This window comes from Peromyscus californicus, unplaced genomic scaffold, assembly GCF_007827085.1.
Source record: "Peromyscus californicus insignis strain IS unplaced genomic scaffold, ASM782708v3 Scaffold_12__1_contigs__length_115047231, whole genome shotgun sequence".
NCBI classification, from domain to species: domain Eukaryota; kingdom Metazoa; phylum Chordata; class Mammalia; order Rodentia; family Cricetidae; genus Peromyscus; species Peromyscus californicus.
In genome coordinates, this window is record NW_026294413.1 from 33,535,260 (window position 1) to 33,607,348 (window position 72,089).

Sequence of the window (72,089 nt, forward strand, 5' to 3'; positions counted from 1 at the left end):
GACAGTTGCCGAAGTCTCCATGGGGGTTGGAACTTCCAGATCAAAGCTGGAATGGCTACCCACTACAAGGTATGTCCTTATTGGGGTAGGAGTGGCCTTGTTGGAGGAAGTATGTCACTGTGGAGGCAGGCTTTGAGGTCTCAAATATAGTCAAGCTGTGCCCAGTACACAGTCTCTCTTTCTGCTGCCTGTGGGTCAAGATGAACTCTCAGCTCCTTCTCCAGCACAATGTATACCTGATTGCCACCATGCCAATGGACTAAACCTCTGGAAATGTAAGCCAGTCACAATTAAATGTTTTCTTTTATAATAGTTGTTGTGATCATTTCTCTTCACAGCAACTGAGACACAAACTAAGACTAGGGATAAGCATAAATATTTAAAATGTAGTTAAGAACTTTGCTTGTTTTGTAAAGTCATAGCTATGGGTTCTTCTCCAAGATCCATGATGTCTCTAGTCCTAAGTAGTTTCCAGTACCAGGCACAGTTTCCCTTTTGTTGACCAGGTCTTATGCATAATTAGAGAACTGTTGTTTAACACTCAAAATTACTCTAAGAGTTATCATGTCATACTGATGCTTGTTGTAGTTCATAGGTATCATAGATGAATAGGATTTCAGTTTCTTCTCACTTTTGAAAGCCTGTTACCATGAAAATTGGGCTTGTGAGATGAAACATTTGTGTCGGTTCTAGCTCCGGGGTCTCTAGGACCTATGTCTGCAGTTCATGGTATATTAAGCAATAGAGACTTATCCCTGACCCTGGGGGAAACCAAGGGCAATAGTAATAATAGGTATGTTTTGGAAGTGTCTTGGATAACCCAAAAAATCACAAGAGGCCTTCTCATTCCTAGTTTGAGGGGTTTTCTTGAGCTCTCTTTGGCTCTTAGACTGAGCATTGTCAGCCCAGATGTGAAATTTTTATCTAAACTTCCTGTGGATATGTGTACACAGACGTACATGAATTATAATTTTCTTTTGAATTTAGGTAAAAGGTTAATAGTATTATTCCTTTGCATGTTTTCAGATGCACTAATTGTTATTTTAACCTCAGTCACCCTTTTCTTGTAGTTATCTCCATATACATTCCTCATTTGACCCCCTACCTCTTTTATCATGTCACCAATCAAATCACTTGTACCCTGCTATGCCCTGTTCTGTTGTTACACCAGTCCAATACTCCAGCAAAAGTCCCTTTTTACTTTCCTGGATTTTGCAGTTACTCTAGGATATGTTCCCACAACTGTAAATTTGAAACTAGGAGCCTCTAATGAGAAAGAATTTACATTGTCTTTCTGGGTGTGGATATGTCATCTTTCCAGTTCCATCAGTTTACCCTCAAAGTTCACAATTTTCTTTAGCAATGAATAGTATTCTATAGTGTATGTGTAAAATGTTTTCATTATCTATTCATCAATTATGGAACATTTAAACTGTTTCTATTTCCTAGCAATTATAAATAGCATATTGATGAACATGGCTACTAAGTACCTGTGAAAAATGAAGTTGAGTTCTTTAAGCATGTTGCAAGGACTGGCATAGCTGGACCACATGATTGATTTGTTTTCAGTGTTTTAAGATGTCTCCACACTGATTTCCATAAAGGCTGTACCACTTTGTGACCTTACTAACAATGACTGAGGGGTCTCTTTACCTCACACTTGCTCCAGTATTTGCTCTTCTTCTGTTATTGATGATGAGGAGCTTCTCTACTATGCTTGGGGTAATGTGAAATCCCAAAGTTGTTTGATTGGCATTTCTGTAATTTCTGTGGATGGCGAACATTTTTGAGATAGTTTTTAGCCATTATTTCCTTTTCTGAGGACTCTCTCTTATCTCAAGTGTAGGGATATGGAGGAAGGAGAGTAAGGACAAACAGTATGGTAGAAAAGGTGACCAAAATCAAAGCTACATGTATGCATAACAATAATGACAGAAAGAACTATGTTTGTTATTATAATTAACATGATTGAATCAACAATTCTAATAAAAATTCAAATATTAAAACAGAAGCAGACAAAAGAATAGCACATAAACAAAGGCGAGGCAAAGAGTGGAACAGATGCAAGACAAGAAATGCTTGAATCCTTCTGAATCTAGAAAGGCAAAGTGAAGAGTTTGCTTTAGATCCTTCTAAGATGACACTGTTCTCTAGATTTGAGTCTTTCAGCCCTCACTGAGAGAATTAACTTCTTTGTTCTTTTGTGGTACTAGAGATGATGCCCAGGGCACAGGCACTCTACAAGTAAGCTGTACTACCATTTCCTATTTCTGTTGTTTGAAGGAAGAATTTTACAATCCAGTGAAATACTCTCTTTCTCTCTGCATGATATATGGAAGAGTTAATTAAATACTCAAGGAATGAATGAAATAATTCTTTTTAAAATGTGTGATTAATGTTGGCTTGAAATAAATCAGGCAATGTTCTTGAGGAAATGGTAGTATTTTTTTTCTTATCCATAAATAATGAGTAGGGTTGAAGAAACAGAATGAATCAGATGGCTACATATCATATCAGACAACAGAATAGGTTAAAAAATGGCAAAGAGAATAGTTTAAATAGTCAATTTTAAATGTCAATGAATCATATCACTTTTCATTCTGGGGCTTTATTTTCCTATAGAATTGAAAGAAAATGGGCAAAAATTCCCCATATCAAAGACAAAACTGAGTTAGATAACAGTTAAGTTGATCCAAAATCAGATTTTCCTTCAGGCATATTATAGTGGGGGAAAGTGAACTTAGAACTATACTCCCTTTTAAATATAAGATGAATACATAGTGATTGATGGCCAAGATTCAAGGTGAAAATTGGTACTTGGAAAGTTAGTAAGAGCAAATTCCCTGACTGGTGAGATGGCTCAGGGGGTAAGGATGCTAACTGTTGTAGAATATTATTTTAAGATGCATTACATTTGTTTATGCTGTGGAACATTTGTTTTAATGATGCAAAGATGTGTCGCATTCTTTTATGTTGCATTTGTTTAACTCTGTAAAGCTGTGTTATGTTGCTTATCCAAAACACTTGAGTGGCTTAATAAAGAGCTGAATGGCCAATAGTGAGGCAGGAGAAAAGATAGGCAGGCTGGCAGTAAGAGAGAATAAATAGAAGGAGAAATTTGGGAAAAGAGGACCAAGAAAAGGAGAGCAGGACACTAGAGGCCAGCCACCCAGCCACCCATCCACCCAGCCACCCAGTTAGCCATGGAGTAAGATACACAGAAGTAAGAAAAAGAAAATGCACAGAGGCAAAAGATAGATGGAATAATTTAAGTTAAGAAAAGCTGACAAGAAACAAGCCTGGTATTTGTAAGAAAGAATAAGAATCTGGATAATTTATTTTGGAGCGGGATAGTGACCCCCACAAAGAGAAAAGAGTGAAAACAAAACAAAACTGATCTATGAACACTGACTGAGTTGATCCCTGGGAATCACATGGTGGAAGGATTGAAACTACTCTTTAAGTTGTCCTTTGATTGTTATATGCACAAAGTAGCAGGTGCACCCACCCCAATAAATAGTAAGTATAACAATAACTTTTAAAGAAGAAACACAAGAATAGAAGGGAATAGGTTAAACTACCTAAATATTTTTGCAAAAAGTAACTCAAGATTGTGAATACCAACTCATGAATATTGATGAAGAAGGAATATTAGAAGGTATGGAGAGTGATAAGATATAATTGGTAGGGAAAAAAAAATGGATGAGCGTGTTTCTTCCTAAAAGCTGAATTTAAAAAAAAAATAGAAAGAAAGACTAAAAAAATTCAAAAAATCTAACAGATTATTGAAAATGTCCTTTTGGAGGCAAATAAAATTGCTCAGCATTGAACAGCACTTCTGTGTTCTGTAGACATGAAACACACACATGATTTTCAGAAATACATTCAGGGAAAACACACATGAAAATGAAATAAATTTTAACTTTTTAATAAAAAGAAAGAAAGACAGGAAGTAAGGAAGGAAGAGAGAGAAAATGGCATTATAGTTTTAACATATAATTAAAATGTAAATTTCGCATAATAGTTTTGTGTGCTGGCATCAATTAAAACCATCTAAATATAAAATGTCATATATATACATACATATACATATATATGTATATATATAAAATTTAATTGAAGTTAAGACATTTGGGGAGACAATAATCTCCCCCAAACTATAGACTATCTAACAGAAGCTATAGTGACAGACATGGGAACCTTCTTTAAAGATGTTGGTCAGAAGAGTATAAAAGATGCCCACAAATAGTACAGGATATTTCAATTGACCTCTATCTCTTCCAGAAAAAAAAAAAAAAAGGTAAGACTCTATTTGTAAACACACCACACACTTCCAATGCAGTATTTCTCAGATTCAGTACAGATCTGACATGGATTCACTGAGAACTCTCATAATTTCAGAAGGAGCTGTGCAAGCTGGCAAAGGAGAAAAGTTATCATTATTATTCATCTGTTACACCAATGAACCACAACTATGAACAGCATGTCAACATATTCTAAAAGATATAACAATGCCACATTAGCCTGATGGTCACCAACAGTGACCTAATTGAAGACAAGGCCTACTCAGTCAATAGGAAGTAGTTCATGCATGATACCATAAATTTAGATAACTACCTGTGGCCCATGAGGCTATGGACCCTAAAGAAGAACTTATTACTTCAGTTTCCTAAATCTGTAAAATTGATAACTGAATGCTAAAAACTTATCCATAAATCATCTAACCCCTCAACAAAGAAGTTTATTTTTGAAATAGATGGAGATCATTGCAGAAAGCCATAAGTAATCAAAATGTACAGAGTTGAGGTCAACTGATAATAGAGTTCATGTCCATAATTAATACATTTACAGCAACTCCTATGCTTAAGGCTCTGGGAATATCAAGGAAGAGGGACCAGAAAATTCTAATAGCTAGAAGACTAGGACATCTGCTTCAAGAAAATCTATTCTGAGAGAAATAGAGAGGGAGAGAGAGAGAGAGCAAGAGCAGAAAAGAAGGACACAAAGTAGCAGAAGGCATTGGAGAGAGAAGTCAGGTGTGAATGCCATGAAGATACTTACAAAAATTACAACACATTCTCTAAGAATTAATAAAAATTTATTAATATTTTTTAAAATCTCTACTCATAAGTGGGCTGAAATATCAATGCAAAAGATGTCACCTTCTTTTAAGATCTATCACATGAGTCTATTTAATGGGTAATAGGGATTTATTAAGATACAAATTGAGGAAATACACTCATCAATACAGAATCGAGTAAACAGCTGAAGTCATACTCTGAACTGACTGGGAGTGAATTCACTTGGCAGTCCTGGGCTGTACAGCCCAGTGTCATAGGCAAAGCAAATACTACTACAACCTTCAACATTTTGATTACCATTATCCGTCCTAGTTCATGTTTTTTTTTTTAATATTCTAAAAAACTTTATTCATGTTTTGTCTTGCTTTCTGTGATGTTTTCTTTTCTTTCCTTTGGGTTTAGTTTATGTTATAGTACAGAATATATGGCTCATAGTCCTTGAATTAGGTATCAAATTTGAAAAGTTTATAGTGAAACTTAATATTGAAATCACAAAACAAAACATGAAAGTTAATGTTCAAATGGATACTACTTGTTATTATAAATTAAAGCTTTCATTTCTTTGCTATTTTTATAAATTTTAACAGTACTGTTCTTTGGACTTTATTATGGAGAAACCACATACGTTTTAACTACTGTGAATATCCGGACATGATATACTAAAATATGAAGATCTATGTGGCTGAAGACGAGAGAGAAGTACATTTAGAAAAGACTTTTGTCTATCTTCCAATACCAGAACAGGGATTTTCAAAGATAAAATCATATTGCTCTATTCCTCCCAGAAAGAATAGAGGTTTAGTATTGAGTGAAGATTTAGACACCATTACCCTGAGAAAAATGTATCAAGGAAATCTACAGGGATAGGCCTTATTGATAAGACTGACATTTTGAGACTTGAAGGTTTTTGGAGATGGATCCCTCCCTCATAATTAGCAGCTTATAAAAACAGCTGTAGGAGCTTTATTAGTGAATGACAGGATTGGATCTGAGTAAAATCTCTAGCCCTGAGTGAAGTCATGGCATACTACATGGGCTAAAAGATTCTGAGACTGCTATCGCACTGGAGGATTTCTGAAAAAGAACAGGTGTATAGGGCCATTAAAGATTTCCAAGTGATAGCTTAAACTTGCTGCCCTGGCAGATGATCTCGATTCAGTTCCCAGCACTTATATCACAATGTATTACAACTGTCCAAACCTCTAGTCCTGTGCCCTCTTTTGATTTCTGCATACACCAGGCATGCACATGGTATACATATATACATGCAGGCAAAGTGCCAAACACATACATTAAATGAATACGTCTATGAAGAAATTTATAAGAAAGAAAAAAGTATGGATGATCTGGGAGGATTTTGGGGTAGGAAAAGCATAAGCAGAAAATACTGTATGAAAAAATCTATTTTCAATGAAAAAGTATACAATTACCTTTTCTTTAAAGAGTTACTCCAAATGACCTTGTCGTCCATGGAAGAAGAGACAAAACCCTTTTATGTAACACATTTGTCCTAGAGACTTTTCTTTGTTACTTTTTATTTTTGATGATATGTACATACATATGCAAATGTGTGTGCATGTGTTTGTGTAGGTGCATGTGAACATGTATATGTGTCTTAGTGGTTTTTTTGCTGCAGTAAAACAGCATGACTGAAAAGCAAGTTGGGGAGGAAAGGGTTTATATGGCTGACACTTCCACATTGCTGTTCATCACTGGAGGAAGTCAAGACAGGAACTCAAACACAGTAGGATCCTAGAGGCAGGAGCTGATTCAGAGGCCATGGAAGAGTGCTGCTTACTGATTTGCTTCACCTGCCTTTCTTAGTCTGCCTTCTTATAGAAACCAAGACTACCAGCCTAGGGATGGCACCACTCACAATGGGCTAGGACCTCCCCCATTGAGAAAATGCCTTACAGCTGGATCTCATGGAAGAATTCCTCTCCTGATGATTCTGGTTTGTGTCAAGTTGACACACAAAATCAGCCAGTACATATGACCCTTGTCAACTTCACACACAAACATATCTATTAAGCTTCCTTTCTGATTTGCTCACAAACCTCACATTAAAAACAGAATAACTTTAAAAGTTGCACAGTCTTTACAAATTCATACACATTAAATTTTCAGTTCCTTTAAAATAGCCAATCTCTTAAGATCCAAAGTCTTTTAAAATTCAAAGTCTCTCAACTGTGGGCTCCAGTAAAATACTTTCTTACTTCAAGAGAGAAAAGTAAGGGCACAGTCACAATCAAATAAAATCAAAACCAAATTCCAATCATCCAATGTCTGGGATCCAGTCAAGATCTTCTGGACTTTTCCAAAGGGCTTGGGTCACTTCTCCAGTTCCACCTTCTGCAGCACACATAGCTTGTCTTCTAGACTCCAGCTGGCTCCACTCTACTGCTGTTCCTGTTTTTTTGTGGTCATCTTATGGTACTAGCATTCTGTCTCTTACTGGATGAAGCCTATCAAATGAAAATTGGGCTAGGCACCAATTTATAGCTATAGCAGACTATCATTAGGCATCATTTCAATGACTTTTTTTCCAGTCATGTTTAATTGTATCCTAGTTCTCTGCCATGCAGCCTCTGGTTACTGGTGCTACAGGCAGTGTCAGGGGTAGGCTCAGTTTTGTGCCATGGGTCTGAGGCTGGACCAGTTATTGGCTGGCCATTCCCATAATTTCTTTGCCAACCTTACCCCAGCAATACCGTAGGCAGGACAGCTATAGGTTGGAAAGATGTGAGGCTGGGTTGGTGTCCCAACATCTCCACTGGGAGTATTGCCTGGTCACAGATGGCCAGTTCTGACTATATGCTTAGAGTTCCCTAGTGTTTAGAGTCTTACCTGGGGTGATCCCTCTAGACTCCTGGCAGTTTCCCTTGTTCCAGGTTTCTACCTCACCTCGAAATGCCCCCAATTTCCAGTCATTTCTTTCAGCAATCTCACCCTCCACCCCTCCCCCACCCAATCCCTCATGTTCCCATCCACACCTGCCCCCAATCCTCTCATGAAATCTCTTCTATTTCTTCTTTTGAGGGAGATCTAAACACCTCACTCACTTGAACTCTTTACCTAGCCTCTCTATGTCTGAGGATTGTGGCATGGTTATCGGTAGCTGGAGAGCTTCTCTCCAGGTCCCACCAAGCCACGCAGTCCCACAACCCACGTATAAAATAATCACTCAGACGCTTATATTACTTATAAACTGTACGGCCGTGGCAGGCTTCTTGTTATCTACTTCTTCTATCTTAAATTAACCCATTTCTATTAATCTATAAGTTGCCGTGTTGCTCGTGGCTTACCGGTACCTTACATCTTGCTTGTCATGGCGGTGGCTGGCAGATCTCTCTCTCTCAGCCTTCCATTTCCCAGAATTCTCCTTTCTCCTTGTCCCGCCTATACTTCTTGTCTGGCCACTGGCAAATCAATGTTTTATTTATATAGAGCAATATCCACAGCAGTTATCCTTTACTTTACAGCTAATATCCACTTAAAAGTGAATACTTACCTTGTTTGTTTTTCTGGGATTGTGTTACCTTATTCAGAATGACTTTTTCTAGTCCCATTTTTTGCCTTCAGATTCATGATGTCTTCATTTTTAAAAGCAGAGTAATATTCCATTATGTAAATGTACCACATTTTGTCAGTTCCTCAGGTGAAGGGCATCTAGGTTGCTTCCTCATTCTGGCTAGTATGAATAAAGATGCTATGATCATAGTTGAGTAAATATCCCTGTGGTATTGTTGAGCATCCTTTGGGTATATGCCCAGGTGTGGTATAGCTGCGTCTTGAAGTAGATTGTTTGTCAATTTTTCTGAGAAACTGCCATGTTGATTTCCAAATTGGCTGTGCAAGCTTGCATTCCCACCAACAGTGAAGGAGAGTTCCCCTTGCTCCACATCCTCTCCACCATAAGCTGTCACTTGTGTTTTTGATTTTAGCTATTCTGAGAGGTGTTAGATGGAGTCTAGGAATCATTTAGATTTGCATTTTCCTCATGTGTAAGTATGTTGAACATTTGTTTCTTGGCTATTTGAGAGTCTTCTATTGAGAATTCTCTCTTTAGATCTGTACCCAATGTTTTAATTGGAGTATTTGTTTTTTTTTGATCTCTACATTCTTGAGTTTTTATATATTTTGGAAATCAACCCTCTGTCAGATATGGGATTGGTCAAGATCTTTTAACAATCTGTATCATCCTATTTTTTTCTATCAATAGTGACCTTTGCCTCACATAAGATTTTAAGTTTCATGAGGTACCACTTACTAATTGTAGATCTTAGTGCCTATTCTATTGGTGTTCTATTCAGGAAGTTATTTAAGGTCAGTTCATCTGGAATTATGTTTAGGCTTTGATCAACTTGGACTTGAGTTTTGTGTATGGAAGTAGATATGGATCTATTGCCTTCTTCTGTAGCTAGAGTTTTCCTGCCTGGCCCACAGTCAGGGCAAATCTCTCTCACCTGCCAGTCCCACAGCCGCTCAGACCCGATCAAGTAAACACAGAGACTTATATTGGTTACAAACTGTATGGCCGTGGCAGGCTTCTTGCTAACTGTTCTTACAGCTTAAATTAATCCATTTTCATTAATCTATACCTTGCCACGTGGCTCGTGACTTACCAGCATCTTCACATGCTGTTTGTCATCGTGGTGGCTGGCAGTGTCTCTCTCTCAGCCTTCCATTTTCCAGCTTTATTCTCCTCCTTGTCCCACCTATACTTCCTGCCTAGCCAATGGCCAATCAGTGATTTATTTATTGACCAATCAGCTACACACTTGACATACAGACCATCCCACAGCACTTCCCCACCCCCTTTTTTTTTTCAAAAAGGAAGATTTTAACCTTAACAAAGTAAAATTACATATACTTTGGGAATTTGGGCATAGCTTCTCTTACTACTTCCTGCTGGAGGGGGGCACTGTATCTTATGGGGACACAAAGAAAATTTTAGGTTCATGGAGTAGTCCGTGAGGCTGTATCGTCAGAGCCAGTTGCCTTGAAACCATTCTGGATGTTGGATCATCTGGGCCATGGTGCCATCAGAGACCTTTCAGGGGGTCTTGGCTGGTCAAACCTGATGTATCTTAATCTGGAACAAATCCATAGCCTTTGGCTTTCTGTGGGAACAAAAGCAGAGTCTCCTTTCCAAAGCAACATATCCTTATATCCAAATTTTGAAGTCAAGGTATCTTTAAAATATACATTTTGGCATAACTCAACAGCTTTTACAATCAAATGTTTTTCTGCAGTTAAAAATCCCAAAGACGCCGGGCGGTGGTGGAGCACGCCTTTAATCCCAGCACTCGGGAGGCAGAGCCAGGTGGATCTCTGTGAGTTCGAGGCCAGCCTGGACTACCAAGTGAGTTCCAGGAAAGGCGCAAAGCTACACAGAGAAACCCTGTCTCGAAAAACCAAAAAAAAAAAAAAATCCCCAAGACAACACAATCCAGATTCTCTGTGTAATATTCATCTTCATGTGGCTTATTTTTTATATTAATTTTACTGTCTCTTTAAAGACTTTATTTTTTAAAACTGTATTTATTTATATAACTGTATATATCAACTTTTTTGTCCCTTTCAAGCCTATGTATCTTTTACACACATTGTAAACTATTACATCTGAATCTGTCTTATTGTGAATCTATTGCTTTAAACTGCAGCAGCTGTGACTGCTGGCTCTGCCCACCTCAGCTTCCCAACATGGTGTTGGTATGTATGTGTACTGCCAGCTCTGGGAGCTATAGTGGGTCTATGCTTTTATCCAAGCAGCGTGTAGCCCAGAAACCTCTTTTTTTGTTTTGTACTAGCAAAGTCTAAATCCACCATGCAGCTTAATGTATCACTTAAAGAGGCTTCATTCCTGCCATGCGGCAGGTCTAGCGCCCATGCTAGGAACCCACAAGTAGCTCAAACTGGCAGCTGCCGCTCATTTGAGAGAGACAATTAGGAAGCTGTTTTTAGCTCCATTTTAGAATCTTTTTTCTCAGTTTTTAGGTGGAAACTCTTGCCACCACGTTGGTTGCCATTTGTAGCTAGAGTTTTCCTGCCTGGCCCACAGTCAGGGCAAATCTCTCTCACCTGCCAGTCCCACAGCCGCTCAGACCCAACCAAGTAAACACAGAGACTTATATTGGTTACAAACTGTATGGCCATGGCAGGCTTCTTGCTAACTGTTCTTACAGCTTAAATTAATCCATTTCCATTAATCTATACCTTGCCACGTGGCTCGTGACTTACCAGCATCTTCACATGCTGTTTGTCATCGTGTCAGCTGGCAGTGTCTCTGACTCAGCCTTCCACTTCCCAGCTTTATTCTCCTCCTTGTCCCGCCTATACTTCCTGCCTAGCCAATGGCCAATCAGTGATTTATTTATTGACCAATCAGCTACACACTTGACATACAGACCATCCCACAGCATTCTTCTGCATGTCAACATCCTGATAAACCAGGACCATTAGTTGAAGATGCTTTTTTTTTCCGTTCTGTCATTTTGGCTTCTTTGTAGAAAATCAGGTGTCCATAGGTGTGTGGATTTATGTATGGGATTTAGAATCAATTCCATTGGTCAATTTGTTTGTTTTTATGTCACAGCCATGAAGTTTTTCTTGATACATCTCTGTAGCACAACTTGAAATCAGGGATGGGGATACTTCTGCAGACAGAACTTTCTGTGGTCCCACCTGGCCCCACAATCCAATAGCCACTTATAAAATAATCACTCAGAGGCTTACTATTAATTAAAGACTGTATTGTCTATGACCCCACCACATTATTAACTAGCTCTTATAACTTAATTCAAGATACTCCTATTACTCTATGTCTTCCCATGTGGCTCCATGGCTTACCAGTACTTTCACATTTTGCTTCTCCTGGTGGCGGCTCACAGCGTCTCCCCTGACCTTTTTCTTCCTATCTGTCTTCAGTTTGATTGTACCATCTAAACTTATTCTGCCTCACCACTGGCAATCAGAGAAACACATATTTACAACAAAAAGACATCCCACAGCATACCTCCACAAGTAATTTTATTGTATAGAATTGTTTTAGCTATCCTGATGTTTTTGCTTTTTAATATGAAGTTGAATATTGTTCTTTCAAGGCCTGTAAGGAATTTTTTTTATATTTTAATGGGAATTATATTGAATCTGTAGATTGCTTTTGGTATGATGGTCATTTTTCCTATGTGAATCCTATTGATTCATGAGTGTGGGAGATCTTCATACCTTCTGATATCTTCTACAATTTCTTTCTTCAAAGATTTGAAGGTCTTGTCATACAAAATTTTCACTTGCTTGGTTAGAGTTATACCAAGAATTTTTTTAATATTTGTGGTTATTGTGAAGGGTGTTGTTTTCCTGATTTCTTTCTCAGCCTGTTTATCTTTGTATATAAGAGTACTACTGATATATTTTTGAGTTAATCTTGTATCTAGTCACTTCACTTAAAATGTTTATCAGCCATAGGGATTCCTTGGTGGAAATTTTGGTGTTGCTTATGCTTATGTATACTATCATATCATCTACAAATAATGATAATTTTACTTCTTACTTTCCAGTTTGTATTACCTTGATCTCCTTTAGATGTCTTATTGCTCTAGCTAGAATGCCAAGTACTATATTGTACAGATATGGAAAGAATGGATAGCCTTTTCTTGTTCCCAATTTTCGTGGAATTGCTTTGAGTTTCTCTCCATTTAATTTGATGTTGGTTATAGACTTTCTGTATATTGCCTTTACTTTGTTTAGGTATGTCCCTTGTATCTCTGATGTCTGCTTTACCATGAAGCAGTGTTTGATTTTGTCAAATGCTTTTTCAGCATTTAATGAGATGATCATATGGTATGCTTTTTTTTTCAGGTTTTTTTTTTATGTTGGATTACATTGACATATTTTCATATGTTAAACTGTCCATGTATCTGTGGGGTGAAGCCTACTTCCTGCTGGATGGTCTTTTGATGTGCTCTTGGATTTGGTTTGACTATTTTATTGAATATTTTTACATCGATGTTCATGAGTGAAACTGATCTGAAATTTTCTTTCTTTTTCTGAGTTTTGGTGTGTTTTATGCATTGAGGTGACTGTGGCCTCATAAAATGTAATTGATAATATTTCTTCTATTTTTATTTTGTGTGATAATTTAAGAAATATTGATATTAGCTCTTCTTTAAAAGTCTGGTAGAATTCTGTGTTAAAAAGTACTGGTGTTGGCCTTTATTTGGTTGGGGGACTTTTATTGACAGCTTTCATATCCTTAGGGATTATAGGTCTATTAAAATTGTTTATCTGATGTTGATTATTTAGTAAGTGGTATATATCAAGAAATTTGTTCACTATTTTTAGATCGCCTAAATTTCTGGAACACAAGTTTTTGAAATACTACCAAATGGTAGTATTTCATTCCCTCAGTGTCTATTTCTGGCTTTTTAAATTTGGATATTCTCTTTGTCTTTTATTTAGTTTGGATAAGGGTTTGTCTATTCTGTTGACTTTCTCAAAGAACCAACTCTTTTGTTTCATTGATGTTTTTGTATTGTTCTCTGTGTTTCTATTTATTGACTTCAACCCTCAGTATGATTATTTTGTGGGTTGAATATTCCTGTTGTATAAGTTTACTTCTTTTTGTTCTTCAGCTTTCAAGTGTTCTGTTAAGTCGCGAATATGAGATCTCTCCAAATTTCTTTATTAAGGCACTTATTGCTATGAACTTACCTCTTAGCACCTCTTTCAATGACTCCCATAAGTTTGAAGGTATTGTGTATTCATTTTCATTGAATTCTGGTATTTCTTTCTGTAGTTGGAGTTTTTTCTACAGGCCCCACCAAGCCCCGGCAGTCCAATAGCCCATTTATAAAATAAACATACAGATGCTTATATTATTTACAAACTGTATGGCCATGGCAGGCTTCTTGATAACTTTTCTTATATCTTAAATTAACCCATTTTTATTAATCTATAAGTTGCCATATGGCTCGTGGCTTACTGGTATCTTAACATCTGTTTTTTTATTGTGGAGGCTGGCAGCATCACTCTGCTTCAGCCTTCCACTTCCCAGAATTCTCTCTCCTAGTCCCGCCTATACTTCTTGCCTGGCTACTGGCCAATCAGTGTTTTACTTATTAACCAATCAGAGCAACATATTTAATATACAGAACATCCCACAGCATCTTTCTTTATTTCTGACTTGACCCAGGGTTAATTCAGTAGAGAATTGTTCAGTTTTCATGAATTAGCAGGCTTTCTGTTCTTTCTGTTGTTGAAATCCACCTTTAATTCATGGTGATTTGATAGGATGAAGGGAGTTATTTTCATTTTCTTATATTGGTTGAGTCTTGCTTTGTATGACTTACTCATATGAATGACTAGGTGGTAATTTCAGAGAACGTTCCATGAGGTGGATGAGAAGAAAATGTATTCTTTTGTGTTTGAGCGAAATGTTCTTTAGATATATGTTAGGTCCATTTGGGTCTTAACATGTTAGCTATAGTATTTCTCTGTTTAGTTTTTGCCTGAATGAACTGTTCATTAGTGAGAATGGGGTATTGAAGTCTCCCGATGTCAGTGTGTGGTGGTCAATGTGTAATTTAATCATCAATATTATTTGCTTTACAAATGTGGGTACCCTTGTGTTTGGGGCAGAGATGTTGAGAATAAAGATGTCATCTTGGTGGGTTTTTACTTTGATGAGTATGAACTGCCTCCATCTTTTTTGGTTGACTTTGGTTTCAAAACTATTCTGTTAGTTAGCTATACCAGATTGCTTCTTGCTATACCAGATTGCTTCTTAGAGCCATTTGCTGGAAAATCTTTTTCCAACCCTTTACTCTGAAGTAATGTCTGTCTTTGATGTTGAGGTGTGTTTCTTATATGCAGCAGAAGGATGGATCACGTTTTTATATCGATTCTGTTAGCCTGTCTTTTTATTGTTGAATTGAGACCATTGACATTGAGAGATATTAATGACCAGTGATTGTTAATTCCTGATTTTCTTGTTGTTGTTGTTGTTGTTGGTGGTGGTGGTGGTGGTGTGTGTGTGTGTGTGTGTGTGTGTGTGTGTGTGTGTGTGTGTATGTGTGTGTGTGTGTGTGTGTGTGTGTGTGTGTGTTCTTTGCATTATGATGGTGTGAGAGATTATTTATTGCCTGTAGCAGGCTTTCTTTGGGTCACTGATCAGCTCTCAAAGCATAGAGACTTAATATTAGTTATGAATGCTTGACCTTAGCTTATGCTTTTTCCACTAACTCTTAAAACTTAAATTAACCTGATTTTCTTCATCTATGATATGCCTCAGGGCTTTTTACCTTTCTTTCATTCTGTATGTACTACTCTGTGTTTGGCTGGCTGGTGGCTGGCTGGCTGGCTAGTCCTGGCCATCTCCCTCTCTTTCTCCCTCCTTCTCTCCTCACTTGTTCTCTCCTCCTCTTACTTATTCTCTCTCCATGCCAGCCCCATCTATCCCTGTATTATCTAGCTATTGACTGTTCAGCTTTGTATTAGACAAATCAGGTACCCTAGGCAGGCAAGGTGAAATAGAAACACATCTTTACATAATTAAACAAAAGCAGCATAAACAAAATCAACACACCTTTGCATAATTACACAAGTGCAATATAAACAAGTGTAACACATCATTACATAGCTAAAGTAATATTCCAAAACAATTGCCTGTGTTTTTGTGTGTGTAATTAAGCTACTTGGGTTGGGGTTTTCCTTCTAGTACCTTCAGTAACACTGAATTTGTCGATAATATTGTTTAAGTTTGATTTTGTCATGGGATATCTTGTTTTCTCCATATGTGGTAATTGAAAATTTTGCTTGCATCTGCGGTATCTTAGAGTCTGCAGCACATCTATACAGGTACTCCTGGTTTGTAGAGTCTCTATTGAGAAAATTGAGTATAATTTTAATAGATCTGCCTTTATATGTTATTTGCTCCCTTTCTTTCTTGCATCCTTCAATATTCTTTGTTCTATATGTTTAGTGCTTTGGTTATGTGGTGAGAGGACTTTCTTTTCTGGTATAATCTATTGGTGTTCTGTTAACTTCTTGTACCTTTATAGGCATATCCTTCAGAAAATTTAGAAAATTTTATTCTATGATTTTGTGAAAAAATATTTTCTGGCCTTTGAGCTTGGACTCTTCTTCTATTCTTATTATTCTTAGGTTCATTATTTTCATAGTGTCCCTGTTTTTCTGGGTGTTTTGTGTCAGGAATTTTTTTTAAATGTTGCCTTTTCTTTGATCAATGTATTTAATTCTCCTATTGTGTTTTCAAAATCCAAGAGTCATTCTTCCATCTTTTATATTTTGTTAGTGATGCTTGCATCTGTAGTTCCTGTTTGTTTACCTAGATTTTCTATTTCCTGGATTCCCTCAGTTTTTATTTTCCTTATTTGTTTCTATTTCTATTTTCTGGTCTTGGACAGTTTTATTTATTTCTGACATCTGTTTGGTTTTTTTTTTTTTAGTTTTCTTGAAATTGGTTAGGAAATTTATTAATTTCCTCCAATTTTTGATTGTCTTTTCCTCAATTTCTTTAAGGGATTTATTCAGTTCCTCTTTAAGCACCTCTATCATTTGTTTAAGGTCATTGTCTTGTGCTGCAGCTGTGTTGGAATATTCAGGACTTGCTGTAGCGGAATGGCTGCGCTCCGCTGGTGACAAATTGCCCTGGCTGTTTTGTGCATTCTTACACTTGAGTTTAGGCATCTGGATTTGGAGTGAATATAGCTCTAGATGCTGACTTCTTTATTTGTCTTTGTTGGACTGGAGTTTTCTTCCTTGGTGTCTGTTTCCTCTCTGGTCTTCTGGTTGCTGTGGCCTGTGATTGGGTAAGGGGTCTCGACCAGCACTGGGGGCTTGATATCTGATGGCTTGGATGGCCTTAGGTCCAGGAAGGTGTTGCTGCCCAAGTTTAGTCTTCTGGAGTTCAGGATCTGGGCCTGGATTCTGTTGGGGTAGGAGACATCTGCCTGGTTTACTGGGAGTTGTCCTGGTGTTTGGGGTTCAGGATGCTGTTCTGAACTCTGGGGTTAAGGATGTTGACTTGGCTTCAGATGGTTTAGAAAGCTATCACCAGAGGTATGTATCCTGTCTTCTTATACATACCAGGATCACCAGCATAAGGATGTTTAGCATGCTTTTCTGGACTGCAGGCTTCCAAATTATGACACAGAGATTATGAAAATTATTAAGTTTTCATCATAATTGCATTAATTATAAAAGCTTGGCCTTAGCTTGTTTCTAAGTAGTTCTTATAAGTTAATTAACCCATTTCCATTCATTTTTGTGTTGCCATGTGACTCATAGGTTTTGCTTGTCCTCCTGCATGTCCTGTTTCCTCTTCATCTGGCTAGTGACTCTGCCTTTCTCCTTGCCTGAGACATCTCTGTCCCCAGAAGCTCTACCTAACTTCTTCCTGCCTAGCTATTGGTTTTTCATCTTTTTATTAATCCAATCGCAGTAACCAGGTGTTTGGAAGGGTCTGCACTTGGATGTGTGGTATGCTTTGATCTAGTAAGGGGAGGTCTTTTGCCCTGCCCCTTGGCATTCCTTTAAAAAGCCCTTTAGAAGGGACAGAAGGGGCCAATGGATAAGGACCCAGATCCTCCCTAACTAGCCTGTGTTTCTGTCTGTCTCTCTCCCCTCTAACCTTCTATCTAAATATTTCTCACTTCTCCCTCCTCAAGAGTACCCTGGGGTAAAAGTAGAAGTGGGTCTCTAACATATATTTATCTCTATAATCATGTCCATCTGAGTTATTTTGAGAGTGATCACAAAGAGCAAGGAGTTGAGTGCTAGCCAGAATGAGATCATGGTAATATTATTGTCTTAGTCACTGTTCTATTGCTATTAAGAGACACCATGGCCAAGTTAACTCTTACAAAAGAAAGCATTTAATTGAGGGCTTGTTTATACTTTCAGAGATTTAGTCCACTTCCATCATGGTGGGGATCGTGGCTGCAGGATACAAATTTCACAAGCTTAGTGATTACACTAGAGAAATGAGAATTGGTAAACATCCAGACTATTTTCTTCACTTGCTCACCTAGAAGTCTAGAGTGAATGTCATTTCATGACCTAGTAATCTATGTCATTCTATATAATACCAGTCCTCACCAAAATACCCATATTCTGATCACTGTTTCTCAGTAAATAGAACCCAGTCTCATGAAGGAGGTCCCATGTTCTTGGCAAAAGAATTTGCTCTTAGGGATATTTAAAGTACTTCTTCTCTAGACGATTATTTTGCGATTTTTTTCTCAGTCAGTAGTGCTCACCCTTAGGCTTATTATAAACATTTTCTACTAGACCCCTATCATAGGAATTGTTTCTTGGTCAATATGACACATTATTGTGGAAGAGGTCACAGGCACTTTGCAATGGACATGTGCTTTGCAAGGGAGTAACAATGTAGTCTTGCCTTAAGCTTTGCTGTGATAATTATCATGAGGAAACTTTTTTCCCAAGTTTCATTGTGTCACATGTGTAAAAAATAAACCACTCAGAGTCATATTCCAGAAGTGTGGGCCAGCTTCGCTAACTACGTCATGGTGAACTGGATTTCCTTCTTGCCTCTCATGATTCATCTTCCTGCTAGCAGCAGATCTTGCAGGGATTGCTGCAGCAGGTAGATTGCATCGTCCTGGACAAGTTGCTGAGAGATGCACCTTGATCTGCTGGCAAAGAGAAACACTGAGCCTGGCACGGGCTTTTGAAACCTCAAAGCAATTCCTCCAACAAAGCCACAGCTCCTAAACCTTTTCAAATTGTGCTACTCCATGATGCCTAAGAATTAAAAATCTATGAACCATTATTCTTACTCTAACTACCACAAGGACTGATTTTATATCTGTCGCTTATTTGTTCCACACAACTTTCTTCCTCAAATGATTTAACAATCTTTTCTTTATTTTTTATTGATATTTATTTTTGAGATTGTAATTTAATTAGAACATTTATCTCTTCCCTTTCATACCTCTAAACTTTCCTATATAGATATTCCTTCCCCCTCTCTCCTTCAAATCTATGATTCATTTTTTCTTTAATTGATATTATATGTATTATGTTTTGCTAGAAATATATATATATATATATATATATATATTTATTTCTAAATATAACCTATTGAGTCATATAATGTTACTTGTATGTATGTTTTTAGGACTGACTGTTTGACACAAGAAAATAAATTAGTGTATTCTTCACTAGGGAAGATTACCTTTCCTACTCCCAGCATTCCTCAGTTGCATATGGTTATTTGTGTAATATTGATGCCTTGTGGGCTTTTTTTCAACTCAGTTTGACATGTTTCTTGGTGTTATCTTTGTTCAGATCTTTGGGCAGGTAAGTTTGTGAGACTTTGTGAGTATAGTTTTGATGCTACTGGGAAACAAAAACTAACAGCAATCTCTCTGATCCTTTGACTCCTATAATCTTTCTGCCACCTTTTCTGCAATACTCCTTGAGCCCAACATGAATCCCTAACAACAATCTGTAAACATTTGTCCTTATACCCCCAAGTAAGTGCTTCTTCTATCCTTAAAGAGAGTTCTCTTTGCACCAGATAGAGACTATTAGAGAAAACCACAACAAATCAAAACACAGAGCTGTGAGCCACAGTCCCAAGGGATGCGGCTGTTGTCTTTTAATTGTGCCTCTACTTATCAAGCCTAGTCACACTCCAAATTGTGCAAAACAATAATGATAGAAATGCTTGAATATCTTTTAGTCAAAATGGAAATTTGGAAGGATTTAGAAGTATTCCAAGCCATTTTTATAATACTGACATGAGTTTTAGGTGTAAAGAGATGGAGAATTGTGATGGGGGAAAGGTATTTGAGGTTATTAAACAGTTAGGTAATAGGTTGTCTCTTTAGAACTCATTTTAGTCCTAGTTCTAAATGTTAGTCTTGGAAAAGTCCTATGGAGGGAAAGGAAAATCCGGTTCCCCCGTGATTCCTTGTTTTAAGAGGTGGTCACCTTTATAGGATGGTTTCATAGGATAGGTTGATTCTGTATGTAGAGTGCTATTCCTCGATCCTAAGTTTTAGAGGTTTTTGTTTTTTTTTACAATTATGCGACACTGTCCTGTACTTTTTGAGGAGTCACTCTATTATGGAAAATCTAACATAGTTGATTTAATTTTAACTGTCATTCTGTGCTGAATCTCTGGAAAGAGGAAGCGTATTCTGTAATGCTACGCTAAAGCTGTGGTTGGGGAAGAAATATTCTTAAAAGAATTGTTTGTGGTCATCACATGTGGTTGTAAGCCTATATCATCCATTGTTGACTGTTTAACAGGCACATAGAACTATCGCTAATACTGACTTCTAATATATGCCAAAGCTTCTTCTACTTTATATCTGTCAGAGGACAAGACTTAGGAACAAATCCTGTATTTCATAAAAATAAGTACTTTTTCTCTTTCAAATTAGGAAATCTTTAAGATCCCTCTTTTCTTGGCACAAAATTGAGTAGAATGTACCATATTTAATAAATATGGTAGAATCTTTGAACCCATACCCCTTCATTCTTCCCATGAATGAATCCATTTTACCATCTCCCTGTGGATTCTAGGCTACTTCTCATAGTTTTATGGTAATTGTGAGAAGGCCACAGGTAGAGGAGGAGAAAAGTAGACCATTGATCTCTGGCCAAACTGTAAGGAAATTCATTTTCTCTAAACACAACTATTTCATAGGAATGTACTTTCAGCTTGCAGGGGAATGATAGGGTAGATTTTCCCAGTTTTTATGCTGAAACTCTTTAAATAATTAACTTGTCTGTATGTAGCTTGAAGTGAGCATCCTCTGATTTTCAGGAGAACCACTTTCTGTGTTAAGTAACTACTTCCCTGGGATTATACTATTGATGAACTATGTTTGAGATGGCATATAAGCTTAAATCCAAAATGCTCCCTATTGTATTCCATGCAAATATGAAAAGAACATGATATAAAAATTTGGGAGGGGTAATATAATAGTTAGGGATTCTAGTGCTGCAACAAAACACATGACCAGAAAGTCATTTGGAGAGGAAAGGTTTAATATGCATATATTTCCAAATTGCTGTTCATCAACAAAGGAAGTCAGGAGAGGAAGTCAAACAGGGCAGGAACCAGGACACAGGAGCTGATGAAGTAACCATGGAGGGGTGCTGCTTACCAGCTTACTTTCCCTGGCATGCTCAGCCTGCTTTCTTAGAGAACCAAGGACTCCCCACCCCGACACCACCATCCCAGGGATAGTACCACCCAAAATGGGCTGGGCCCTCCCCCATGGATCACTAATTGAGAAAATGTCTTACATCGGGATCTCATGGAGGCATTTCCTCAAATGAGTCTCCTTCCTCACTGATGACTCTAGCCTGTGTGAAGCTGATATATAACTGGCCTTGTGTGAAGGCCAGTATAGGGGCCTTCCCTTTATTAATAATAAGGGCATGATTGGCACTATAATTGCACATATGGTTAGAAAAAGAAAAGCATAACAAATTAATTAATTCAAAATATCATATGACAAAATAACCTCACAAATGTCTACAAAGATAACTTCCTAGATTTGTTAAAGAATGAATAGGCAATAAAGTAGAGAATCCCAGCAAAACCTGTCTTTTCAGACTCCTTGATCTCCATATAGCATAGTTCAAGGATGTGAGACAGAAACCTACTGGAATTAGAGACTTCAAAAATAATAGCTAGCCATCTTTCTAAAGAGAAGTTCTAATTCCCTTGAGCTTACTTACAGTAACAGAAGAAAATGGGTAGGGGTAGATGAAGTGTCAGAAATGTTTTGCTTCTGAAGCCTTTCTAACTCCCTTTAGTTTGAAGTCTTAACCACAGCAAATACCTATCAGAAGCAGAAGACAACATCCAAGCTGGTGGCTATGATGGCCTGAAGACTCCTTGTCATTTATCTCTATAAAGGAGGGTCCAGGAATCTTGACTTTTAAAAAAGAAGTATTTCAGGATGAGGCAGAATAAAGTAGGCTTGCAGTTTATTAAGAAAAATGAATAATGGGAGGCCTTGCCTTCTTGTGGGGGAGAGTGGGGGTTGGGTTGGGAGGGGAAGGCTGGAGGGCAGGAGGAGGGAAGAGGGGGATCTTTGATTGGTGTGTAAAATGAATGAAAATTTTCTTTATTAAAAAGGTTAAAAAAGAAAAAAGATTAAATGAACTTTTAAGTGTCAGCATTAAGAATGCATAATAAACTTAAGAAAATGAGAGAACATATTCAGGATATCTCTGTGAATTTCTAAAGAGAGTCATGCCTGTATTTCAGAACAATCCCTAACTATACAATTTTGGTGGTTTCTGAAATCATATTGTTTAAAGTGTTTATAAAGACTTATTTTTTAAATTAGAGGTGTATTGGAGACAAGTACAGACTTATAAAATAAAACCATAAGTTCAAAAGGATATGAAGTATCCTTGTGGAACTAAGGTATGATTGATTTAATAAATGGATCCTTATCCAGGTTCTAGTAAAAATAAATCATAATTTCATTTGTAAGATTCTGGGGCATGAAATTCAATTGTTTACATCTTGGATAGGATTTGGTTTAAACTCAAATGGCATAAACACTGTGTCTTTAAACTTAGTTAATTCTTATTTTAACATTCATAGTATAACAACATCTTCACAGAAAGAACATTGTATTTACATAGGCAATCTTCAGGAAAATTGCTTTTAATTGTGCCAAAATTCTTGGCTCTCAAATGGTAAGAGGCTTCAGGAAGACAAGAGTGTGAAGGACTCTTCTCTAGTACTGAGTACCCTTGATATTCAGATTTCTTTCCATCTTGCCTCAGAACTATACTTTAAGATATCATCTCTGGGCTTCAGTGATTTCAATAAACTCTTCATGTTTCTGTTCTTAACCTGTCTTTTGTTACAGAAATCCATTGTAACTAAGACCTATGAGTACTTAAGTCATATTTTTTTTCTTTTCCTTTGAGTAACTTTGTATAAAATAAGTAATTTTTTTCAGTACCTCTTGCATGTCAGGCAAACAATTTATCAATGAATGAAAGCATCAGTTAATGAAAATTAATTTTTGAAAATGTAATGACAAAGATTTAGAATGTATGTATATGTGGTGTGTGTGTGTGTGTGTGTGTGTGTGTGTGTGTGTGTGTGTGTGTGTGTGTATTAAGGAATATTCTAAGTAAAAACTGGCAGGAAACAAGAGTATAACAATGAATGGCCACAGTCTCTTCAATGTGTTCCACTTCACCTTTGGATGATTCCTTATTTAGAAAACACTATGTAGGAAACCATTGGTACTTGTGAATATAATAAATTACTAGGCTTAATTAAATATTTTGACAAAGACCCAAGTGATTTTATAATTTATAACAGAAATGACTAAAGGTTAAGTTGTATATATGCTTTTAGAGATTAAAATTGAGCCATTTTACTTGAGATAGATATTAATTTCAAAGACCTTTGCAATTTTTTTCTGAAATATAAACAATATGTAACTTTCCTTTTCTCATATCTGTTTTAATTTCTTATTTAAGTGACGGAGACCAACAAAGTATCTAAATAATGCTCTGCTGTTAACTTCCTTTAATATGCCAAATCAGTTTAATTACAGTTTCTATAAATAATCTATGCAAAATACTTCCCTGAACAGAATGCACATTTCCTTCTGTGTGTGGCAAATTTTAATACTTAAAAGCATTAGAACAGATGTTAGGTGCCTGCTAAACTTGTTTTCAGTTTTCTTTTATTTATATGTTAATGAGAATTTAATTACTTCATGAATACTTAAACAACCTGAGGGTGCCTGATATCATTAGTTTGAACATGACAAGCACCTCAAGTGACCACATGGGAAGACAAAAATTGCTTTTAGTTTACTTGAAGACAGCAAGATGAATTCATTTCACCCCCTGCTATGTTTTACCTGACACAGAAAACTGGAAAAGCACAGATTCAATCTTGCTTCAACATGAATGAAAAAAAATTCAGCAAAGCACTCAGGAGCATAAATTCTTCCTATTTGGTTTTGCTTCAATGTCTTTTAATAACTACTCAAGCTACACTCTGCTTTAAAATCTTATTTCACTAGAAAGTGTTCTGTTAAAGTAAGTCACTCTATTTTTATGGAGTAGAGCCATGAACATTTTAAACACTATTCATGACTTTAAAATAGTTCTCCATTTGTGCTCAGTTGAAAGGGTTTACATGACCATACTGTAGGAAAGATTTAACAAGAATAACGTTTATAAACCTTTGCTTCCAGTTTTTGATACTGTACTGGAAAGGTAAATTTAACATTGCTAATTAGTTTTGTGATATACTTTTACATATGTAAATAAGTGTTGTTGGTGTTCAAACAGTGTCAGGACAAAGGTGTGTGGCACTTTTGACATGCTGATTGAGTTTATCTTACGTAAATGAAGACGTTATAAAAACAAACTCAATGTCATCAGAATTCTCCAACCTTTCTTGCTTCTTTGTCCCTTGTGCAAGGACAAGGGACTTTAGAGCTTTATTTGCATCAGGAGCAGACTTCACCAACCTTCCTCACTCATAAATAACATTATTTATTTCAGAAAAGTTACTAAGGAATACAATTACACCTGCATCAACTTTCCTTACAGAACAAGGTCCATCTTTTGAGCTTATTCATATTCCTAAAGAGACTGTCTCTGGGACCCTTCACTTCCCCAGAATTATTTCAAGCCCTCAATATTGTGTACATTCATACTCTCCCACCTCAAGAGAAAAAGAGCTATCTAACTTCATAAAGAATGCTAAGGGTGAGTAATCCCGCAACTGACATCCCCCAACTTGTTCCGTGAGTTTCTTTTTTCCTGTTGTCAAGTTTATATGCAGTTTCTCCTGTTTCATCTGTGTCTAATAACTTTATCAAAGCTTTAGAAGCAGGAGCAAAAATCTCTTTATGCTTTACAGAACTTCAAATACTAGATACTTCAGATATTAGAGGGATGGAATCCTTTCCATATAATCAACATCTTATAAAACCAAGGATGATGAAGAAGTCTAACTACTGGTCAGAAGAATAGGAAGGATCATATCTCAGATCCAGTAAGGATAATAGGTGTCCTAAATTGCCCAGATGTTTGTGAGCAGATAACTATATAATACCAATTCCAGGAGACTCAGTCTTGTAAAATTATTATATACCAGGAGACTTGCTGGTAAAGTACAAAGATATGCATTTCATCTTCCTATAAGTTGTGGGCCCTGGCCCCCCACTGTGAGTGGCAGCCGCCTTGCTTGCCGACCTTGACCAGGTGTCCTCCCTATGTTAATTCCCTGCCGATATCCACCCTCCTGAATGCTTTAGGGAAGTTCCTTGTTTGTGTATCCTGCATATTGGGCGTTAACAGCTTAGATGCAAGAATGTAGAACATTCAGTAGCAAACTTCTGCCCTCTGGGGATCCACCATTGTGCTGTAAGCCTGTATTTAAGGTTTCCTCCCTCTTTCAATAAACGGCATTCGGCTGGCACTCTTGTCCCTTATTTTTTATCCACAGCCCCTCGCTCGGACGTGGTGAACGGGTGGTGGTAGCGCGGGCGTTATCCCTACAATAAGTGGTGGTGCACACCTTTAATCCCAGCACTTGGGAGGCAGAGGCAGGAGGATCTCTGTGAGTTCGAGACCAGCCTGGGCTACCAAGTGAGTTCCAAGAAAGGCGCAAAACTACACAGAGAAACCCTGTCTCGAAAAATCAAAATAAATAAATAAATAAATAAATAAATAAATAAATAAAATAAAATAAAAAGACTCAATCACATGGACAGAACTAACTCCCTAAGGTAGAGCTGATTGTTCAAGGGGTTTTAGAAATAGTTACCTGAGAATGAAAATTAATACAATAGACTCTTTCCACCATCATCCAACCTTACCACCACTGAAGAGTTTATCCTAGTCTAGTCTGTTAACTTCCTCATCTTTATTAATCTCTATATGTTGTGTCTATACCTTTTTGGTTTAGAGCAAATGAACTGAGAACCTGTGGGGAATGCTGTCTGAATTTCCAATGACAGTTATTACATAGTAATTAATAATTGTACATGGTGGACATACAGTAATTTTAAAATTTAGATATAGATCAAGATACTATAATAAATCTTAACAGCGTTTCTCTTCATAGGAAAAGTATATTAAGTACAAAAATAAATATTTTACTAGTTGCATTATAAGTAGCACTTATGAGAATTGGAAAGAATATAAAAAGCATACATATGGATAAGATAATTATTCTGACATTGCAGAGGGAAAGAAAATACTATAATTTCACAAGAAAAGGGTTGTCTTGTACTCTGGGTGGTGGGAAGCGGCTGCTTCTTTAAATGAGCCAGGAACTTTACAAGTCACTTTTATTTTGTTGTTCTGTTTACTTTTGTTTTAGACAAAGTCTTTCAGGGAAAATTGCAAGGAAGCAACCCAAATAATGAACTCATCCCGACTTACATTTACTAGATGATCTAGATTAAATTCTGCCTGTTGTAAACAAATTCTAAATTTTCTACTCAAAGCCTTCCACATTGCCATTTTTTAAATGGAATATATCAACTTTAAGTGAGCATGCTCAGAACTATGCCCATTGCTGTAAGTGACGATGACTCCTTGTATGAATATGTATGAGTTTATCCAATACACTTCCATCCCTGGTTCACCACTCTTCACAATCAATAGGTTGAGAGGCAGTGGTTCAAGAACTTCACTGTGATCAAGAAAAGTTTAAATGCTAAAGACTCTGTTTTCATAGGGCATCTTAGCTCTCACGTAAGAAGGAAAGTGATACAGTAAGTTGTAACAAGTGTCGATTTAGATAAAGATGTACAGGACAGACTCTCTCTTGTCTGACAGAAGAATGAAAGAATTTTTGTTTGTCACACAGTATCATGTGATTGGAGATTACAAGGCATACTTTACTTTTTAAATCTAAAGAAATAACAATATTCCAAGCTTTTAAATTTCAGAGAATTGAAAGAAGATGATGATGATGAAGAAGAAGAAGAAGAAGAAGAAGAAGAAGAAGAAGAAGAAGAAGAAGAAGAAGAAGAACAAAAAGTAGTTTGTTATGGACTATGTATTAGTTAACTTGCCTCATTGCAGTGAGATAATTCCAAACAATCAACAAATCTTGAAGAAGAATTTATTTGACTTATGGTTTAAAAGAATGTACAGTTTAAGACAAAGAAAGACATGGTAGCTGTTTACATTGCATCCAAGGTCAGGGGAGAAGCAGAGGTGAATCCTAGAAATTTCTTAATCTGTTTCTCCCTTTCAGTCATGCATATACTCAGCAAATATTTAGAATGAATTCCTGCTATTCAGTTAAACCAATCTGGAAATGACCCCACAGAAAAACCCAGAGGAATTTTCTAAGGTATTTCTAAAACACAGTCCTGAACCAGGGATATAGTTTGATTGGTTAAAATTGATAAAGTACTGACCTGGCATTCAGGAAACTGGGTTGGATCCCTAGCAAAGATTTAAGGGGCAGGAATGGGAGAGTGGTGAGTGAAGAGTATATAATTAAAAAAAGAAGAATACTGGGAAAGCCTAAACAAAATCAAGTTGAAGATGAAGATTAATCATCCCAGACAATTTAAACGTTTCAGTGTTTCCACTCTCTCTTTTAACATTACTTCCTGCAGGTTGTAAGCAGCTTCACTGTTATCTGCTGCTTGTACTTACTACTTTGTTTAAATTCTGTAAACACATTGCTTCTAGTGAAATAATAACTATAATATTAAATTAAAATTTTGTGTAAATTTTAAAGATATTTTTATAAAAGTTTTATCTTTTACTTTTGTAGTTCTAGAACTGAACTATTAAGAACCTTTTGCTTACTAAACACTAGGCAATTTCTCTACTATGGAAATTTTCCTACTCAGCCGTGAAATTGTATTTATGAAGAGCCATAACTTACTAGAGGTGCTAATGGACTGACATACATTATGAATATGTTGTGAAAATATAGGCAAAAGGCTTGCAAAACTGGAAGATAGGAAATGATCTGATAGCGAGTCTTGTGACCTTTTCAGCCCTGAGCTCATTCTGTCTAAATTCTCAGACATCCTGTTTCATATATTCTGCAGGTGAAGTGGCTGCAATCCTCAGATGCCATCATTCTGGACATATGTTTTCATATTGAGCACTAGAGCTCAAGTGACACAGTCGCTATCCTTTCTAAAAATTAAATAAATCAAGCATTAAAACTTTTGTGCCTACAATAGCATTGACAATGCCAGGTGAGAGCCATATATTTTATATTTCTTTAATTTATGCATGGAGACTCAGCTGCATTACCTTCATGCAGTCTTCCTCATAGGTAAAGAAAAATCAAGTAGATCATTATAAGATAAACCTTCCATCATCACGTGCATACAAAGGCTATTGAAGAACATTTTAATCTGAAAAAAAAATGGAAAAAAAGAATAATTTGTAAGGCTCTAGTGTATATGGTGTCATACAAAGTTTCAGAAATGAATTTGTTCTCTGTCATTGCAAGACAATGTAAGATTTTGATTTTATAGATGGTTGGATAAGCATAGCTATAAGGGCGAAGGAAAAGTCTGAGCCCCAGTGAATAATTACCAATCTTTCTGCTATCCTAATCCATAGGAGATAATGCTGCAAAGTATTCTGAGACCTGGGTCAATAGATTCCAATTAATAAAGTGATGTGTGTATTTTTCTATTTAGCCAAAAAAATCACTTATTGGTAAATGGATTTTTGGAAAATAATTTGTTCTTGATGTATTTAAAAATTTTCATGATTTATCATTCTTGTGAATCATCAGATTTAGAAATCAAATAATATATTATTAGTAGCTACTATTGACAAGGTCTACAGACTGTCATAAATGTATTAGAGCTTAGTGAGATAAGAGTAAAGAATTTCTTCAATTAAATAAATTGAATTAAAATCAATATACAAGTAAATTGAAATAAGATAAAACCCAAATTTTCTTTAGCGATGAATTGCCAAATGAGAGGAAAATCAGTCAAAGATACTTTCTGTAAGTACCTTCTGTTTTCCCTAAAATTCACTGAACTTTGCAAAACAAAATTGTCCTTCAGGTTCCTGCTTCGCAGAAGAAACTGCCAGACATTCTACAGGACACAGAGAAAAAATGACTGAGAGACTTTAGGCCTATGGGCTGAAGATGGATACCCCAACAATGAAGACGAACTTTGGATGACTGTCAAGGTAGCCAGCTGTCTGTCATCCTAGATTTTTGAAAGTTACTTACAATGCATTTCCTGTTTACTTACATAATATATTCTTCTGGGGTCTTTGATGTAGTTGAAGACTAGATAGTTATAGTTATGGTTTTACTTGGTTATGATAACAGATAAGATAGATATAAAACTTTAGACTCACAAATATAGGATAGCTAGAGTATTTTAATTTTGCCAAATACAAATAGACTAAATATTATAACTGTAATTCTTGCTTAATTACTGTTTTGTTGTATGTAATTTTACTATGTTAAAGTTAGACAGAAAAGGGGAGGTGATGTGGGATGTTCTATATGCTGTGAATGTGTTGCTCTGATTGGTTAAAACCTGTTCTTAGTGCATGAGCTGGCTTTTTGGAGTCTGGGGTCTTTGCTGGGACACTTTGCTCAGCCTGGGTGAAGGGAAGAGGTGACTGGACCTGCCACGACTGAATCTACCAGGCTGAGCTGAATGCCCAGGGGAATCCTTGCCGTGGAGGAGGTGGGAATATGGGGTGAATTGGTGGGAGGGCAGGGCTTGGGGTGGGAGGAGGGAGGAGGGAGGACAGGGGAATCTGTGGCTGATATGTAAAATTCAATTAAATTATAAAATTAAAAAAAAATAAAAAAATGATTGGCCAGTAGCCAGGCAGGAAGTATAGGTGGAGTAAATAGGACAAGAATTCTGGGAAGAGGAAGGCTGAGTAAGCAGATGCCAGCCCACCATCCAGGGAGCAGCGTGTAATGGCACAGGTAAAGCCACAGAACACGTGACAACATATAGATTAACAGAAATGGACTGAGTTTAAATGTAAGAGCTAATCAGTGATAGGCCTGAGCTAATGGCTGAGGAGTTTTAATTAATATAAACTTCTGAGTGATTGTTTTATAAGTAGCTGGGGGATCTGTGGGGCTGGGCAGGACTGAACTGGAGATAACTTCAGCTACAATTAATAGCTCTCCCATATACAAATAACAAACAGTCCGAGAAGCAAGGAAACAGTACCCTTTACAATAGTCACAAATAATAAAAATATCTTGGGGTTTCTCTAACCACGAATGAGGAAGTCTTGTATGGTTAAAAAAAAAATAATTCTTTGAAGAAAGAAACTGAAAAAAGTATCAGAAGATTGAAAGATCTAGGCTCATGGATCAGTTGAATCAATGTAGTAAAAATGGCTTTCCTACCAAAAGCAGTCTACAGATTCACTGAGTGCATATTTCTACTCTTATTTAAGGTATTATGTTTATGTAATTCATTTAAATTGTAATGAATAATTAAAAATACAGATTAATAATCATCTAGGACAATCAAACTAATTGTCATGTTAGATAATTTTTCTAGTTATACATAGATATATTAGTTAAAAATCCCAGGCTACTATACCCAATAAAACTTTCAATCACCATAAATGGAGAAAACAAAATATTCCATGATAAATTAAAATTTAAACAATTTTAATAGCCCACACCTCCGACCAAAAACTCTGTTCTGACAGAGGACCCCCTGCAGGATCAGAGGCCACTATGGCCATCAGAAGTCCAGATTCCAACTCAGGGAGAAAACTTCTACTCAATTGCGGGTCACCCTGACTAGATGAGCAAAGAGGAAACAGAAATCAAGGAACATAGCACCCATTCAACTAAGACAAACTGAGAAATCTGCCTCTGTAATTATAATCACCACAAACCCAGGTACCAGTGTAAGAACACAGCCAACAAGACCAAAGTCAGTATGTCACCACTACAGACCAGTTACCCTCCTAAGGTAACTCCTGAACATTTGAACACAGCTGAAGTACAAGAAAATAACCTTAAAACCAAATTTATGAAAATGGTAGAGGTCCTTAAATGGGAAATGAATAAATCCCTTAAAGAAGTCAAGGAAAAGACAAACCCAAATGGAGGAAATGAATAAGCTCCTTAAAGAAAGCCAAGAAAAACAGTTGAAAGAAACAAATAACACACTTTTAGGTTTTAACCTAAAAATGGAAATAGAAGCAATATAGAAAACACAAACTCAGGGAATTCAGAGTGCAATCTCTGTCAGAATTACAAAACAATTCTTTGCATACCTTAAAGGATAATATTCACCTTACCATTTTAATGTAGGAAAACAACAAAATCCACGATAGCTAAAACAACCCTGTACAACAACAGAAACTCTGGAAATATCACCATCTCCAATTTCAAGCAGTATTACAGAGCTATAGTAATAAAAAAAACTATATCATATAGGCATAAAAATAAACAGGTTGATCAATGGAATTAAAAGACAAGACTTAAATCCACATATCAGAATTTAGACAAGGAAACCAAAATTATACAATGTAAAAAAAAAAGAAAGCATCTTCAACAAAATGTGCTGGTTTAACTAGATGTTGGCCTATAGAAAATGCAAATAGATCTATATCTATAACCCTATAGAAAACTCAAATCCAAGTGGATCAAAGACCTCAGCATAAATCCAGATACACTGAACTTAATAAAAGAAAAAGTGGAGAATAACCTTGAAAATATTGGCACAAGAGACAAATTAATGAACAGAACACTGATAACACAGACACAAGATAAACAATAGGGTCTCATGAAACTGAAAAGCTTCTGCAAGGCAAAAGACATTGTCGATAAGACAAAATTGTAGCCTACAGAATGGGAAAAGAATTTTCCCAACTCCATATCTGATAGAGGGCTAATATACAAAATTTATAAAGAATTCAAGAAACTAGACATCACGAAACCAAATAATCCAATTAAAAATAGGATACAGATCTAAACAGAGAATTCTCAACAAAGGAATATCAATTGGCCTAGAAACACTTAAAGATTGTTCAACATCCTTAACCATCAGGAAAATGCAAATCTAATGTATTTTAAGTTCTAACTTATACTTGTCAGACTGGCTAAGATCAAAACCATAGGTAACAAGCACATGATGTTTAAGGATGAGGAACAACCAGAATGCTCCTCCATTGCTGGTGGGTATGCAAACACATAGCTAGTATGGAAATCAATATGATGGTTCTCCAGAAAATTGAGAATGAGTCTGCCTCAACACCCAGGTATACCACTCCTAGGCATATACCCAAAGGATGCTCCATTCTAACACAAGGACACTTGCTCAATTAAGTTCATAATGGCTTTATTTGTAATAGCCAGAAACTGGAAACAACTAGATGCCCCTCAACCAAAGAATGGATAAATAAAATGTACATTTACACAAGGATGTATTACTCAGCTATTAAAATAGTGACATCATGAAATTTGCAGGCAAATGGATGGAACTAGATCAAATCATTCTTAGTGAGCTAACCCAGACCAACAAAGACAAACATGGCAGGTTCTCACTTTTGAATGACCATTAGATCTTATGTAAAGGATAACCATGCTTCAATCCACACTCCCAGAGAGGCTAAGTAATAAGGAGGGTTCTTGGGGTGATGCATCATTCTCACTGGGAAGGAGATATAGAATAGATATTGTAGTGAATTGGGTGCAGATGGGGATGGGAATAAAGATGATTCAAAGTTGGGGAGTGTGGAAGGTGGAAGGAGATTACACTAGGAGAGATGATTGGAATTGTGGATATCTGGGGTGTGATGTAGAAATCTAGTGCAGCAGAAACTCCCTGGAGTTCTTTGAGAGTGATCCTAGACAAAACTTCTAGTAATGGGGGACATGGAGCCTGAATTGGCCATCTTCTATAACCAGGCAAAGCATCAGGCAAAGCTTCCAGAACTAGTATTGGAACACTAACACAGCCAGAAAATGTCAACTCACAATCTGTTCCAAGATATGCTGGGGAAATGGCCACACAGAACTCGTGGGAGTGCCTAACAAATGACTGGCCCAACTGGAGGCCCATACCAGAAGAGAGATCACACTCCTGACACTGCCTGGCAAACAGTAACCCTAGACAGAAAAGCACAAAGACCCATGATAGATCCAAACAATACTGGGAAAAACAAATCAATGAAATGATTACTAATGATATTCTGTTATGCCCATAGGTCTGTTTCTAGCCCAATTGGCATTAGAGAGGCATCATCCAGTCACACATGGGAGTAGATACATAGACCCACAGCCAAATGGTAGGTGGAGCCAAGGAAACCCTACAGAAGAGAGTGGGGAAGGACTGCAAGAGCTAGAACAGTAGAGGATACATTAAGAACAAGGCCTACAAAACCAACAAAGCAGGGCTCATAGGGACTCACAGAGACTGAAGAGAAAATCATGGACCCTGTATAGGTCTGAGCTAAGTCCTCTGCATAAAAGTTACAGTTGTGTAGCTAGATGTTCTTTAGGGACTCCTAACAGTGTGGGTAGGATATATCTCTGACTGACTGCTTTGCTTGCTACTGAGACCCTTTACCTCCCACTGGGATGCCTCGTCCAACCTTGATATGAAGGTTTGTACCTAGTCTTATGTCCTGTTGATATCCCTGGATGCCTGCTCTTTTTTTTTTTTTTTTTGAGGGAAAAGGAGGAATTGTGGATCTTGGGGAGTGGAGAGGATGAGAGGAGCTGGAAAGAGTGGAGGGAGGGAAAGTGCAGTGGGGATGTGATGGATGAGAGAAGAATATATAAAATTAAAGAAAAAAATGATTGCTCACATTACTTACAGTATGATCGTAATTGTCAAATTTTGTCACTCTGGCAAAATACCTGACATACAACAGGAAAAATTTTTATTTTTCATCACATTTTCAGATAAATTAGCCTCTGTTCATTGATTCATGGCTTATTGAGAAGCAGAATATCAAGAAAGTAGAGGCATATGGCAGACACCCCTGAGCTCATGGATGAGAAACTGGAGGCTAGAACTTAAGGCCAATCTGAAGAACATAAGTGTGCTGACATAGCTTTTCCAGCCACCTCAGTATTTTATAACTTCAAAATAGCACTACCATCTCTGGGAATGCTGCGGGGACTGTATATTTAACTCATGACAACTTTGACGTGACATTTCATACACGAAGTATAAAATGCCAAAGCATAAGCTTTAAGGCTCATGGGCAACTCATAATGTGAAAACATTTGGACTGTCTCCAGTATTCCTAGTCTTAAGGTTCTAGAATTGCTCAAAGATTCAATACCCACTTGCATGTGGAATCACCAATCTGCAAGATAGTGTTTACCAAATGGCACAATAGTGGCATGACCATCGTGTTCAGAGCTAACCACTTTCTGATGAAGCTTGAGCCCCTTGTGACCTAGAGATTTTCCCCTTCATACAGTACATGTGTTCAAAAGCCCAGTGCTGGATGGTTATAGTTCCCTGTCAAGGAAGATACAGCTGCTACTTTACTAAATGTACATGATGTACCTGTCAAACTGACATCTAGATATTTAAGTTTGTGCCTACTGACTAATGCTGTGGCCAGCTTTGGTCAACAGAGTTTGTTTTGCAGCCAGTTGTGGGTATTCCAGAGATTCATAACTGGCCAAGTTACTAAAAGCAGTTATTGTTGAATGCCCATCCCCTCTGGGAATAATATGGAGAAGAAGTTACATGAATGTAAGCACTGGACAGAAGGGTGGAGTGCTGCCATTATTTCCTTAAGTTGCTTTTCTTGATTTTAGGGCAGGTATTTGTCATAGTAATGAGAAAGCAGTTAAAACAGCTTCCTTATCAATAACTGAAAATGAGTTAATTTTCTAGACAACTGGAGCTAAAAGAAAAAAAGAAAAAACTAAACAACTTTTCATTTTCTCTTTTCCTCTTTTATATAACTTTAAACATGAATAGAAATATCCAGTAGCATTGATGATATTATTCAGTGAGTTAAGGTGCTTGTGATCCAGCCTGATTTCTTGATTTCTGTCCCCATGACTCACATGTCTGAAGGAGAGAACCGATTTCTACAAGTTATCTTCTAATCTCTACCTGTACACTGCGGTGTGCATATGCACTTCACACACACACAGACATGCACATGGGTATATATATATATAATAAAAATTAAAAGATTTTAAATTGCAACCACTAATAACTATTTCACAAACTGAATACTGAATATTTGGCTGCTTTGAAGTGTTTTCCATCGTTTTATCTATGCCATCACCTTAGATTCACCCTGGCAAAATGAAGGTTAGTAGTACTAATGAAGATTAGTAGAGAAGTTCTTTGCTAGAAATTAACGAGATCTCTGCTACAGTTCCCCAAATAATATCTACATCTTTGCACCCCTAGTAGAATTACCCATTAAGCTCTTTTTTACAGCATGCTAAGCTATCTCAGCCTTGTCCTTAATCATCAAATTCCCATTAGATACAAGTTTCAAAGGCTTCCAGACCACCTATTCAGGTCTAATCATAGCAAAAACCTCTCTCCTTGTATCAATATTCTCTTTTAGTCAGACTGTTCATTACTGTGACAGATTGCATCACTTGAAAAACTACAAAGGAGACAACAGATATCTTAAGTCATATTCTCAAAGGTTTCATCCACAGTCACTGATTCTGTTGATTATGGGACTCTGGTCAAGCAGATGATCATGATGTTGGAAACATGTTGTAGACACTTCAGACTTAAGGGAAAATGTGAAACAGAGACAGGGTCCAGAAAAAGGTCAGTTTCTAAGGACATGTTTTCAGTAGTATGGCTTCTTCATCTTTTTTTTTTTTATTTTTTTATTTTTTGCCCACAATAAGTCCTTTATTTTTTTTAAATTCTTATTTTTCTGGGTAGAGTACAGATTCAAGAAAAAAAATCATTAAAATTCCAATATTTAAGAACAGCAAAATATGGCCTCAAAATCAATCAAACATTGATATGCTTCTTTTAGTATAATTTTGTTTCTTTATTTTATGCTTAGTTCCCATTTATTTCTTTTTTTTATTTTTTTTATTTTTTTTTTTATTAATTTATTTTGCAATACAATTCAGTTCTACATATCAGCCACGGATTCCCTTGTTCTCCCCGCTCCCGTCCCCCTCACCTTCCCCCCAACCCCCCCCCATTCCCATCTCCTCCAGGGCAAAGCCTTCCCCACAGACTGAGGTCAACCTGGTAGACTCAGTCCAGGTAGGTCTAGTCCCCTCCTCCCAGGCCGAGCCAAACAATCCTGCATAGGCCCCAGGTTTCAAACAGCCAACTCATGCAATGAGCACAAGATCTGGTCCCACTGCCTGGATGCCTCCCAAACAGATCAAGCCAATCAACTGTCTCATCCATTCAGAGGGCCTGATCCAGTGGGGACCCCTCAGCCATTGGTTCATAGTTCATGTGTTTCCATTCATTTGGCTATTTGTCCCTGTGCTTTATCCAACCTTGGTCTCAACAATTCTCGCTCATATAAACCCTCCTCATTCTCGATAACTGGACTCCCAGAGATCCACCCGGGGCCTAGTCTTGGATCTCTGCATCCAGATCCCTCAGTAGTTGGATGAGGTTTCTAGCACAACAATTAGGGTGTTTGGACATCCCATCACCAGAGTAAGTCAGTTCGGGCTGTCTCTCGACCACTGCCAGCAGTCTGTTGTGTGGGTATCTTTGTGGATTTCTGTGGGCCTCTCTAGCACTTTGCTTCTTCCTATTCTCATGTGGTCTTTATTTACCATGGTCTCCTATTCCTTGTTCTCCCTCTCTGTTGTTGATCCAGCTGGGATCTCCCGCTCCCCCAAGCTCTCTTTCCCTCAACCCTCGCCTTTCATTACCCCCACTCATGTCCAGGCTGTTCATGTAGATCTCATTCCATTTCTCTGTCATTGGGTGATCCCTGTGTCTTTCTTGGGGTCCTGTTTTCCAGGTAGCCTCCCTGGTGATGTGAGTAGCAGATAAGTCATCCTTGTTTCACGTCTAGTATCCTCCTATGAGTGAGTACATACCATGTTTGTCTTTCTGAGTCTGGGTTACCTCACTCAGGATGATTTTTTCTAGATCCATTCATTTGTCTGCAAACCTCATGATGCCATTGTTTTTCTCTGCTGAGTAGTATTCCATTGTGTATATGTACCACATTTTGTTTATCCATTCTTCAGTTGAAGGGCATCTGGGTTGTTTCCATGTTCTGGGTATTACAAACAATGCTGATATGAACATAACTGAACAAGTGCTCTTATGGTGTGGTTGAGCATTTCTTGGGTATATGCCCAAGAGTGGTATAGCTGGATCTTGGGGGAGATTGATTCCCAATTTTCTAAGAAAGCGCCATATTGATTTCCAAAGTGGTTGTACAAGCTTGCATTCCCACCAGCAGTGGAGGAGAGTTCCCCTAGTTCCACATCCTCTCCAGCATAAGGTGTCTTCAGTGTTTTTGATCTTAGCCATTCTGACAGGCGTAAGGTGGTATCTCAGAGTTGTTTTGATTTGCATTTCCCTGATGATTAGGGATGTTGAGCAGTTCCTTAAATGTCTTTCGGCCATTTGAGTTTCCTCTGTTGAGAATTCTCTGTTTAGTTCTATAGCCCATTTCTTAATTGGACTGTTGGGCATTTTGATGTCTAATTTCTTGAATTCCTTATATATTCTGGATATCAGTCCTCTGTCAGATGTGGGGTTGGTGAAGATCTTTTCCCATTCTGTAGGCTGTCGCTTTGCCTTGTTGACCGTATCCTTTGCTCTACAAAAGCTTCTCAGTTTCAAGAGGTCCCATTGATTGATTGTTTGTCTCAGAGTCTGTGCTACTGGTGTTCTATTTAGGAAGTAGTCTCCTATGCCAATGCGTTCAAGACTACTTCCTACTTTCTCTTCTAGCAGGTTCAGAGTAGCTGGATTTATGTTGAGGTCCTTGATCCACTTGGACTTAAGTTTTGTGCACGGTGATAGATATGGATCTATTTGCAGCCTTCTACATGTTGATATCCAGTTTTGCCAGCACCATTTGTTGAAGATACTTTCTTTTTTCCATTGTGCGCTTTTGGCTTCTTTGTCAAAAATTATATGTTCATAGGTGTGCGGATTAATGTCAGGGTCTTCAATTCGATTCCATTGGTCCACATGTCGGTTTTTATGCCAGTACCAAGCTGTTTTTATTACTGTAGCTCTATAGTAGAGCTTGAAGTCAGGGATCGTGATGCCTCCAGAAGTTGTGTTATTGTACAGGATTCCTTTGGCTATCCTGGGTTTTTTGTTTTTCCATATGAAGTTGAGTATTATTTTTTCCAGGTCTGTGAAGAATTGTGTTGGTATTTTGATGGGGATTGCATTGAATCTGTAGATTGCTTTTGGTAAGATTGCCATTTTTACTATGTTAGTCCTGCCTATCCATGAGCATGGGAGATCTTTCCATTTTCTGACATCTTCTTCAATTTCTTTTTTCAGGGACTTAAAGTTCTTGTCATATAGGTCCTTCACTTGCTTGGTTAGTGTTACCCCAAGGTATTTTATGTCATTTGTGGCTATAGTAAAGGGTGATGTATCTCTGATTTCCTTCTCCGCTTCTTTGTCCATTGTATATAGGAGGGCTACTGATTTTTTTGAGTTGATCTTGTATCCTGCTATGTTGCTGAAGGTGTTTATAAGCTGTATCAGTTCCTTGGTGGAATCTTTGGGGTCGCTCAAGTATACTATCATGTCATCTGCAAATAGGGAAAGCTTGACTTCTTCCTTTCCAATTTGTATCCCCTTAATCTCCTTATGTTGTCTTATTGCTCTGGCTAGAACTTCAAGTACTATATTGAATAAGTATGGGGAGAGTGGACAGCCTTGCCTCGTTCCTGATTTTAGTGGAATTGCTTTGAGTTTCTCTCCATTTAATTTGATGTTGGCTGTTGGCTTGCTGTAAATTGCCTTTATTATGTTTAGGTATGTTCCCTGTATTCCTGATTGCTCCAATACCTTTATCATGAAGGGGTGTTGGATTTTGTCAAATGCCTTTTCTGCATCCAGTGAGATGATCATATGGTTTTTTTCTTTGAGTTTGTTTATATGGTGTATTACATTGACGGACTTTCGTATATTGAACCACCCTTGCATCCCTGGAATGAATCCTACTTGATCATGGTGGATAATTGTTTTGATGTGTTCTTGGAGTCTGTTTGCCAGTATTTTATTGAGTATTTTTGCATCAATGTTCATTAGGGAGATCGGTCTGTAGTTCTCTTTCTTTGTTGTATCCTTGTTTGGTTTAGGAATTAGGGTAATTGTAGCCTCGTAGAAGGAGTTTGGTAATGTTCCTTCTGTTTCTATTGTGTGGAACAATTTAGAGAGTATTGGTATTAACTCTTCTTTGAAGATCTGGTAGAATTCTGCGCTGAAACCATCTGGTCCTGGGCTTTTTTTGGTTGGGAGACTTTTAATGACTGTTTCTATTTCATTAGGGGTTATTGGACTATTTAAATAGTTTATCTGGTCTTGATTTAACTTAGGTATGTGGTACCTATCCAGAAAGTTATCCATTTCTTTTAGGTTTTCCAGTTTTGTCGAATAGAGGTTTTTGAAGTATGACCTGATGATTCTCTGGATTTCCTCAATGTCTGTTGTTATGTCCCCCTTTCATTTCTGATTTTGTTGATTTGGATGCTCTCTCTCTGTCTTTTGGTTAGTTTGGATAAGGGCTTGTCTATCTTGTTGATTTTCTCAAAGAACCAACTCTTTGTTTCATTAATTTTTTGTATTGTTCTCTTTGTTTCTATTTTATTGATTTCAGCTCTCACTTTGATAAATTCCTGGCATCTATTTTTCCTGGGAGACTGTGCTTCTTCTTGTTCTAGAGCTTTCAGGTATGCTGTTAAGTCTCTAGTGTGAGATTTCTCCAACTTATTTATGTGGGCATTTAGTGCTATGAATTTCCCTCTTAGTACTGCTTTCATAGTGTCCCATAAATTTGGATATGTGGTGTCTTCATTTTCATTGATCTCTAGGAAGTCTTTAATTTCTTTCTTTATTTCTTCCTTAACCCATTGGTGATTCAGTTGGGTATTATTCAGTTTCCATGAGATTGCAGGTTTTCTGTAGTTTTTGTTGTTGTTGAAATCCAACTTTAGACCATGGTGGTCTGATAGAACACAGGAGGTTATTCCAATTGTTTTGTATCTGTTTAGATTTGTTTTGTGGCCAAGTATGTGGTCAATTTTAGAGAAGGTTCCATGGGGTGCTGAGAAGAAGGTATATTCTTTTTTGTTAGGATGGAATGTTCTGTAGATATCGATTAAGTCCATTTGAGTCATGACATCAGTTAAGTCCTTTATTTCTCTGTTAAGTTTCAATTTGGGAGATCTGTCCAGTGGTGAAAGTGGGGTGTTGAGGTCTCCCACTATTAATGTGTGGGGTTTTATATGTGATTTAAGCTTTAGTAATGTTTCTTTTACATATGTGGGTGCCCTTGTGTTTGGGGCATAAATATTCAGAATTGAGACTTCATCTTGGTGGATCTTTCCTGTGATGAGTATGTAATGCCCTTCTTGATCTCTTTTGATTGATTTTAGTTTGAAGTCTATTTTGCTGGATATCAGGATGGCTACACCTGCTTGTTTCTTAAGACCGTTTGATTGGAAAGTCTTTTCCCAGCCTTTTATTTTTAGGTAGTGTCTATCTTTGAATTTGAGATGTGTTTCTTGTATGCAGCAGAAAGATGGGTCCTGCTTTCGTATCCATTCTGTAAGCCTATGTCTTTTTAGAGGTGAATTAAGTCCATTGATATTGAGGGAAATTAATGACCAGTGATTGTTCATTCCTGTTATTTTTTGGTGGTGATGTGTGGGTACTTCTATACGTTGGGGTTTACTGCTGTGGCTTTATCTGTTGCCTGTGTTTTCGAGGGTGTATCTGACTTCCTTAGATTGGAATTTTCCTTCTAGTGCTTTCTGTAGGGCTGGGTTTGTGGATAAGTATTGTTTAAATCTGTCTTTGTCATGGAATGTCTTGTTCACTCCATCTATGGTGATTGAAAGTTTTGCTGGGTATATTAGTCTAGGTTGACATCCATGGTCTCTTAGTGTCTGCATTACATCTGTCCAGGTTCTTCTGGCTTTCAAAGTCTCCATTGAGAAATTGGGTGTTATTCTGATGGGTTTGCCTTTATATGTCACTTGGCCTTTTTCCTTTGCTGCTCTTAATATTCTTTCTTTATTCTGTACGTTTAGTTTTTTAACTATTATGTGGCGAGGGGACTTTTTTGGGGGGTCTAGTCTGTTTGGTGTTCTATAAGCTTCTTGTATCTTCATAGGCATTTCCTTCTTTAAGTTGGGAAAGTTTTCTTCTATGATCTTGTTGAATATATTTTCTGTGCCCTTGAGTTGGTATTCTTCTCCTTCTTCGACCCCTATTATTCTTAGGTTTGGTCTTTTCATGGTGTCCCAAATTTCTTGGACATTTTGGTTCATGACTTTGTTGGCTTTAGTGTTTTCTTTGACTGATGAATGTATTTCTTCTACTGTATCTTCAACGCTAGAGATCCTCTCTTCCATCTCTTGCATTCTGTTGATTATACTTGCATCTGAAGTTCCCAATCGTTTTCTCAGGTTTTCTATTTCCAGCATTCCCTCTGTTTGTGTCTTATTCATTTTTTCTATTTCCCTTTTCAGGTCTTGGACTGTTTCCTTCATTTGTTTCATTGATTTTTCTTGATTTTCTCTCAGTATTTTATTGTTTTCTTCCAGGACTTTATTGATTTCTTCTAATTTGTTTGCCCTTTCCTCTAGTTGTTTACAGCGTTCTTCACATTTTTTTGTCTTTTCCTCTACGCAAGCCTCTAGCTTCTTCATGATGTCATTCATAAGGCTGTTTTCTTCTGCTTCTTCCAATTTCTGATGTTCAGGTCTAGGTGTTGGAGGAGGGCTAGGGCCTGGTGATGCTGTATTGCTATTCATTTTGTTGTATATGTTTCTGCCTTGACGTCTGCCCATCTCCTTGTGGTTCGTTCTTGGCCTTATCCGCACACAGTATTCCAAAAGGGAAGTCCGGAGCAAGATGGGAGCTGGGGGCCCGCCTCTCGCTTCTTCACCTTTTGTGCTCTCTAAAACCTAGTTGCATCAAAGGCTAGTGATTATTAGAGAATGATCTTTTAGAGAAATAAGTAATATATAAGGCTGTGTATTTGTCATCCAAAAATGAATGAAAAGAGAACAGTAGATATGACAAGAATTTTGATATAAAACAAATAGAAACAAACAGAATTTTTAACAAAAGAAAATATGGGGAGACAGAAAAATCTCAATATCTTTTTGCCTTATTCAGAGAAGGATTACAACTTCCAGAAAGGCAAAAAGAAGAATACACATGTATAGACTAATTTTGAGCTTTCAGATACAGGAAATAATTCTTTCTCTTATAAATCAGAGCTCTGCAAGAGGGTCATTTTCTAATTTCTTCATGTTATTTTCTACAGGGAACTGGAACTGATACACATATAGAGGTACATATAAACACACATACAAACTCGCAAACACATGGAGAGAGAGAGAGAGAGAGAGAGAATGAATTATTTTTTTCTTTGGTTTTATGAGACAGGGTTTCTCTGTGTAGTTTTGGTGCCTGTCCTGAAACTCACTCTGTAGACCAGGTTGGTCTTGAACTCACAGAGATCTGCCTGGCTCTGCCTCTCGAGTGCTGGGATTAAAGGCATGTGCCACCACTGCCCAGTGAGAGAGAATTCTTGATTCCAAGCTCTAGTTCAACTCTCCCTCTTTTTGTCCATTTGTTTTATTTGTTTGCTATCTGTTGTTTAATTTGCGGGCATGTTTCATACATGACACATGAAGAATATAAAGAATAGCCACATGTCCATGTCAGAAATATCAAAAGCAGAATTTAAGAAGAATCTAAGATCTGAAGATGCCTAATTACTCAATGAATGAAAAGCCCTTATTGCATAATTCAGTCAGTTCTGAGTGCTGTTTTTTTTAAGGACATTTTTACCCTGATGGTTTCCACCCTGCACAAGTGAGAGATCACATCAAAAGTCCCAAATTCTTAAAAGTTTTGTTATATTAACTAGGTGGAAGAGATACGTATGCCATGTCATGTGTGTGGAAACCAGAAGATAATTCCTGGGAGTCAGTTGTCATTTTCTATCACACAAGTTCCGGGGAGTGAACTAAGGTACACATTATGTAATCCTATTTGCTGAGCCATATCAGTACTACCTATGTATAATCCTTTTCTACAATTTAGTTTTCTGATATTTTAATAAAATGAAATGAAAAGAATTATATTTTTGTTAACAAACTGTGTTCTACACAAAGAACCACAGGCAAATAAAGAATTCTAAGAGTAGAACAAATCATTTTCATTAGAGAAGAGGCCAATTAGTTGTCCCCTAGCAAATGGTCAGCCCTGAAAACATGCAACGTTATTCAGCCTGATCAGGAAACATGTATGAATATATACTTATGTATACAAGTATTCATATCTAAATAATATATCTTATTATATACACATATGCACATATATACATATATTTATGTATTCATGTATACATATATGCTTGTGACAACAATTAATGAAAAAGAGAAAGCAGGTGGTAGATGGGAAGGAATTAGAGGCAAGAAAGGGAAGAGAGAAGTGTATTTATATTAGAGTTAAAAAGACAAAAAACAAAACACAAAATTGTACTGTGCACTGGCATGTTTAGAATTCCTTAAGTAAATATCATAGAACTAAAAAACCTAATGAAAGATTATGAGCATTATTACTGAGCTACAAATTAAGAATACAAGCATATATTTTTATGTTCAGTTGAATTGCAATATATAATTTTTTTTCTTATAAAAATTACATTTGAGAAAGGCTTTTTTTCATTAAAATATTTAAATTAATTTAAGTACTGATATAGCTAGATGAGTCCCTACTGTCTTACAAAAACAGAACTCATATTTCTAAAATTACTATAACAATGTATGAGGCTTCAAGCGCTGCATTAAACAGGAGTGGACATCTTTGTCTTGTACCTAATTTTAGTGGAAATGCTCTGAATTTTTCTCTATACTTAACATAATCTTGACTTTAAACTTGTTGTATGCTGCCTTTGTTATGTTGAGATATGTGCCTTGTATCTATAGTTTCTCCCAGACTTTTATCATGAAGTAGTTTTGGATTTATCCAAGACCTGTTCTGCATCTAATCAAATAATAATCTGGTTTCTGACCTTGAGCCATTTTATGTGTGGGATATTTTTATTAATTTACCTATGTTGAATCATTGCTTCATTTATGGGATGAAGCATATGTGATCATGTGGGTAATATTTTTGGTGTGTTCTTAAATTCAGTTATTTTTTAAGGGATATAACACTTTATCGATTATGCATACTCAAGACTACAAAGAATCACAATTTCTAAGGAGTGTACAATTCAAATTACACAACAAATATTGTTAACATAAAAATACTTTTATATAATAGGGAACCTGATCTATATTCAAATACAAATCTTATTGATTAGTTTTTCAGGCATAATACTTACTAGTACATGAAGAAGAATTTTGCTTTGTAATTGGTGATTGCCATGTAGTCAGGCTAAATTAAATACCAAAAAATATTAAAACTCTTTATAATAGATGATCTACTCCTGTAGTCAGAAGTTTTTCTGTGTCCTGGCCTGCCGGCGGTCGGGACAAATCTCTTCCACTTGCATCCTCCAAGTAAACACACAGAGGCTTATATTAATTAAAACTGCTCGAGGAAAAGGAATACGCCTCACCATCACCAAAGAGAGAGACAAGAGGCTGGCAACCAAGCAGAGCGGGTGAAGTGGACTCTGAGGGACATCGGGGCAGTGAAAGACATTATATTTGTTTTTACTTCAAGTTTTAAACAGCATGTTGAATTAAAAAGGAAGCAAACTTCAAAAAACAAAACAAAACAAAACAAAAAAACTGCTTGACCATTATCTCAAGCTCACTACTGACTAGCTTTTACATTTAAACTCAGCCCATTTTTGTTGATCTATATGTTGTCATGTGTTCTGTGGCTGTATCTGTGTGCCATTACATGAAGCTCCCTGGACGGCAGGCTGGCATCTCCTGATTTAGCCTTCCTCTTCCCAGAATTCTCCTTGTCTGCTTATCCTGCCTATACTTCCTGCCTGGCTACTGGCCAATCAATCTCATAAATTCAGTTCTTGAGCATTTTGGTGAAATTTTCTGAATGTATGTTCATCAGAGGTATTGGCCTATAATTTTCTTTTTTTGTTGGATTTTTCTTTGGTTGGGTATCAAGGAATACTCTTCATAAAAATAATTTGTAAGTGTTCTTCACTTTTCTATTTTAGAGCATTAATTTCAGGAATATCAGTAACTTACTCTTCAATAGACACTTGATGAAAACTTCGTCGTTATGAACATACATATTGGGTTTTTTGTTTTGTATCTTTGCTTGAAGGTTGTTCTTTGTTACTTTCTTTACAATGAAACATAACCCCAGATTGTTAATAAATTGAGTCTATCTCAAGCATCTAGAATAATAAATGTTATTATTACTATTAAATCATCTTATGTTGCCATACATTTTTCAATCATGGAATAAAGAAATAATTGACACATATAATTAAATTTCTTGAGATTAAAATTTCGGTGTTATGGGACAGCACAAGGCTCAGTGTGTAAATGTGTCAAGCCTAATCACCTGATTTTGATTAAGTGGTCACACATGGAAGAGAAAGTCAATTCCTACAAGTTGTCTTCCAACCTTCACCTGAATAACATGCATGGGCACAGTCACACATTCACACAGACAAACAATAAACAGATATATTTAACATGTTTACAAAGTTTTAAACATTTAATTATATATATCTTACATCAAAGGTTATAGATATATTTATTAGATAGCTTCATTTTTAGATTTTTTAAATGTATGTATATATACTCTAATATTTATATAAAATGCATGACATGTTTAGATGTACACTGGGTTTATTCAGTATAACATTTTGGCATATTTAAAGACAAAGGCGCTTTTTCTCAATCCTTGTAAGACTTTACCAAAACAAAATAATAAATAATGAACTATATTTCTAATATCTAATCTGATAAATGATTAAAGATTTCACCTACTGTAGCGGAGGAAAAATTTCAGCCTCTTTTAGTACTATGGGTAACTGATAACATAGTAAACATATTTCATTAACAGACTAGAGAAACTACAGTTTTTAACAGTACTTGAAATAAATTTTTAGTGATTCTTTATTGCAAAATACAAAAGTATGTTTCAAAAAAATAAGCTAAAATATAAAATATGATAAATGCTTAGAAACATATGTGAAATAGTTACAATGTGTGAGTTATTTGTATAGAAGTTGAAATTCTAAAGCATTAGCCACATACAGGTTTGAGAACACTTGGCTTCTCAATATCTATAGGATTACAATATTTCTAGGTTCATAAATTGTTAATTAATTTAAGGACATTGTTAGACATCATCAAGAATTATCTCAACTTTTAACAAGTATCTGAAAGTAGCGATCTTAGTTAAAGTAAACCATCATATAATGTAGACCAATTATTTGCAAAGAATAGGCTTTGAGCAACGTGATTTTAAGATGATGAATGACTATAATTATTCAAATTAGTTTTAGAATGCTCACAATTTTAATGCACTAAGAAAAGTATGCCCAAAACCTCAACATTTATTTGACAAAAAACACCCTAAATTGCTGACCTTGCATAATAGAAGCTAAAGTACCCTGATTTGCTATTAACATGGGCAAACTGTAGAATAAAGTTTTCTCTTTATTTTTAAAAATTCTTTGATAATTTTGTACAATGCATTTTGTTCATATACAACTTTCCCCCCAGTCCTCCTAGATCTATCGTTGTTTCCCTGCTGACACACTCAAATTTGTGTCATATTTTTTTAAACCCTTCAAGGATAGTTTGTGCTACGCATGTGCTGTTGGATATGTGATTTTCATTGGTATGTGGCTTACTCACCAGAGACTACACCTTTAAGGAAAACTGACACTCCCATTCTCAGATTTCAATTGCCATTTGTTCCTTAGCTAGGGATAGGAGTTCATGCATATTTCCCCTCTCTGTAAGACGAATCTTAAAAGGACTTATTAATAAAAAACTCAGAGCCAGATATTGGGGTGAAAACAGAGGACAAGACACAACCAACCTTACCTTACCAACTCCTCAGCCTCCAGAGAGAGCTACTCTCTGGTGTACCCATACGTATATGCCTTTCTGTCCTTGCCCTCTTAATTCCTATTTCTGCCCAGATATATCACTTCCTCTTTCTGCCCAGCTCTATCACTTCCTGTCTGTCTGTACAGACCTCCAGACCTCTGTGGTTAAGTAGAATTAAAGGAGTGTGCCATGCCTGACTCTGTTCCCAGTGTGGCCTTGAACTCATAGAGATCTGGATAAATCTCTGCCTCCCAGAATACTATGATTAAAGGTGTGTGCTACCACTGCCTGGCCTCTATGTTTAGTATAGTGGCTGACTTTTTCCTCTGATCACCATGCAAGCTTTGTTTATTAGAGGACAAGTAAAATATTACCACATTTCCCTTTTTATGTCTAAAATTAAAAAAGATGTAATTATTATAAGAAAAAACTATATACAATAAGTACAATAACTATCTATATATATATATAATACAGGCAATTAATACATCAACAATGTCTAGGCCATTTGCATTTGGCAAATTAAGCAAAAATATTCCATTATCTATCCTATTTTGGTAAGTCCAAAATGTTCCTAATTCACTTTCTATCCTAACTTTTATTACCAACAGAAAACTATCTTTTGATGTCTTTCGAATTTACACACTTTACACCTCTTAATGAGTTTCTTTTCTGAATTTATTAACAAGGAAAATTATAACTATAACTATCTAATCTTTAACTCCCTCAGAGACCTGAGAAGGAAATAATATTAACTGAGTAAGGAAGAAGAGCAAACAACTGACTTCCAAAAAATGTGAGTTATGACAGAAACAGCTAGCTTCCTGGACAGTCACCCAAGATTCCTCTGCAACATTGGGATATCATCTTTGGCCTACAAGATTAGCATATCTGAAAGACTCATATGTGAAGCAGGATTTTCTAAAGAGCCTCCTTAACTTGTCTTGTCAAGGATCGGCAGTCCTTTCTTTTGTGTCCTGCTTGTCCATTTTGGACAGCATAGTCTATGTGAGGGTACTTTCTTGCCCAGTGGCTAACTCCATATGTTTCTTCAATGCCCACCATCTTCTCTGAAGTAGATTGGTGCTGCCAGGAGCAGACATGTCTCATTGTCATAAAAAAAGAAAAAAAAATGTTATTTAAATATCTTAAACGCTAGATTCTACAGATCTCTGAAGTGCTTGAAGATGACCTGTCTTTCTAAAATATATTTCTGCTTGACCTTGAAAACATACCTAATATGACTACAAGTTATATTGTAATGACTAATTACTAACTTACATTTCTTTATATCCTAATTAGTTGGTAATAATAACTTTTAAGTATTAGCAAATTGCATTACATTGTTAAATGAACTGCATAGGTACAATACCTTGAACAATATTAGAAATATATGTATAGTATTTTCTAACAAAATCAATCTCAAATTTGTATCAATATACATAATTTGTATACAATATACAAAAAAATCCAATTCAGAGTAAAATGTTTAAAACTAGTAGTTGCCTTCTAAAAGTAGATTCAATAGTCTTCTTTTTTATCTTATCACCTCTCCATGCTGGAATTCTGTCTGACCTGATTGGGCAGAGTTCTTGCTCATATTGTATGAACCACTGTATGTTTATAAGTGCAATTGCCCTGCAATGTTCAGAAAACATTATTTTCTTGTACTCACTACCTATGACATTTGTAGTCTTTCTGTCACTTGTGCTGTAATCACTGAGCCTTGAGTGGAGGGGAGCTGTGATATAGATGTCTCACCTAGGACTAATCATTCTGCAGTCACTTATTCTACCTTGATCAGCTGTAGACTCTGCATTAATTGTTACCTAGAGCTAATAGAAGCTTCTCTCATGAGGGTTGACTCAGGTCATAATCTATGGATATAGCAGTAAGTTATTAGGAGCTAATTTAAAACAATGTCCATTTAACATATCGACAGTATATTCTCCCCTAGGATTATGATCTGTCTAGCCACAGAATCTTGGCTGAAGTAATAGTGTGAGATATGGGTTTCAGTTTGTGGAACAGGCTTTAAATCAGAAAATAGCTTGTCCCATAATATTTGTGCTGCTCTGGCATCAGTGGGTATGACATGCCGGGTTTGTCATTGCTGCAGCTCACAGCGTTCACAGTTGGCCAAGACTGTGGTTTCATTTTCTCAGGTGGCAGTATTAATAGTTTTTATAACATCTTCTTTATCTCCTACATACAAATTAAGTGAAACTCAGATGTCAGAAATTTCCTTATTTTAGCTGGCCATGATGGGGGCATGCCTTTAATCCCAGCACTCTGGCAAAAGAGGAAGTCAGATCTCTGTGAGTTTGACGCCAGCATGGACTATAAAGCAAGTTCCAGGGCATCCAAGGCTGTTACACAGAGAAACCCTGTATTTAAAAACAAAACAAAATGAGACATAAATTTCCCTATCTTACTGTCATAAAATAAAACAATGTGATAATGTGAATTTATCAGTTCTTTACAAAAATAATTAACTCCAAATTATTTACATGACTAACTGAAATAAGTGGACCACTTAGTTATATGTCTAAGCCTTAAGATTCTCAAGTATTATTAACTTTATATCAAAATTCTATATAGCAGTTACTTTAGATGTAGTAAATACCATTTACTTTTATTACCAAATAGTCTGTGCTAATATTTTTGATGTCTCCTTTCTATGCATGCCCGGCCAAAAACAATCCTCAAAGAAACTTTGAATCAAGGTGTATGAGTTATGACCAAAAGCAGCATATACACAAAAATACCATTTTTGGCCTATTGCCTTAGAGAGGAAAGGCACAGTGATGAAAAGCCATGGCAGCAAGCAGCCAGACATGATTGTATTGTACCATCATGGTCTGTCAAATACAGCCAGAAGCCAAAATATGACACTCCATCCACATACAGCAAGCAAAGAGTTAACTGAAGTGTGACTAAGCTATGATTTCTCAAAGCTCACATACAGTGATGTGTTTCCTACAGTAAGACTCTCCATCCCAAATTTTCCATAATATCCCCATACACCACCAACCGGGACCAGCGTGTTCAGGTACATGAGCCCATAGAAGGCCTTTCAAATCACCATACATAGGATACCTGAGCAGAATTTAAAACCAAAACCTCTTGTCAACCAACCAACACACACACACACACACACACACACACACACACACACACACACACACACACACAGAAAGAGAGAGAGAGAGAGATGAAAATTCAGCTTACCAGAAAAAAAAACACCACAGAAAGATAAAAATACAGAGTTATTCTAGATTGTTACTCCAAGAAAAATGATTATATCTAATCAGAGTGCAGTTTTTTTAATATATCCCATGCGGTTCAAAAAAATCAAATCATCTTTATTTAATTCATAATAAAATTTTCCACAGGGAGTTCCAAAACAGAATTAGCATTTTCCATTCACATACAAGCCACAAGAGATCTTCACATACACCTGTTTATCTATGCCTCTTAATGTTTCTGCAAATTGGAGCCAGAAACATAAACAAATTACAAACTTTCCTTGTCCAACAAATTGCTCAACAGGAAACATAATTTTGGTTAAGAAAGATCACCAGAAGGTTGGCAAGATACCACAAGTTGGCTAAAAGCCACAAATAAAAAGGAAACAACAACAACAACAAAAACAAGATTCATTGTGCTATACCAATGATAATTCACCAAGGAAAGAACTTTAGGTACACAGATTCCAAAGCATTCATTTTGCTTTACTTTAGTTTCATCAAAGTTAGCACAGGACTATGAATGCTGGATATCAGGTAAGAAAAGGAATATCTGAAAATACAATTAGATGCGTCAGCTGCAAGAAATCCATCCATTCTTCCATTGTACCCACAACCAGTGAGCTTTTGGAAAACTCTGAGAGCCTCATACCCAAATAATAACATGAGGTATTGTACCATCATGGTCTACCAAATTCAATTACAGTATCACCTAGATGTAAGGCCTGACTCTACGATTGTCTGTATTAACAAAGAACCCATCATGCAATCTGGGAATTATATTTATTTATTTTTTTGCATCTTTGATCAGGTTTTTATTCAAATAGGCTGTCTCTATTTACTCTGTGGAATGAAACAGATTTTAATAGTTTAAGCAGCAGGCTTTTTCTCTTCTGTGGTAGGTTTCTTCTCTACCGGCTTCTTCTCAGCTGCTGGTTTCTTGGTTGCTGCAGCCTTTTTTCCTGCAGGCTTCTTCAGCTTCTTGACACCCACAGGCTTCTTTTCGGTCTTCATTTCTGCAGGCTTCTTGTCTGTAGTCCCCTTTCCCGTTTTGATTGGCAGTGCTGCTGCTGCTGCTTCCAGCTTCTTCATCTGGAGTTTGTGCTTTCTGGCCTGGCGAAGAAAGGTATTCCTGAGCATAGTCTGCGTAAGGGTTCAGCTTCAACTTGATTCTCAGGTTCTTCAGTGGATTCTTCTTCAAGATTCTACGATGAAGCTTCTTATGTGGTACTTGGAGGCCTCTTTGGATCTCTGGGCTTTTCAAGATTCTGCTAAGGTCTGTGTTCATCATCTTGTGCATGGGAAGGTTATAGTTACTCTTGAGGGAAGCAGCCATCTGCCAAGTGCCATACAACTCATCCAACTTCCGGAAAGTACTTTCAGTCCAAATGCAGAAACGCCCCACATGCCCACCAGGAGCAAGTTTCAAAATGTTCAGCTTGCTTACATTAAGCAGAGTAATACCAGGGATGTTTCTGAAGGCCTTGATGATACCATTATCTTCATCATAAGTGATGCAGGGTCCCCTGCGCTGGATCTGTCATAGGTTTCTCATTTTGCCCTTGTCAGCTCTCATTCTCTGAGAGGCATATACCTTTTTGATGTCATTCCAAGCTTTAAATTTCTTAAACAGTTGAACAGCCTCCTTGGTCTTCTTGTAACCTTCAACCTTATCTTCAACTACCAAAGGGAGTTCAGGAACTTCCTCAATAAATGATGACCTTTAGACATCACCAATGCTGGTAAGGCTGAGGCAGCCAGGGCAGAACAGATGGCCTATTGCTTTTGGGTTGTGTTCACTCTGCGGTGCCAATGATGCCAGGTTTTGGTTGGTGCAAACATGCGGCCTCCCCAACACATCTGTTTCTTTGTCAAGAATTATACCATTTTTCAGGTCTGGAGAATTATCAAGGTTATGACTTTAATTAGTATATATTTCTAATGTATATTGGGGAGAGAGCTGATTTACTATATTGAGCAAAAATGTGGAGAGAAACATTCTGTTTTTTTCTCCCCCTCTTAATCTTGCCAGTGTTATAACTCATTGGAAGGATAGAGCAAAGACTAAGAAATATGTCATGTACTTTACTGTGGTCCTCTGCCCCAGCAGATAAGACAGTCTCAGAAAAATGTCCTGTTTAGGCTCAAAGATCATGAGTTGGGGGTTAGATCTCTTTCATGTCCAAAGTGATGTTTCCTATAGGAAAAGAAAACTCAAAAACAGAATCTTGTTAAAGATATTCTTTTCTATACTTCTTAATTTTATACTATCATCTTATTCTATACTATCATAATTTTATGGAAGCTAGAATTCTCTAAGAAATATCATTACATCTCCCTTATCTCCAGAAAACTAAAACTGCCAGTTTTGGTAAGTGAAAATTTATATATATATATATATATATATATATATATATATATATATATATATATATATGTGTGTGTGTGTGTGTGTGTGTGTGTGTGTGTGTGTGTGTGTGTAGTTGTTGCTTTTTTACTCCTTACACTTTTGAGGGCCCACCACCCAGTTCCCAAATAAATACACGGAGTCTTACATTTATGAATGCCTGGCCTTAGTTTGGCTGGTTTCTTCACCGCTTTTCTTAAATTATCCCATCTATGTTTTGCCTCTGGAGTTTTTCATTGTCTTCTGCATATCTTATTTTCACTCTTACACTGTGTCTGGCTGTGTGGCTGGGTGGCTGGGTGGCTGGTCTCTAGTGTCCTCCTCCTCTTCCTCTTTGATCTTTTTTGCTTCCTGATCATTTTGTTTCTATTTATTCTCTCTGCCTGCCAGCCCCACCTATCCTTTGTCCTTATTGTTACTGGCCTTTCAACTCTTTATTAGACCATCGTGTGTTTTAAACAGGCAAAATAGCACAGCTTCATAGAGTTAAACAAATGCAACCTGAAGGAGTGCAACCCATCTTTGCATCATTAAACAAACATTCCACAGCATAAACAAATATAACACATATTAATATAATATTCTACAAGACACACACACACACACACACACACACACACACACACACACACACACACAAAGTAAATTTAAAAAGCAGAAAGGTTTATCTTGTCAGAGTTTGGGAGGTTTCAGCCATGGTCAATGGGCCTGAGGTCTTGGATCTGTAGAATTTAGAACTTAATGCCAAGAGTACTTAGTAGGAAAATTTGATCAAGCATAGGTCCAAGGAGCAAAAAAAGAATATGGCACACCACCCACACCTAAATTCCTCTTACTGTCTTTTAATTGAACTTTCTGAGAACAATCCAGATTTAGATCACAGCACTGAACTGTCTGTTCTCATGGCAGATCATGCTATCCTTAAAACAGAGCCGCCCTGCCTTAGACTAGAAAAGAAATCTGAATTTCTTCACTTAATCTTTTATTCTTACACTATTTCCTTTTGGTAAATTTCATTTTGTTTTGTCAGCCCATGTTCCATGGGATCTAAGTGTAGAAACAAGCTTTCCTCTGGGTCTTTTGTTTTTGCTTCTAAAGTCTTCTTTTTAATGTAATATTTTGATTAAACAGAGTTGTTATACTTTTCTCCTTTGGATCTTTTTTTGTTAAGGAAATTTATAACTCACTTGGTTTCTTCCACATTCTCATCTTCCAGTGCTGTTTAGGGAGGTTGTGGGGCCTTCAGGAGGAAGGACACAGCTAGTGGAAGTGGATGGAAAGGGACTCACCTTTAGGTTATACCTGCACTGTTTTGAGGTTTGTTATCTGCTCCTTAGTTGGCTATGCTGTGCTGAAACTCTGCCACTTCTGCTGTACAGAACTTCTTCCTCAGCCAACTAAGATCTTGTGAAACCACAAGCTAAATTAGATCTTTTTTTCTCTTGTATTGTCTAATATTATGGCCATAGTAAAGAAAGATGATCAGTATAAAGAATGTCAGCAACAGTGCCAGTGAAGAGTGAACTATCTTTAAGAAAAGAAAAGCTTTTGGTACTAAGTTGGGTAAAAGTTTTGAAGAGGAAAAAAAAAAGGTGCTTGAATAAATAGTAATGATGGGTGTCCAGAAAGTAAAGGAAACTGTAAACTACTAACAGGAAAGACACAGAGAGTCTGTAACATGACTGACAAAGACAATAACTCTAGTAATATTAGAGTAAAATCTAAGTACATCAAACTCAATGAGACAAAGATAGATTCTGTGTGGAGGGGAAGAATCTGAGTGTTATCAAACTTTGCAGCAGCAGTACTGTTGTGATCACATGTTAATATTTTAGAAATACTGAAGAATAAACTGTTGGAACATACTTATATCCTTCCAAACTTAGTAACACTTGCCTGTGTTCCCATTGTTTGGGAGGCATGGTGGGATGTTTGCATGTTTAAGATCAGTTTAGGCCAAATCGTGAGACACTGCCTAAAAACAGAAAAGAGCTTTCAACTGTAGCTCTGTGGTGTAGTGCTTGCTGACTATGCCTGAGGCCTTGGGATTAATAACCAGACCTCAGAGAAAAGATTTATGCACTCAGTTGTCTGTCATGTGGAAATACTGGGACCATGGAAAAAGGATATGCTCTAACATGTGAGCCTTCAGCATATTTGGATCAAACATAATCATGTTTAAAGTGTCTCGACAAAATAGAATAGAAATTAGCACAAATGTTTTCTTAAGAAGGAACACAAGAACCATAGCAATTTATCACTACATATTTGTTGAATTCTGGAATAAAAACAAATGCAGTGATACTAGTTATTTGCTACATACTAACATATTGACATATTTTAAAACTCAGGGACCTCACCCTTATGAATTGACAAGCTGTAAGGTCTACAAATAGGAATGACCTCCCATTATGGTCTGTTCCATAAATCCTCTGGTCATAATTCTCAGCCACTGTTCTCTGCTGTTGCTGCTCTTTAATTCCCCCCTTGTCATTTTATATCTCTGGATTTTCAAATAGAGTACTTGAAGGTAGCCTTGACTTCTGCTAGCTCATGGCTTTCATCACTCACAAAGAGTTTAGTGCATTTAATCATACCCAAGTCAGATTTAGGTCCAGGTAGCCTTTTGCAGTATTAGTAGTTCTCATTGATTTGCACCTTTATTCTATATTAGAAGGTTTTGTATTCTTTCATATGCCCGTTATTTATTCAGAGTTAGGACATATAAGGAGATATTCTACACCCTCTGATAATAAGCCAGGACTTGTTGCCTGACACAAATAGAGGAAATATTGTAACCTATCTTTTGAAGACAGGGGAGGGGAAGGAAGAAGGAGACTTAGGAGTTATTTTGATAATTGATATCATATTATGCCTCAGGGTCTTGGGGGTGTTTATTTCTTATTTAATCAGAAAAGCATTGACTGGATTCACTGGATTCTTGCTCTTATGCTCATTCTTTCACTGACATTTCTCAAACTGTTTTTGACTGAAACATTTCTTGGAAAACAATTTAAGCACTTTGCTATTTAGAGAATTTATGTTTGCATGTGTCCAGGCTCTATTTGACTTTTCTTGCCTTCTCCACTACCCCTTAGAGAATTACAAACAAATTATCAAAGTTATCCAATGAGACAACTCTCCCCACTTTGGACTGTTAATGTTTTAATGATCATTCCTTGTGTGTTTAGAAGCTTTTAAAAGCTTGAAGTAGGGCTTGTTAAATTAAGCTCATGAGATAGAAACATCTGCTAAGGATGCACCCGTCTTGTTAGAGTACATATGATAATGTAATGTGATGATGTTCATATTCTTCAAGTACAATTTCCATATCCTAGGAAGGGTAATCAGTTTGTGGTCCAAACATGTAAATTATTAAATTTTCATTAATTTGTGTGAAATTCTAAATTACATATGATATAAATTTTAAGTCATGCAGGATATCAAGAATAGAACATACTTAAAAAAAATTGGTGTGGGCGTGAATGCCCATGCCTGGCACAACATATATTTGGTGGTCAGAGCACAACTCTCAGGTGTGAGTGATTTCTGGCCACACCTTAGGATCTGCTTACTCTACTCATTTTATTAGACTTAAACTAAAGCACTCTACCTACTGAGACGTCATATTAGCTCACACATAATTAATGTATTATGAGTATTATTTAAAAAATTGCTCCAGATTACCACAGATTTATCTGGAGAAGGGTGAATTAATAAAACTTGAAATTTAAACAATAGTATATGTTTGAAACATAATAAGTAAAAATAACATTATTTACAGAAGTAGAGGTGTTAGTTATCAATGAGGAAGTCAGTCTTAGTTTTTTTTTTACATAATGTTAACTGAGTATACCTCTATAAGGAATTAAATTGTCAAGGCTGAAAAAAACACTTCAACATTTACTCCAATTATTAATATATCTTGATGAATGAAACACACATACTAGTTTACAAACTTAATCTTAAATTACAAACTTAATCTGCAAAATACTGTATAATAAATAGTTTGTAACTTGTTAAGTCACATAAAGCAATTTTAACTTTCTAAAGTATGGCCTGAACAAATTCACATTAAATCCCTAGCCATATTTAATGATAAAATTTTGTGAGGTAATTAATGGATCATAATTATGAGGCTACAAATCAAGAGGACCAGTGGCCTTACAAGATAAAATACCCAAAATCAGATCCTCCCTGTCTTTTTCTGTCTCTCTTTGTGTATCTGTGTCTCTGTCCTTCTCTCTGTCTCTGTCTCCCTCTGTTTCTCCCTGTCTCTCTCTGTCTCTTTCTCCATCTCACAAATATACTTATGTATCACACAGAGAAAAGGCAACATGACATTATTTAAACATGGTGTCTTAATGCACAACAAGAAGCAGGACCAACAACTTAGTTTTCCAGCATATCTGCCTTGTACTTGTTACCTCAGAAATTGTTAGGAAATAAATTGCAGGTTTATATAAAGAAGACAAGTTTCTAAAAGTCACCTATTTTGATATGGTAGCACTAGCAGACCAACAAGATCTCACTTAAAAAAAGATAACCTTTCAAAAATATATAAAGTCTTCCTCCTCTCTACCATTTTACAAAATGAGAATATATTTCACAAATGGTATGCTTTGTCAAGTTCTAGAATAATGAAAAGTATGTGCTTTGAAAAAAACCTAGCTTATAGAATTGAATCTAGTATGCAGCAAAAGTATGTATTTTATAGTTAGTTTTTAAACGTATTATCTTTGGGAACTAGAGAGATGATCCAGTAGTTAAGATTACTGGTTACTCTTCCAGATGACCTTGACTCAGTTCTCAGAATCCCACAAGGTAGCACATAATTGTCAGTAACACCAGCTTTTGAGGATCTACCACCCTCTTCTGGTCTCAATAAGTCCTGCAAGAATGTGATTCATAGACATGTAGCAAAACTTCTATACATATAAAATAAGAATAAAGCTTAAAACTATAAAAAGCAGATAGTCCAAAAATGACTATCTGCACATTCTTGAAAATGTAGAATGATGTGGGATATGTAGAGAATATTTTGTTGAAACAAGAAATCCAAATTTGCATTGTATGTCCCAGGTGTGTATTTACATGAGATAAACAACCATCTTCTAAATTAGCTGAAATTGAACATCTATAAAAAAAAGACCATGGAAATGCTAATTTTGAGAGAAATGCTTCAGGCATGATATAGATTGGATTCATATAAATCCTTGATGTACCTAAAAAGGCTTCCAAATTTCACTCACCAAATTATAGTTGGTGATGGCTCTCCATTTTTATAATCAATGTATGGGCTGTTTGTATAGGGAGAAGATTTAGTTGTAGGAAATATCTCTTCAGTTCTCCTGAGAGGCTGCTCAGCACATCAGTTTTAGAAGAAAGCTAAAAGTTCTAGAATTATGTAATAGGATGGAAGGAATATTCAGGTAAGCAACAATGATACTCAGAAGGGAATAGAGGACAGAGGGACAGAAGCAGCAAACATTCGGATTGAGTCTTGTTGAAATTTACTGCCAGAGCAGGGGAATGTGGTAAAGACATCTCCCTACTTCTATCTGCATGGTTTACTTTCTTCTCTTTCAGAAAGCATGGTCATTAGACTCCTCCAAGTAGAGTGATATAATCACAGGTCCTCTTCTTTTTCACTTATTTCTCTTGACAACACTTTGACACAACTCTAATTCTTGGTTGTATCACCTGTTAACAGACAAGGAAATACTTCTGAGACTTACCACAATGTATACATTACAGTGGAAATAAGTATGCAATATACATAGCAGGACCTGACAGTCCTGGTGCTTCCTTTTTTCTCTATTCTTTCTTGAGCTGGAAAGAAAAGAATAATATCATTCCTATGGAAATGTTAGAGAACTCCACAACTTGAATAGCAAAAAAAATCTACCTATGAACTAATGTATCATGCAACATTTCCTCCAGACATATGCAGAGATGTCTATGAAGTACAAAAGCAAATTCAGAGCTTAATATGTTACAGAATATGTCAGAGAGTGGAAATGCAAATAAATTCACAGAAGAGGATCATCTTAGCTGCATGAGAAATGGCAAATAGGCATTTATGAAACAGAAGACATGGGAAGGAGTAGTTCTACTGTTCAGCTGTGGTGATCACTTGAGAGATGAGGTGAGAGAAAGGAGGTTCAAAGGAAGCTTAGAGGGGAATGACTTCTGGTAGAAGAACAGGTTTTTGAGAATTAACCACAAGGAGGGAGGAGAAAGAAGAATTGGAGATCTTCTTTCTCTAGTCTGATAAGGAAACTGAGTTCATCCCATGCTGAAGAGATTCCAAGCAAAAAGACCAATAAATATAAGAAGCTTACCAGCGTGTTTTCTTAAAAAGGAACTAAGTTGAAAAATTAATTTGAGATGGAAATTCAGGTGTTGGACTACTGCTTTTGCTGCTCCCAGGCTTGAGCAGTAAAAATGTAGAGGGGAGAATGACCTTGACACGTAAATTTCTGGTTTGAAAATACTCATAATTATTTCTAAATATAGTTTTCTCATGTTACCATTTAAAAAATCATTTTAACGATAAAATAAAGAGGAATAAAAAGTGAAATTTTCAAATTGTCCACAGATCCTATGTCAATGGTTGAAATCTAATCCCAAGAGTAATTGATTAACTGTGCTAGTTATGGTCTGGCAATGTAGCTTTTTCTAAATTTACAAAAATGATTTAATGTTACTAAATAATACACAGTGAAATGTGTAAATATGAAAAATAATTTATACAAAAATACTGAAATGAGCATTTGTGTTTTCCATCTAACACCCAGTAGACAAAAAAAACTATTTACTAATATTTTACAAATAAATTAAATAGTAAAAAATTTGTGATAAACACTACTAATTATAGTTTATGAAAATATGTAAAATTGGGTTTTGAAAGTACATTTGACCCATATGATGCAATTCCTCATATCTATATTGCAACATAAGATATTGCAATTTACCAAAAAGAAGAAAAAAACTGAGAAAGAAATAATTCACAGACAACCTTAATTTTAGTTCTTCAATTTTCTAGATCTTTCTTTTTCTTTTCTGAAAGTTACTGCTAGGTAGCATATCAACATTCTCAGATTTTTGTGAGACTCTTTGATTCTTACCGTAGTTAACCTGCAGTTTAAAGGTAATTTGATGATGTGATTCTCCGTGGTTCTCATTTTATAGTCTTCAAAATATTCTTCCTGTTGGTTTTCAATGACAGTCTGTACCTTACTCTTACTTCCAATTTCTTATCCTAATCCTGATATTTTACTTTTGACATTATTTGTAGAAAAACATTTTTAGATTAAAAAAGTTTAGCCTTTTTTCTAGAGAGAAAGGTATTGCTACCTTTGTAACAAATATCTTATTCTACAAAACATTATTTTGTCATATTCTGGGATATTAGACATTTTCTGAATATGGCAGTGTACTAGCAGTTGAATGAACAGCCAACATTTCTTCAACAATGATGGATGAATCAATTGAAAACATGTTTGCCTTTCCTCTGTTACTGTGTACTCTCTGAAGAAGTCCAGGTGATTTAGAAAAGACTAAAGATAAGCTAAAATTGAGTCATATAATTGAATTTGGGTATATAGATTTTCTAAGTAAAAATCTGATTTATCCCAAAGGAAAAAAAAGTGGTATATTAGATAATTAAATACTAGTTGGAAAATCAAAGAATATTGACTAAAATGAATGATTGTAATTTTGTCCAGTGGGTCTGTGATCTAGTTTTTATGTAGTCAGTTTTCCTGCTACATTTTAACTTTGCCTTATGGACAGTTACTTTCTCCTCATGTGTTACACTGCTCTCAATCCACGTTGCTTTCCATTTTCCCTCCTACCTCAGATATCCTTTCCTATTGGGGAACTGAAAAAGACATCTTGTCTTCCAAGCAGATCAATGTGATCTTCATCGTGACACCTCATATCATTTATGGAGGAAGGCTGGAAATAGACTCCTGTATGTGGTGTCACCAATCATGTGGAATTTAGCTGCTTGTCTCTCTTTCTTTTTGACTTTATCTTTGTGACTGCAAGCTGTCATATAATTTTTTTTCTAAGTATATGATGTGCAAAGCATATTGTTGATTCTGGATAAATGTTTCTTGAATAAACAAATGTTGGAACACCCTAGATAGAGGATCATGGAGACATTTGAATTAAATGGTGTAAAAATATTTTTTAATGAGGACTTCTATAAAAATTATTCTTAGAGAATAAGAATGAAGGAAAAGACAACATTGATCTTGTAAATTAATATTTTCAGCTTGTGGAAAAGCAGGCAAAGAGGATATTGTATTTTGTGATTCCAAGGAAACTGAATAATTCAGAATGTCAATCTGATTTTCTACTGAGGCTTGATTTTTCCAAGCTTAGGTTATGTAAAAGGTATTGCTGACTTATAATAAACCTCTTCATTTTCAAATAAATTTAGTATGCATTATTTAAAATGAAAAGAAAGCTAACTTTACTATGAATGACTTGGTATCTCTTGTATTTAGATCTAAATAGCCTTCTTAGTATTTCTTTTCACCTTAGATCTTATATTACAGTAATTTAAATTTTGATCTGAATTTTTAAAATTTATTTATTGGCATTTTAAACAATTTTTAACTAAAATAGATTTTTAAATATAATATATTTTAATTATGTTTACCCTCTACAACTTTTTCCAGAAATCTTACACTATTCCATTCACTGAAATCCTTTCTCTCTCTCTTGTTAGGATACAAACAGGCATCTAGATACTAATAATAGTACTCCTACTACTACTAGTACTACTAATACTGTTAGGTAAAATGAAAACAAGCAAACTAGACTAGGAAAAAAATGAAATGGAAGGAAATGGGCCAAACAAAAAGCCCAATAAATGATATAGTTACAGAGACACATATATTTGCACAAAAAGAAATCCATAAAATCACCACATTATATATATATATATATATATATATATATATATATATATATATATATATATATAAAACCTGTAGGAAAAAAATAAAAATTAAATAAAGAAAGCCAAAAAGCCCTGGCAAGCCATTATGAGATTTAAAAAAACCTCCAAAAATACCACTGTGTTTGTTTTGTATTGGCCATCTACTCCTGGGAATGAGGCCTGCCCTGAAAACTGGTTTTTATCCCCAGTGAGACTATGTTGGAAAAGAAAACTAACTTTCATTTGTAAGCAGTTATCTATTGGAGATAGCTTCTAGGTTAGCAATATGAGCATGGGTCCACTTTTCTAAGTGCCGGGACCTTATCAGGCCCAGACCCATGCATGCTGCCATAGTTTGTGAATTCTTTCATGCATCAGTCCTGCTGTGTTTAGAAGATCTTTTATTCTTGGTGTCCTCCATTCTGTCTGGCTCTTATAACTTTTATTCTTCCTCTCTTTCCTAATCCCCAAGGGAAAGGATTTGATAGAGAAGTCCCATTTAGGACTGAATGTTCCAATGTCTCCCACTCTCTACACATTGTCCAGTTGTGGGTCTGTATTTGTTCTCATTTACTGAAGAAGAAATCTTCTCTAAGGATGACTGAGTCAAACAGAGATACATGAGAAGAGCAGTATAGGAGTCATTCTATTGCTATGTTCCTTTAGCAGAACAGTAGTATTTGATTTTCCCCTAGGTCCATGGCCCATCTAGTTTCCAACTCTTGGCCACTGAAGCTGTGTTGGGCGTGTCCTCCATCTCATGGAGTGGGCTTTAAATTCAATCAAATATTGGCTGGTAAGTCAATATAAGCTTTGTGCCTTTACACAATGGAATAGTACTCAGCTGTAACATAAAATGAAATCATGAAATCCACAGGTAAATGTAGCTAGAAAAAAAAATCACACTGAATGTGATAATCCAGACTCCTTCCCCTCAAAAAAAAGCAAACCTAGCATGTATTCACTTATATGTGGATGTTACCTGTTAAGTACCCAATAAGCTACAATCCATATAACCACAGTAGTTAGGTATACAGTAAGGTACTGGGAAAGAGAGTTGGGCCATCTTATGATGGGGAAATAGAATATATAATTATGTATGGAAGTAGGGGCCTGGACCAGGAGGGTCAAATGGATAGATGTGGGAAGAGGGGGAGATGTGAGTGAATCTGTGAAAGGACATCTAAAACTCAGGGATATCTGAGGGGTCTTAAGGAAGCCTAATAATGAATAAGCTTCCTAAAGGTGATCTAAATGGAATTATCAAATAACGGGAGAGGTGAAGCTCCAACTGGACTTCTCTCATTACTAAATGAAACCTGTATTTCTGGGAATGACTTACATTTAATGGAGTTGTTAGCCTCATGGGATAACCCAAATAACCCAGGCTATTGCCAAGGCTATTAGTTGCACACTACAAATGGATAGTAAGACCCTATTGATGAAGACAACACCTATACATCTCATCAAAAAAGGGAAAAAATTAATCTGTTTTTTTTCTGAGTCTTCCCTTCTACTAGATTTTGTTCATGTTATTCAGCATACTACAAGAGGAGAAAGGTAAACACCCAAAAAACCTACAAACCCTTTCTTCTATAATGATTACCTGCCTGCAAGTTGATCTCAAGTTTCTGTTAGAAGATGGGCTTTGATGATCTGAGGGGTTGGTGAGATGGCTCATTGAGTAAAGGAAGTTCGTTAGGAAAGCAGATATGCTGAGCTCAATCATTGAAGTACAGGCAAAGGTTGAAGGAGACAACAAGCTTCACAGCATTGTCTTCTCACTTCCACAAGCACATCATAGCATGTTTCTCCCCATATACAAATCATACACATACATACATATGAATAAATATGAGATGTAGATAAAAAAAAATTCGGGTAGAATAAGCAATGTGACCCTGAGTAATTTTGAGTATCTTTTGAAGAATGCATAAATAAGGATTTTATGTAGAAACCATGCTACTGTGATACTAACAAAGAACTATTTTCATATTTGGTTAATTTTCACACTTAGAGTCCTGTTTTCATAAATAATTTTCTTAAGAAATGATACAAAGTAAGTTGGATCAAGACCATTTATAGATAGTTATTAGAAAGCAAAATTCAATTCTCTTGTGTGTTTTATCAGTTATTAAAATAAAGATTTTATATACATATATAATTATCATCTACTATACCTATATCATATTCAGTTCCCTCTCCTACATGAAATATTTTAAACACAGGACCTAAGAAATTGCCATGGATGGTTATAAGTTACTTTTGACATAAAAGAAATCTGTGTAAATGATGATAATGAATATCGAATTAAATATCCACATTTCAAATGTCCATACAATATGCTTTTTCTTTGAAAACATGCTTTTCTTTATGTGTTACAGGACAAAAAGGGAAGTAGAAACCTGTAGCATCTGTATTATAATACCATTGATATACATATGTTTGTGGAAGAAGGGAAATTTGTCTGCATATTATTCAAAACTCCCCTTTCAGGGAGTATACATCTTATACAGAAAAATAACTCTCTTTTACATACAGAGACTTTTTCAAACATGTTCTCAATATCTACTTTCAATTCTTTAGAGCTAGGTTTTAGGTGTGTCTCTCTATTCAGCTGGTTTATCATTTGCATTCAATTCATTTGGCATGCTTTGTAAGACTACATGTTTTATTGAATATCAGGAATAAAAGTCTTTTAGAATGATTGCTCTGAATTTTTCACAATATAGTTTGCATAGTTTATAAATTCATATATTAGAGATGTAGAATATTTAATTTAAACCCCATAGTTCCAACATTTTGAAATATTGTTAATACTGTGTATTAGTATTTTTCTATTCATTAGATATATAATTATATATAGAAATTATATATTCAATATAATTTCCACAAATTATATAGAATATATGTTACATAAAATATATAGAATATATTTTCTATATATAAATATGTAATATAATATAGAAATTATATTTCATTTTCTAATATTTTATTAATTTCTGTCAAGTCCAAGGTGTATTAGTATACCACCTTTTGAGGTAATTAAATCAATTGGTTAACTTGAAGAACCAAAATAAAATTAATGAATTCAGTATGTTACAGAACAGCAGGTAATATCATTAGAAGAGATTCTTAGTCTTAAGTAAGTCCTGCAGAATGGTTTTCCACAACCAGTACTTCCCACCACACTTGACCTTTGATAATCAAATACTTTTTTATACAGTGAACTCTCCCAGAGTCTGAGTTTTATGTTTCCTTAACAAGCAAAAATGTCCATTTTATTCAAAGCAAATAAAATTGAACAAAATTTCAAACCACTGTATGCCAAAGACAATCTTTACTTAAAGGGAACAGGATGGTAACGAATTTTCAGAAGTGCAGGGATGATTTCCACATTGTGCAATAGGTGAATAAGAACTAGTTCCATTAGCAGCCTCCCAGACATGAAACATAGCTCATTATACACACCTGCCAACAGCTACATTAAACATTTAATAACAGTAGGAGACACCTTACCCTCACAGTCATAAATGAGGGCATTTTAGCATTTTCCGTTCTCTGCGCTTCACAAAGACTTTTTTTCCTTCCTCGATAAGTTGATACTTTTTAATCTTCAAACTAGCAGTGCTGGTGAAATAAGAAAGTAATTTTGCCATCTTTTTTCTTTATAAGATAACGTTTCTATGTTTATGAAATTTTCATTTTGACTTTGTCTTTGTTCTTAAAAACAACTCATCATGCTGTTTTTAATGGAAAATTAGATGAAAGATTTTCTCTTAGTTTTACAGAATATGTGTACATTTTTAATTTCTGATGAAATGTCTAGAATGTTAGAGAATTAAGGGGGAAACATAAAAACAAATTCTTAACCATTGATGTGAGCCAAAGTTTAATTATTCCTTTTCCCTTTCAATCAAATAAGCATAATATGTAATTTTAACAATTGAATTTTAATTGAATTTTAATAATAACTCTCCTCTTTGGGGTTCAATTCCTATGCACCACCTATTCTAACACATTATTCACTGCCCTGCAAAGTTTTCAGAAAAAAAATGCCACTTAGAGAGGGGCCAAGGAATCACTTCTCTAGCATAAGAAGCATGAATAAGTGTGTGTAAGAGGCCCGTCGGACTTCTCATATTTATTTTCATTGCGTAATCACTTTTGTATGGAGAAACAGAATGCTAAGACATGAGTTCTGGATTTTAACAAGAGCCGCATGTTCAAACTCACTGCAATCTTTCTGTGTGACAGTAAAGGGCTCCAGTGTTCTCCTGGTAGTATCAGAAATAGCATTACTTAAAAAAAAATAAATTCAAGATAATTTTCTTCTCTAAAGGATAATCACAAATTATTTTATCATCTCATTTACATGTAAAACTAAAATATGATTCAGTAAAATGATTAATCTTATATTATACTTTGTTTAATAAGTTAGTTGGTAATAACGAGCAATTCTCTACATTACCCCAAGGAGTTGTAAGTCAGATTTAATAGTACTCATGGGATCTGGTAGAATATTTTCTAGAATTAGGAAGTACCATGTTCACATATTTTTAGTAGAAAAAATTCAATATTATTCATTTTGAATCATACAGTCATCTATGAAAAAGCAGGATGATTTTTGTAGTATTAAAATGACTTTGCATTATAGTAATCTATAAATAGAGGGTTTTGGTGGAAGTGCTGTTTCTCCTTTCTCAACTTTTTTTCACGTTATTTAATCATTGCCAAATAGTCTCAAATACACGGTGTGTTTTCAATTACTCAAAACAAGTGGATACATAGTAGAGATTTTACTATACTATTGCCCATGTGCCAAACTGAATGGTACCTATTATAAAACACATAAGTATATATTCACAAGATTGAAATCTCAGGACAAGAAATCTGAAGGCCTCTATTTATATTGTTTCTTTGAAGAAAAGTATAAATTACATATTCAAAATTTCACAATGTGTTATGTTATCACATGTGAAATTTCTGAGAGTAACATCTGATAGTAACATGGTCCTAACATCTCTACCATGGACATCTAATACATAAAATTAGGACATCCTTATTAAAATAGAAACATAAACTTGAATCTCAATGCATACAATTTAGCTACTGCATCATTCCACGTAACTCTTTAGTAATACAGAACGTCATATACTGGCCGGGTATATAGCAAGGTGATAGAGTAGTTGCCTAGTAACATAAGGTCTTAGATTGTCTCTGTAACACAAAACACTAAAAGAAACCCAAGTCAGGCATATAGTCTAGTTTGTTTACATTTTATATAGATATCCCAGGAACCTCAAATTCTACAAGCAACCTATTTCCAAAACAAATTCTCATTGTCGTCTACACCATAGTTCTATAATCCCATAATCTATGATAGTGTGCCTTAAACCTAAATATGTTTGCCACTTTGACTTTTTCTTTCTTTATTATTCATATAAAATTTATTATAAATATTCTCTTCTAACTTCATATTATCAATATTATTTTAATGTTGTTATTCTATGTGACATGGCCCTGAACACACCTGTATGATCTCACATTTTAATGTCACTGTAGCATCTCAAACAAACCTCTTGTCTTCAGTGTTGACTCTTAAATTTTGTTTAACTGATGCCAAAGTTACTCTTTGAAAACAGAGTATCACATCATGATTATATAAGACCATTCAGCATCTTTTCTCTGAATCTTCCTCTAGCCTCATTTTATTACCTCCCTTTCTTTCTATATTTGAGATCATTTTATGTATAACATGCTATGAAATTAATGATTATTAAAGTACTTAGAAAAATTAAAGTAAATATCTCACGTTCTTTAAAGTAACTCCGTCCCACAGGCCAGTTTCAGTCTTTGATGAACATGATGACATATGAGAACTTTCAACTGGAAGATATCATGTTTCACATTCTATAAACATGATATTGTTCTAGATCTTCATTGCAATCTCGTTTTTCTTAAAATAGCAAGAGAAATTACAAGCATAATTCCTTATTCTTTTAGTCAGGATATAATGTAGATTTCAAAATTACCTACTAGAAAGGACCTACACAAAAACAAAACAAACAAAACGATAATAACCTTAATTGATAGAGAATTCATTTGGGGAAACTGATGAGCTATGAAGGCAGATGACAACTCCTTTCAGAGCTCTGGAAAGAACTGCTTTGTAGCACAATAGAGTAGAAGAGCTAAAGATGAAGTCAATGATAATAAAGTCTAATGGCCTTTTAGAAGACCAAATTGTTGAGGCTAGGGATATGACTCAGTACTGAAGTGCCTGCCTCATAGACTCAAGGCTCCATGAAATTCTAGCACTACAAAAAGGAAGTAAGGAATAAAAGGAATGAAGGGAGGAAGGAAGACAAAGTGTTACAATGTAAAGGGATTTAGTAATTCAATAAGATCATAGAATAGTAATCATTTATCAAATTATCAGGTATTTTCATTTTGAAAACTTTAGCATTTGCATGTGCTTAAGAAGTTTGGGTAAAAATTAAAGGAAAGTGTTTGAGATGACTTGGCACCTTATTGTTGGCGTTCACCACTGAATAAATAGAGAAATTTTGAATTTTTTTCTAAGCTTTCTTTTATGTCTTTGAGGTGAATTTTATTACCAAGTATATTTTATTTTTCTTCTTTTAACTAATTTGTTATTTAGTTTAATTAGTGAATTTGTTAGGTTGTCATATAAGTAAGTGCTTTCCTATAGTTCCTTCTTACATATGATTATTTCTTCTTAATGGCATATTCACAGAATGATTGAGATACAGGATACAATTTTCATAGCTCTGGTAAATGGAAAATACATGAATGTCAATAACAGATAAGTGGGTAAAAGTGTGGTATGTATGGACAGTGGAATTTTGTTGACATGGTTATGATAGATCATTTTTGAACTAATTCATATGGGAAATGTGTCACTTGAAATGGCATTATTATTAAATATTATCTCATATTTTTCATTGCATTCATTTTTATAATTTATCCCCATTAGATCAGTGAATAGGACCTAAAATGGTACCTAAACAAATTAGGCAAACTCACTTTTAATTAAAATATATTCACATAAAATTAAATAATATAATGCATATCTCCTCAAAAATAGTTATTTTTCTTCTGAGCACAGGCTGGACTGAAAATAACCTATACCAGGAACTTCTAATCAGTCCTTATAATTTTACAGGTTTTGGAAAAGAGTATATTTTTATTCATTTTTAATAAATTAAAAAAGTGGGTATTCTTATAAATCTGAATTATTCATATTATCGAGATATGTATTGATTATTAATTTAAACATAATAAAAATACTCTAAATTTAAACCTATGTGGTAAAAGCTGCACAAGGTTACAGATTCAATATTATGTATTACCTACTGAATGAAATCTTGTATAATTTGATGGCTGTAGTGATCCTGAAAATGAATAGCTCTTAAAATAGAGACTGCAAGAAAAAGTCAAACGACTATCATTATTGGTGCTTTACTGGGACCACAGCAATGTGCCTGAGCTTCACTTCTTCTCAGAGGACCAATACTGTATTCCTGTAGTAATCAAGTGCCACTTAAATCTTAGTTAAAAATTCTATTTGAAGTACACAGAAGACAAATATTATTACATAATTAGAAGTTGTTCATCTAACAATGAAATTAGGGAGACATTAAACACTTCTTGAATAGGGAAACACTATTCAATATTTATTATTGGAAATTATCACAGTATACTAACAAATATTATTTTTGAATGGGAAGCAACAATAAAATAAATCTCTCCATATTCTCTTTCTCAATAAATCTGTAATTCTACTACTAAATACTAAATATGCGCTGTAGACTGCAAGGGAAATAAATGAATGGTATTTGTCTTGCTGTGTACATGATTACATTCATTCCAAATCCCTGTGTATCACTTTTTCCTGTGCCATGGAACTGAGCAGCACATCATTTGGCTGAACAAAAAGGGGCAATTGGAAAGCAACAGCTTAACTGTAAAACATTTTGGCAGCAAAATGCAGTTTGACAATTTGTTATAGTCAGATCATTAGGTTAATCTGAAGTTGTGTGAGGAGGACGGCTGAAGGCAGGTCTAGGAATATTAAAAAGCAATTTGCACCAGAAACACATCCTCACCCTGGACTGTCTTTGAACATGTTTACAATGCTCTAAGAAAATCTGATGTGCATTTTATTTCAGGATTGAGTAAAGCAGGTGTTAGTGCAGTCAGGAGTGGAAAGAAGGAAGGATGATAAGTTGCTGTCAAACTTGAGTGGGTGACATTAGTCAGCCTGCTGTCTATATGAATTTGCGTATGATTTTCCTCATCTTGTTTAATTCACAGAAACATATTTTTCTTCCAGTATGGTTTTATGATTTTTCTTCCTTTCCACACTTAGGTATTTTTTTTTAGAAATTATAGCAATCCAAATATAAATTCTTCATTGTACTCTGCTTCTGAGTAAAGATCAGATTTATTGACCCAAATTGTACCTAGAATAAATATACAACATATTTTCCTTTAAAAACTGTTACATGGCTCCTGTCATCATAAAATGTTAAAAAAAGTATAATATATTTAAATATAGATGAATGAGACATCCATTCATTCTTATTTCTAGAAATCCTATTAAAACATTCTGCACTCACATTTCTTTATTGGCCTTGAACTTTTCTAACTATCCTTAATTCCTAATTCTGCATTAAACTACTTTTTCCATACCTTTATTGACTGTTGCAATAAATCATCTTACAATCCAATGTATTTCTATCAATATCTTCAGTAATAGCCTCTCCTAAGCTTCTAAACAACATATTGTTCATCACATCTTTCTTGTTGATTTCTGCTAACTAATGCTCACTTCATAAATTATCTGCCCTTTGCAAGTGTTGTGATCCCACACTACTTCTCTCCTATACTACTTTGATGATGTTATTGTTGTGGAATAATCTTTTTGTACACTGTGAAGACATGTCACTCAGATTCATTTAATAAAAAGCGGAACGGCCAATAATGAGGCAGGATTTTTCAGGCCAGAGAAGAAAGGGAAGTAATCAAGTGCCTGGGAAGAAGAAGGGCAGAGTCGCCAGGAGAAGGAGCAAGACATGCAGGAGGAGAGGTAAGTGCCATGAGTTACATGAAAACATGTGAGTTAATAGAAATGTGTTAATTTGAGTTATAAGATCTAATTAGAAACAAGACTAATCTATTGGCTGAACTTTCATAATTAATAATAAGTCTCTGTGTCATGATCTGGGAGCTGGACGGCAGGACAGAGAAAGACTGGTTACATGGCATTGTATCTTTATGAGACTATTCTGTAACAACTCACTTAGTGATACTTTCACTCAGGCTGTTTCATTTTACCCATTAGTCTTTCATACCCTTTGATTTACTTGAATGTTTATTTTTGACTCATTTAAAAATATTAAGAATACCTCATCCCCCAAATATATGACAATTGTATCTTGATTACTTTGACCTGTGGGCACTTGAGAAACAGTACATATACAAGTGGGTTAGATTGTTCTGTTCATAGTAAGCAATTAAAAATTGAGAAGAGGCCCTTCCTGTATTAGAATGAGAAGGTAACTCTTCTCACCAAAAGCTGGCAATTAATGTAGCAATGGGTCTGTACAAATGATCATACCCAAATCGACATTATCCTCCACAAACATTGTGCTACACACTGCCACACATCTGCATCTTCCACAAACATTATGCTACATACTGCCACACATCTGCATCTTCCACAAACATTATGCTACACACTGCCACACATCTGCATCTTCCATTGGCGTTAAATTCACTCGCCTAGCCAACCCAGCTCGTCCTCACACATATGCAGTGTTTCCTTGACTAAAAGACAAAACAAGCTTCTTGGTCTGGCTTTTAACTCCAGGGCTTTACTTTCTTTTGATGGTCCACCCCCGCCCCCCCCCTCCCCCGTACATGTCAAAAAATGTCATTTTAACTTACTTGTTAATCTTGCTTACATTACATTAAATATAATTTTAGAGATAACTAAAAATAATTTAGAATGATAGTAGGTACAAATGACCTTTTGGTCTCCTTAAAACAATTTAGTACCGGAGACATACTTGTTTTATTAGTTTGTTAATATCTACATCTTAATTTTCCATGGAAGCTATAACATCATGAGCTAAAATAGCCA

At 35.8% G+C, this 72,089-nt stretch overlaps 1 pseudogene; it reads right to left on the reverse strand.

Annotated features, from left to right (window-relative positions):
- Positions 1–51,372: 51,372 nt before the first annotated feature.
- LOC128107860 (60S ribosomal protein L4-like) lies at positions 51,373–52,415 on the reverse strand (annotated as a pseudogene).
- Between the last annotated feature and the right edge of the window lie 19,674 nt (positions 52,416–72,089).